Here is a 67561-nt window from a genome sequence, read left to right on the forward strand (position 1 = left end):
GGGACTGTATCTCCCAGCCATCCAGAGACCACACGCCCCACGAGGTCAGAAATAGCAGCAACTGAGAGTAGGAAGGCAGCAGGTAGTGGATCCCAATTCAGGTCCTGGAGATGGGCCACCAGGTGGAGGTAGGGAATGAAGTAGCCAGTGTTGATCAGGGTGAGGGCAACAGTGTAACGGAGGAAGGGGCCATGATGGAGGAGGGAGGTGAGTTGGGCCCTGGGACCACCCACAGCAGGGTCCTCAGCCAGGGAGGGTGGGCGGAGGAGAGCCCCACAGGCCACCAGGTGGAGGGAGAGGGCAGACACCAGCAGTAGGGACCCTCTCCAGGCATAGTGGCTGAGGAGCCACTGGAAAAGGGGGGCAAATGCGAAGGAGGAGAGGCCCACGCCTGTCAGTGCGAGCGCGGTGGCCAGGGATCGACGGCGAGAGAAATAACAGGACAGGCAGGCCAGGGTCGGAGCAAAGGTCAAAGCCCAGCCAGAGCCTGTCAAAAAAGAAGACGTGGGGTTAGGAACTCTTAGGGAGCTCAAGGCACCCAGTAATCCCCACATTGCCCAGCAGCAGAATGTAGCACTTGCTGTGGAGTCCAACAGACTTGGGATACAATCTTGGCTTGGATACTTTCTAGCTTGTGTGTTTTAACACTCCCAGCCTCAACCTTCTCAACTGCAAAATGTAATAATACACTTTTTGGGATTGTGGAAGATTAGAGACAAAGTTTGTAAGGTAACTAGCACAGAACTTTGGAGTTAGACCTGGGCTCTACCATTTCTGGTTGTGTGACCTTCATTTGCCAAGTTGTATAAGCTTTAGAGCTTTTCCTCAGCTGTAAATAGAATAATGATATCGATTTCACAGTCACAGTACCTAGCACCTTTCTTTCTTTCTTTCTTTCTTTCTCTTTCTTTCTTTCTTTCTTTCTCTCTTTCTCTCTCTCTCTCTTTCTCTCTCTCTCTCTCTCTCTTTCTCTCTTTCTCTCTTTCTTTCTCTCTCTCTTTCTTTCTTTCTTTCTTTCTTGATGGAGTTTCGCTCTGTTGCCCAGGCTGGAGTGCAGTGGTGCGATCTCAGCTCACTGCAAGCTCCGCCTCCCGGGTTCACGACATTTTCCTGCCTCAGCCTCCCGAGTAGCTGGGACTACAGGCGCCGGTCACCACGCCCGGCTATTTTTTGTATTTTTTTTTTTGTAGAGACGGGGTTTCACCATGTTGGCCAGGATGGTCTCGATCTCCTGACCTCGTGATCCACCCGCCTCGGCCTCCCAAAGTGTTGGGATTACAGGCGTGAGCCACGGCGCCAGGCCAGGTTTCATCATCCTTGAATTTCCTAATTCCTCATCATGTTTGTCGGTTTAGTCATTCCTATTAAGAATTCCCTTCTGGGTACAGGTGCTAGCTAAACTTTCCCTCAGCTTCTCCCCGAACCCTTTGGAAGGAGCAGAAAGGAGGTGAACATGCAACGATCTAAGCAGTTGACTCTCCTGCCCTTGTGCAAGCTCTCACCTGACAGCAACCCAATACTCAGGTATAGGTGGGTCAACGAAGTAGCGAAAGAGGCGAGCAGCATCCCCAGCGCAGCCAAGATGCCTCCAGTCATCACTACGGGCCTGGGCCCGAACTTCGTGCTCAGGGCACTGCCTACAGGGCCTGAGGAAGTGGAAGGGGCGCTGCGAGAAGATCTCAGGCGTCTCCCCGCCTAGCATCTCCCGCCCCTCGCCCTTCTCCTTCCCAGTTGCCGCATTCCCTCTCCCTTCCGAGGGTCGCAGTCCGCCAGATCCAGGCGCCGCACTCACTCCCAAACTGCTGCACCGCGATTCCTATGGAGGCGATCCAGGAGACGCGCGCTGCCTGCTCCCCAAACGCCGCCACAAACTCCACGAAGAAGACCCCAAAGGAGCGGAGCACCCCGAACACCAGCGCCGACTGGAAGAACGCTGAGAGCACCACCACCCATCCCCAGCCCCCGTCGGGGGGCTCGGTCCTGCGCGCCATCTAAGCCGTAACAGGGCTGCTGTCACCCAGAGCCTCTGCAGGAGTCGGGTTCTGGACGCCGCACCTCTGCACACCCACCCCCGCTGCCGGGTGGCTCAGGGCCGAGAGGGGTTGGAGAGGCAGGTAGAGAGGACAGTCCCGACGAGGCGGCGAGAGGCCCCTGCACCTTTTCCCAAGCGGGGGCGATATAGGACTGAAGACCAGGCCCGCGCTGGCGGGGCCAGAGTCTCCCGGAGGCGTGGTTCCGCGAGCTCGGAGCTGAGCTAGTTCAAGCCGGGGCCAGATCGATCCCTGTTCGGTGCTGGGCTGGGAGCCAGAGGGCGGAACTGCGATTTGAGCCACACCCCTGGAGCACGCTAGTTTCCTTGTGGATGGTCCATTTTATCACTGGGGTGTCCGCGCCGGGCCACCCTGGCCAACATCCACGTCCAGAGCTCGCCAATGAGGATACGGGGCTCCCGGGCAGGGGCGGAACCAGAAGGGCAGGGCGGGATTCAGGCACTGATGGGGACGGGGCAGTGAATGGGCGCATGCGTAAGGAGGGGCCTTAGGAGGCCGACTAGGTAGGGCCCCACGTGACGCGGGGACTGCCAGGAAGCTTCCGGGGTGCTTCCGTCTCCTGTTCACCCGGCGGCCAACTCATCCCCATTTCAGCACCCAGAACCACACGGAAGGGTTAGTGGTGGGTAAACTGGTTCTGCAGAGGAAAGGACTGTCTTGCTTTAATGAGGGGTCCAGGAATTGCAAGGCCCTATTGGGGATAGGGGAGGGGTTAGGAGATGAGACTCAAAGGAAGTGTCTGGCGCAGCGCCTGAAGCCACTAACACGCAGACCTAGAGGCCTGGATCCCTGAGAAGTTCAAAGGCTAAGGGAAGAGAGAAGGGGAATGAGTTGGACTCCCGGCGTTCATTTCTATAGTGGGAACTCGTTCCTGTCACTTCTGTTCCCACTAACAGGAAACCGACAGGTCACAGAGACCAAAAATAACTGAGGAGAGGAAGGGCGGCTGTAAGCTCACACAGGGCCGGGCCCCACCAACACCACCTGCCTCTTCCTCACTGGGGCTGGAACCTTTTCCTCTGCCCTCTAGTAACAACCACTTCCTAACCACCCTTTTCGATCTGATGGTGGGGTAGACTAAAGAGAGAAACTATGACCCCGGCCACTGGAGCAGTCAGCCCCCTCTTACCCAACTAGTCCTCAGGCCCCAGTCCTTCCCAGTCTCCATAACACCAACGGCTTGGATTTCCTGTTCCTTCATTATAAGCCATACTTCCCAGGACCTTGACCTGGAAACTGTGGACTCAAGGTTCACTCCCAGATTACTAGGGAAAGCAGCAAACAAGAAGTGGAGGCAGGGAGGGAGGCTGTGTAGTCTTAAAAAACATATTGAGCCTTAAATAATTTTATATGTGGGAGACAAAAGTAATCATCAATAATACACACATATACTTTCTAAGAGTCAAAATGTCAGCTGGTGGGGAATAGGCCAAAGATGCAGAAATTGGTGTGGCTGTATTCCATAGTGATTAAGAACTCAGTCTTTAGAATCAGATCACAGTTCCAGTCTTTTATTTATTTATTTTGAGACGGAGTCTTGCTCTGTGGCCCAGGCTGGAGTGCAGTGGCATGATCTCAGCTCACTGCAACCTCCGCCTCCCAGGTTCAAGTGATTATTCTGCCTCAGTGTCCTGAGTTTCTGGGATAACAGGCTTCCACCACAACCGCCCAGTTAATTTTTGTATTTTTAGTAGAGACAGGGTCTCACCATGTTGGCCAGGTTGGTCTCCAACTCCTGACCTCAAGTGATCCACCAGCCTTGGCCTCCCAAAGTGCTGGGATTACAGGTGTGAGTCACCATGCCCGGCCCACAGTTCCGATCTTGGCTTCATTACTTAACTGGATCAAGATGCTGAATCTCTCAGTGGGTTTCCCCATCTGTAAATTGGAGTTAATAGTACCTACAATTAAGGGTTGCCTGTGGGGTTCAGTTAGAAAATCCATGCACTAAAATGCTTAGTTTATGTCCTGACATGCAGCAGGAGCCAAGTATATTAGCTTAGCCGGTCTTATTGGTCTTATTTTCAACAGGGGATAAGTGGCTGTAGTGGGAGGTGAAGGAAGGTTTTTTTTTTTTTTTTTTGAGACGGAGTCTCGCTCTGTCGCCCAGGCTGGAGTGCAGTGGCCGGATCTCGGCTCACTACAGGCTCCGCCTCCCGGGTTCATGCCATTCTCCTGCCTCAGCCTCCCGAGTAGCTGGGACTACAGGCGCCCGCCACCTCGCCCGGCTAGTTTTTTTCTATTTTTAGTAGAGACAGGGTTTCACTGTGTTAGCCAGGATGGTCTTGATCTCCTGACCTCATGATCCGCCTGTCTCGGCCTCCCAAAGTGCTGGGATTACAGGCTTGAGCCACCGCGCCCAGCGAAGGAAGGTTTTAGTTTAGTTTTTTTTTTTTTGAGATGGAGTTTTGCTCTTGTTGCCTAGGCTGGAGTGCAATGGTATGATCTCAACTCACTGCAACCTCCACCTCCTGGGTTCAAGCGATTCTCCTGCCTCAGCCTCCCGAGTAGCTGGGACTACAGGTGTTTGCCACTATGCCCGGCTAAATTTTTTGTATTTTTAGTAGAGACAGGGTTTCATCATTTTGGTCAGGCTGGTCTCGAACTGACCTCAGGTGATCTGCCTGCTTTGGCCTCCCAAAGTGCTGGGATTACAGGTGTGAGCCACTACGCCCGGCCTAGTTTTTGTTTTTTGATTAAAAAAAAAAAAAAAATTCGAATCCAGGTCATGGGTTTAAATAGATTGAGAAACGCAACCACTGCGATGGTTTGAATGTTGCCTCCAGAAACTCCTATTGAAACTTACTCCCCAACATGGCAGTACTGAGAGGTGGAACCTTTAAAGGGGGATTGGATGGGATTAATGGATTAATGAATCCCCATGAATTAGCCCACCATAATGGATTAATAGGTTAACAGATTAACCCCATCATAAAGGACTAATAGGTTAATAGATTGATGGGTTATCATGGGAGAGGAATTGCTGGCTTCTTCAGAGAGATCTGACCTAGAACATTAGCATGCCCAGCCCTCTTTGCCATGTGACACCCTGTACCACAGAGAGCCCATATCAGCAAGAAAACCCTTACTAGAGGGTGAGGCCCCTGGACCTTGGATTTCTCAGCCTCCATACTGTAAGAAATAAATTCATTTTCTTTATAAATTACCCAGTTTCAGATAATCTGTTGTAAGCAACAGAAAATGAACTGGATGAGACAGAAAACTGGTACCAAGAAGTGGGGTATTGCTGATAATGAATACCTGAAAATGATGAAGTGGCTTTGGAAGTGGGTGATGGACAGAGGCTGGAAGCATTTGGAAGAGTAGGCTAGAAAAAGCCTAGATTCTGGTGAGAGCTTAGAAGACAAGAAGACTATGAAAAGCTTGGAATTCTTTAGAGATTGGTTAAGTGTTTATGACTAGAATGTTGATAGAAATATGGAAGCAGCTGGGCGTGGTGGCTCACGCCTGTAATCCCAGCACTTTGGAAGGCTGAGGCGGGCGGATCACGAGGTCAGGAGATTGAGACCATCCTGGCCAACATGGTGAAACCCGTCTCTACTAAAAATACAAAAATTAGCTGGGCGTGGTAGCACGCACCTGTAACCCCAGCTACTCGGGAGGGTGAGGCAGGAGAATTGCTTGAACCAGGGAGTCGGAGGTTGCAGTGAGCTGAGATAGTGCCACTGCACTCCAGCCTGGGTGAAAGAGCGAGACTTTATCTAAAAAAAAAAAAAAAAGAAAGAAATATGGAAGCAAAAGCCATTCTGGTGAGCTTTCAGATGGAACGGAGGAGCGAGGTATTGAAAACTGGAGTAAAGGCCATCCTTGTTATGAACTGGCAAAGAGCTTGGCTGAACTGTGTCCATGCCCGAGGGCTTTGTGGAAGGCTGAACTTGAGAGTGATGAACTAGGGTATCTGGCAGCCAGAAGAAATTTCTAAGCAGCAAAATGCTGAGGCTGCTGTGTGGTTTCTTCTAACTGCTTGTGATGATCTCACAGAGAAAAGAAACAGAGTGGAAAGATTTGGAAAATTCTCAGCCTGGCCATGGGGTAGAGAATGAAAGAGCGTTTTCAGGAGATGCATCCAAGGGTGTGGCCAAGCCACTGCTTGCTAAAAAGATTAACGTGGCTAAAAGGGAGCCAGGTGCGCTTCCTCAAGAAAAGGGAAGACAGTCCCTGCAGTCATTTCAGAGGTCTTTGAGGCTGCCCCTCCCATCACAGGCCCAGAGGCCTTGGAGGACTGAGGGTTTCAGGGGAAACCTGGGTGTTCTCCATGGGCTCACTGCCCAGGGCAACCTCAGGACTCTGCACCCCACACCCCAATGTAGCACTCTGTAGCCCCCCCCTCCCAGCCTGGTAGTAGCTTAGGTAGCCCCAGGTGTTGCTTTTTTGTGTGTTTGTGTGTGCGTGTGTGTGTTGCTTGTGTTGAAGCTCCAGAAGGTGCAAATCATAGACCTTTACTGCATCCTTATGGTGCTAATTCTGCAGTCTTGCAGCAAGTAAGAGCTGTGAAGGCTTGGCAGCCTCCACACGGATTTCAAAGGATGTTGTTGAAAGCCTAGGGGCCCGGGCAGAGACTTGTCACAGGGGCAGAGCCACCGCAGAGAGCCCCCACCAGGGCGATGCCCAGCAGAAATGTGATGTTGAAGTTGCCTCAGAGAGTGCCTGCCAGGACAATGCCTATTGGAATTGTGGAAGCGAGGCCACTGCAGAGTCCCCCCGGGGAAGTCCTTGGTGGAGCCATAGGAACAAGGCCAATGCATAGAGTCCCCAGGAGGGCAATGCCTAGTACAGCCGTGGAAGCAGGACCACCGCCAGGCCCCCAGAACTTTGGAGCCACAGGCAGCAGGCGGTGCCCCACCCCGCTCCCAGGAAACTTCAGGCACCAGACTCCAACCCACCCACCAAAGCTTTAGGGCCTGGGTTGCCTGAAGCCTTGGGGAGCCAACTCCCACCCTGTGTTCAGGAGGCTCCACATGTAGTCAAAAAAGATTATTCTCTACCTTTAAGATGTAATGTTGGCCAGGTGTGGTGGCTCACACTTGTAATCCCAGCACTTTGGGAGGCTGAGGCGGGTAGATCACAAGGTCAGGAGTTCGAGACCAGCCTGGCCAACACAGTGAAACCCCATCACTACTAAAAATACAAAAATTAGCTGGGTGTGGTGGTGGGCACCTGTAATCCCAGCTACTTGGGAGGCTGAGGCAGGAGAATCGCTTGAACCCAGGAGGCAGAACTTGCAGTGAGCCGAGATTGTACCACTGCACTCCACCCTGGGCGACAGAGCTAGACTCTGTCTCAAAAAAGAAAAAATAGAAAAGGTGTAATGTTGGCCCTGCTGGGTTTCAGACTTTCTTGGGGCCTGTTTCACTCGTTTCTTCTTGCCAATTTCACTTTTGGAATGGGAATGTGTACGCTATGCTTGTTCCCACCATTGTATCTTGGAAGTAGATAACTCGTTTCATAACTTGGAAATAGATAACTAGCTCACAGGTGAGTCTTTGATGCTGCAATGAGTGAAGACTTTGGGATCACGGGAATGGAGTGAATGTATTTGTATGTGAGAAGCACATGAGCTTTGGGGACCCAGGGACAGAATGCTATGGTTTGCATGTCTCCTCCAAAAATTCATATGGAAACTTTTAGTCCTCAACATGACAGTATTGAGAGCTGGGGCTTTAAAGAGATGATCAGGGGCCGGGTGCGGTGGCTCGCGCCTGTAATCCCAGCACTTTGGGAGGCCGAGGTGGGTGGATCACGAGGTCAGGAGATCGAGACTATCCTGGCTAACGCGGTGAAACCCGTCTCTACTAAAAATACAAAAATTAGCTGGGCGAGGTGGCGGGCGCCTGTAGTCCCAGCTACTCAGGAGGCCGAGACAGGAGAATGGTGTGAACTCGGGAGGCGGAGCTTGCAGTGAGCCGAGATCACCCCACTGCACTCCAGCCTGGGAGACAGAGCAAGACTCCGTCTCACAACAACCACAACAACCACAACAACAAACAACAACAACAACAACAAAAAAGAGATGATTGGATCCTGAGGTCTCTGCCATTCTTGGATTATGGGTTATCATGAGAGGGGAACTGGTGGCTTTATAAGAAAAGGAAGAGAGGCCTGAGCTGGCAATGTTGGCACACTTGCTACCCCTCAGTTGATACCCTGCGCTGCAGAGAGCCCCCTCCAACCAGAAGAGCATCACCAGATGTGGCCACTTGACCTTGGGCAAAATTTTCAGTGTCCGTAATTGTAAGAAATAAATTCCTTTTCTTTATAAATTGCCCAGATTCAGGTATTCTATAATAAGCAACAGAAAACGGACTAAGACAACTACAAACTTTCAATGTGGGAGGCAGCTGCAGAGATCGTGGTACTGACTTTTCCACAGACGAGGAATTTAAGGCCCAGAGGGAGGTAACATCAAAATTAGTGATCTCTGCACCCAGCACACATACAGGACAGGGGAAAGGGTGGGAGAGATGCATGCACTGGACCCTGGATAGATTCAAGATACCCTTGCTGGGGGAGGGTGGGCTGGCATGTGAGTTCTAACTCAGTCTTCTCAGTGCCACCTCCAGCCCCTGTGGTCCTTAGGGAACCAAAGTCCTATCCATTTTCCTTGGTGATGGAGGCATGTCCCGAGCATTAAGGTCCCTAGCACAGATGCACGCCCCAGCCTCTTGATATTATTAGTGGCTTCCTGGTTTCTCCCTGCCGCCTCCACACCTCAGGCAGGAAGTGACTTCAGAGCAGCAGGATGCAGGTGGCTCCGGAGAAACTTCATGAAGTCACTGGTTCCTACACAATGAGCAGGAAGGCAAGGGCAGGGAAAGGGACAACGAGGACCATTTAAAATGTCTGGTGGGAAGGGACAGCGGAATGGTACAGAATCCCAGATGTTGTCCAGGAGGAAGAGCTCTCTTCCTCGCTCCCCGAGACCCGAAGGCAAGAACCCAGGACACAGCAGGCAGCACAGAGAGGCTTCTTTATTCCAAGGATCTCATCTTGCAAGATCTAACATTTCTATCCCCAGGCATTCTCCACCTGCCTATCCAATCTGCTAAATAGAAATCATGGTTCCTTCTTACAGACTCCTCCGCCTTCCCTTCTTTCTTCTTTAATTCTGCAATGGGGCCATGGGGAGAAAGAAGGAAGAAGGAGAAGAGTAGCTTTCTCACTAGTCCCCAGGCGACAGCCACTGGAACTGACTTATCCTTGAAGTTCTAGCCCATAAATTCAAAAGTGCTTCTTACTTTCTACCCTTGTCCCATAATCAAATAGGCCGCAGGGCAACAAGGGGCAGAACTACAAATCAAGGCTTCAGGACATCTTCTAACATTTCAGAGCCTCCACCCAGCCAAGAGGCAACCCCATTCCTAACTTTCTACCTACCCGGCCTACACCAGAAACTGCACCCCTCAACCAACCTCTTAATCCTACTTGAAACTTGGTCAACTAGAACAGGCCTTTGGCCTATCGGCTAGCCAATCTTTTACATCTGTAATGCCAGCAATAATCCCAACCAAACTACAGCAAACCCAGAATAGAACTCAGCCCCTTTTCTTTTCCTATGGAAGGTTCTAACGCATTCACTGGTTCCAGACAGGAATGCAGTGATGGGAAGACCAGGTCACAGACCCAGCTTTTATAAGGTAAGGTTACCACGCACCATCACTTCTAGAGGCAAAGAAGGTTCTGGCATCTGGACGCTTGCCAGAAGATATCCAAAACCTATTAAAGAAGGGCTCAACTCAATAGAGAGAACCCCAAGTAACATTCAAACCCAGATGCCTCTGTAGTAAAGGATGGGTTAACACTCTTAACCATCTAATCAAGCCAAAGAGTTTCATGATTCTTCCCTAGGTCATAACATTCACAGAGACTGGGCAGAGTCAGAAAAAGTCGCATCATCTCTGATAAGGAATGTCTGATCTCTCCCCCATGGAGCGATGAACTCAGTGCTAAGAACAGGCCCCTGTGGGAGGACGATGGACTCAACTTGAGCCCTGGTGGGTCTCTGCCATTATAGATGAATACAGTAGAGCCAAATCCAAGTGACCAGATTAATGGGTCATTTTAGATTCTGGACCATCTTGCAGAAAAAGCTGCCAGCCTCCACTTGGAGTGATACAGAATCTGGATACAGAATCCCTTGCACCCACAGCCTCCAGGAGGCTTTATTATTACCTCCATTTTGGGCTCAATATAATGGTCCCTATTACCCTTGAAGAACCAAGAAATGTCTGTATCCATTGCCAGACTGCTAGAGAACCTACAACATCCAGAATACCAGAGAGGGTTTCTGACCCAATTCCACAATCCCGCATGTTCCCAGAGCTGCCCTAGAACAAATAAAGGTCCCAGACCTAGAATTACAGGGGCAGGACACAGATAACCCCTTTTTCCATTTTAAACAAACTAACAAGCAAACAAACAGGAGAAAGAACAAGTCTAAGGATAAAACTTATGACAGAATTAATATAAAATACCCAAGGCGAAGGAGAGAGCCCAGGCTAGTAATCTCTGCCAGCAGAGCTGTGATCTCACCTTCTGTGTTTCTGGTCACTTTTAATCACACTTGTGGAAGAGGGGAGTGGGAAATGCAATTGAATGAAGGCCCTGGTGCCACCCAAAGGCCTCAATAAATTATATTTACAGATAAACTGAATGCAATGGGGGCCACAGGTGGAGGGCTATTCCCTTGGGGAGACCAGGACTCCAATCTCTCCCCTTTCCCAGCCCCTAGCTAGCTCTCTCCTCAGAAACAATGTGGCTTGTGGGGAAGAGGTTTTGACCAGCAAAACAGAGGCAGATCTAGCCAGGATCTGCCACCCCCTGCTCTCCCCAGCAAGAAATTAAGATGGTGGCAATTTCTGATACCAAAGTGGCCTTGCACACCCCTATGCCCAAGCCTGATAGGGAAGCAAGGCCTGGGCCTGCAGCTTTCCCACCCACAGGAAGCAAGTGGGGTCTGGGCCTGCGCTCAGCTAGGGCCCCCCCAGAATGTGGTAGTGCACTTTGGTGTTGGTAGCAGCTCCGTGTTTCTGGCGCAGATGCAGCCGCAGTTGACTCTTGTGCCGGAAATGCAGGCCACAGGGGTCGCACTGTGGGAGGACAGCTGGGTCAGGTCCTGCCTCATCCACAATCACCTTTTAGGTGTTGAGCCGGGGCGGGGGGGCGGGGCCTGTCCAGCTCTCCCAAGAGGGAACTGTCCAGCGGAAGATCAGCTCTTTGACTCTCACATTCTCCCAAATCCTCAGGGGTGATTGACGGGATAGGCCCCGCCTTATTTAGCAAACCTTTTCCTACTTGTAGCTCCTCTCTGAGAAAACAGCGCTCAGCCCAGAGGCATCACTTCTATACCCGCCCATCCCTACTCCCAGCCTCCACCCCTTATTTGCTTGGATTCTTCCGGCCACCACTCATTTCTAAGAGATCCAGGGACAGCCAGGCCTGCACCTCTCAGAGCCCAACCCTCGGCAAAGCAGAGGTAATTCTAAGGCACTGGGCAGGCCAGGTTGGGTACCCACGTGGTAAGGCTTCTCTCCGGTGTGGATGCGAACGTGGCTCTTGAGGGTCTGCAGGTGGCGGAAGCGGGTTCCGCAGGTAGGGCAAGGATAGGGCTTCTCCCCCGTGTGGATCAGCACGTGCGCCCGCAGATGTGCCACCTGGGAGGGAGGGGACTTCAAGTCCTGTCTCTGAGAGGGACAGATCCCTCCCTATTGGCCCACCCCACCTCTTGCAGGTTTGCCTTGGAAGCCACTTGGAGGCTGGCTCCGTACCTGTACAAAGCGTGAGCCGCACGTCTCACACTTATAGGGCTTCTCTCCTGAATGGATGCGGCTGTGCGTTTTCAGGTTTGCTGGCCGGTTAAAACGGGCTCCGCAGATTGAGCAGTGGTAAGGCTTTTCCCCTGGAGGCAGGGAAGATGGGAGGTCAGGGACTCTGCCCTAGGACAGCTGTGGGCTTGACGGCCAGGGCCCTCTCCTCCCCTACCTGTGTGCACTGTGCGGTGACTGGCCAGGTTGCCCTTGTAGCGGAATGAAGACCGGCACAGCTGACACTTATAGGGCTTGTCTTCATCCCCAGGAACCAAGGGGTCCAGCCCCGATGAGCACCCAGCCACAGCCTCACAGTTCTGGCAGCTGAAAAATTCACTTCCTAGGAAGGGGAGTGGGTAACGGCAACCATAGTTATTAATGAGGGCTATCTAGGTACTACGGAATCCTCAAACCATGCAGTAGCAGGCTTTCTTTTTTCCAACTTATTGTTAAGACTTCTGGGGCTGGTTCACCTTGCTCAAGGCCAAGTAAGAAGATAGTAAGATGAGCCAGATCTGACTCCACATCCGTCTGACTTGAGTACTCAGCTAATCTCCTCTTCAATAATAGTGGTGGTGGCCAGGCGTGGAGGCTCACGCCTGTAATCCCAGCACTTTGGGAGTCCATGGCGGTCGGATCACAAGGTCAAGACATGGAGACCATCCTGGCCAACATGGTGAAACCCGTCTCTACTAAAAATACAAAAATTAGCCAGGCATGGTGGTGGCACATGCCTGTAGTCCCAGCTACTCGGGAAGCTAAGGCAGGAGAATCGCTTGAACCTGGGACATGGAGGTTGCAGTGAGCCAAGATCACGGCACTGCACTCCAACCTGGCGATAGAGTGAGACTCCATCTCAAAAAAAAAAAAAAAAAAGCAGTGGTAGATGGAGGCCCCTGCTAGTGGGAGGAGGTTTCAGTTTCTCCTCCTTTTTTGTCTTGTTTTGTTTTGTTTTTTTTGTTTTTTGAGATAGGGTCTCGCTGTGTTGCCTATGTTGGAGTGCAGTGGTGTGATATCGTCTCACTGCAGTCTCCACCTCCCGGGTTCAAGCGATCCTTCCACTTTAGCCTCCTGAGTAGCTGGGACTACAGGTGCGCACCACCATGCCTGGCTAATTTTTATTTTTATTTTTTGTGGAGACCAGGTCTGACTATGTTGCCCAGGCTGGCCTTGAGCTCCTGGGTTCAAGTGATCCTCCTGCATTGGCCTCCCAAAGTGCTGGCATTACTGGCATGAGCCACCGTGCCTGGCTAAAATCTCCTCCTCACCGGCACCACTCTGAGTGACAGCCTGCCAGAGAGGCCCTGACAAGCTTTGGGCTGATCATTTCAGCTCCGAAAGAGGACAGGCCAGAAATTCTCAAACTTTGCTGCTCATTGGAAGCACTTGGAGAGCTTTAGAAAAATACTGATGACTCGTTCCCAGGTCCAGATATTTCAGTCTATGGAGTGTGACCTGGGCGGTGGGAGTTTAAAAGCTTCCTAGGTGATTCTAATTTGTAACAAAGTTTAGGAACCATTGGAATAGGCCTTTCTGGGGGGCTTTTTTGGCACCAACTTGCCTGGAGCAGTCATGGGAGAAAAGCCAGGAAAGAGGGTCTCTTACCCGGTAGTGGACGAGCCCGCTCAGAGGGTGATCCAGAGGTGTCTTGAGCCTGGGATGTGAGGAGGTGGGGAGTACTGGCCGGAGCCCCACATTTGAACTGCACAGTGGCAGCAGTTGGAGAGAGCCTAGGCAGATGGCAAGGCCCAGGGGAAAGGGTTAAAAGAGATTGTATGGATGGGGGATGGGGGTTCTCTCCTGGGAAATGTGGAGCCAAAGGCCTGCCCTCTGGAGATGAGCCAATATTGTTGACCAATGAGCCACATCCATCGTACTGCCCAAGTGCCACCCTACTGAATAAACCTGGTCTCTGGCCAGCTCCTTAAGGTGAGCTAGTGTCTCTGAAACACACCTCCTATTTCCCTTCCTCCTGACCACGAAGGCCCAATGACTCTGTCTTCTAGCTGAGGCCAGCTCTGACAAATTCTTGAGGTTCTAGACTCTGTACCTGCTCTGGGGACCAGGAATGGGTCCTTCTTCGCTGCTGCTGCTGCTGCTGGAGGCCTCATCTCCACTGGGGAGCCTGGCTTGGGGGCAAGGTTGACCAGAACTCCTCTCCCCGACTAGGCTTCCTGCTTGGGAGGCCTGAGAGTTTAGCACGATGTACTTGTACTTTTTCCAGTTGCAGGCCTTGGGGTCGGGGCTGGCTGGACTGGGGGGGCCTTGACTGCAGCTTCGAGATTCAGTAGGTGGGTCTGGGTGTCCTTCGGAGCGCCTGGGACTGCCTGGTGGAGGGGCCGTTGGGGGTGTTGGGGGTTCTGCTTCCAGGGGCCGCAGGGAGATGCCCAGAGGTTCATAGCTGGGGAAAATGTGATGAACGTTAGTGCCATTGCCTAATCTCTGCCTTTGCCCTTAACACCTCACCCACAGAGAACGCCGAGCCGGGGTCCCTCACCTGGCCTGGATGAAGCGGTGGCATGCCTGGACCACGTGCTCCATCTGTAAATAGGTGGCGGCCGCAAGGACTGCAGGTGCAGTGGCCGGAGAGAGGCGCAGGCGCGAAGTGTACATGAAGTCCAGTAGGGGGGCGAAGCCTCTCGCTTCGGGACCCCCGGGCAGAGACAGCACGTCCACCCCGACTCCCGCACGGCCCCGGAAAATTGAGTAAAAGAAGCCACTGGAGAGAGAGCAGATAGGTCCCTTAGGGGCTGGGGAACCAAGGGAGACACGCGCCGCCTTAGGAAGCCCCGCCCCCTGAAAAGTCCCGCCTCCTCACTATCACCCCGCCCCCAATTCTCGGACGCTCCGCCTCCTGCTTCTGAAAGACTTGGCTTCGGATTCCCTCTCAAAGGCCCTGTGGTCCCACCCCTTTCCCACTTGGCCCCGCCTCCGCCCCGGCCCCACCCCTCGAACCTGCAGGCTATGAGAACTGCCTTGTGTGCCCTGAGGGGTTGCCCGCCAACCAGCAGCGTGACGTCAGTGAGGATCCCGCGCAGGCGCAGCTCGTTGAGGTTGCCCAGCACGTCGGAGGAGTGGCGAGTGAACTCGCGGACGTAGCCCAGCGCTCCCTCCGGGGCGGCGGGGGAACCCATAGCTACGCAGGCCTGTAGAGGCCGTGGAAAGTGCTCTGGATCCAGGCAGTTCTAAGACGCCTTCCCTCCTCTGTTTGCCTTTTCCTTCCGAGGTGCAGCTAGAGCTAGGGCCTCCAGCCCCTAGCCCCGGCACACGCAGCCTCCCTCCTAATTCTTCTTGTTCATTATACCCTCTACGACACCCTCGCTCCCTTGCCTCTTCCAGATCCCACAGCGCTTGGAGCCAGCTGAAGGTTCCACACCGATGCGTCGTTGGCGAGCGTGGGGAATCCCGCGCCCATCGCCCTGGGTTCGACTCCCAGTGCCCCTCCAGCACCGCCACTCCCTTCTGCCCGCCTGTGTCTCAGGTGTCCGACCCTGCCTAGAGATCTGACGGCCTGCCGTCCACACAACTCCAAGCCCCAGCCGAGGCTCTCTTCCCCGAACTACGGAATTCTGCGACTCCTATCTAGTCCCCAGATCCCTAGCTTAGCCCAATTTCTGGGACTCAGGCTTGCTGATGACAAGCTCCATACAAGCTCCAACCCTCTTGGGGGACCCAGGAGTCTGGCTCCCTCAGTCTCTTGTTCTTACCCCCGTCCTGCAGGGGCCCGTCTTCTCTTCTTAAGGGGGGCGGGGTCTCTCTCCCCTCTTGGCCTCGGCTCCTTTATCTGGCCGGGATGTCGGGGGCGGGGGTGGAGGTGGGGTGAACGCCTGGGTCTGTATCCTTCCTTCCTCCCTCGCTCTCCAGATGGCGAGCCCAGGGCGGGGTCTCCGTCTCGAGGGCGGGACCTCAGAAACAAGGGGTGGTCGTAACGTAGGGGGTCTTGGGGTCACTGCAAGTGGACACGAGGACGGGGATATTGGAATTGGGGAGGAGATTAGGGATATCGAGGTTGGAAATACGGGAGTCTGAGTCGTCGGAAGGCCTGGGCCAGTGAAAATTGGTGTTTTGGCTTTTGGGAGGGTTTGCCGGGAGCCAACCTTTGCTGCAGGACAAAGTGCATAGGCACCCCCTCTCCCCTTCTTGTACTGTGTTAAGGGAGAAAAGGGGGAGCCCAACGAGACAGCAGGTTTGGGCAGACGACAGTGGGCTCCCGTGGGGTCTCAGACGGGGGAGGGTGTGGTGTGAATGACAGGCTTCTGTACCCAGGTCTGCAAAAAGGGAGGCTCTGGCCGGGCGGGGTAGGGAGAGGGCGGATATGATTTCTAGTCGGTTTCCTTCCATTGTCCTGCGACCGGACGGCTCCGCCAGCTGCTTCCCCTCGAGGAGGTGGGGAAAGCCCCGAGGTGGGGGTGGAGGGGCGAGAGACGCTCGGGAGACCTAGGCGTCCGGCCTCTCTCGCTCCCAACTCTCTTCTGAGTCCTTGTAGGGATCCAGAGAGACGGACTCCCGCCCAAAGCCCGCTCGCTTTCCCCCAATCCCAGCTCATGAGGGCCTCGGGCACCCGCCCGTCGGCTACGCTTGAAGGCTGGCGGGACGCCGGGGTCCAGCGCGGCAAGTAGGCAAGGCTCTGCAATGTGCGGCTCCTTCCACGAGGGGGCGGCCGAGCACTGGCCTCGCCTCGCCCCTCGTCTCCACCCGGCCCGGGGTGCGCTCAGACCCAGGCGCAGGATCCATTCGGTCTGGGCGGCTGAAACCTTTAGCCTCCTCCCCTTTGCGCGGGTTTAGTTTGCACCTCTGTCTCCTAGGAGGGGACTAGGGTTGGGCGGAGGGAGCTAGAGTTAGGAGACCGAGGGGACTTTCCCCTCAGGCTGGGGTTCCTACCTGAGGTGAGAAATCGTGGGCTTTAGGAGCCAGGGGAATGGGTGGGACAAGAAGGGGGACCTGAGCCTGGAAACTCCGGGTTTTCTTTTCGAGTTAAGCTAGACACTGCTACCCAGATGTCTTTGGAGGTGACTTTTAATTGAACATTAATATTAAAATTAGATGGGGTAAACGAGAAAACAAGGAGGAGGGAGAGAGGGCAGGAGGGGCTTAACAACCCTAATTTGAAGTCCCTGATCTGAGAGACGGGCATGGATCACACCCTCATATTTTGTTTCGGGAGACATTGCGGGGAGGCAAGGCAAAGCTCACTTGGAGAAGGGGTGCTAGAGCTGAATCCAGCTGCAAGGCAGAAACTTCCCGGATTTGGGCTGGGAAGAGTGTACAGTCGGCCAGGATTGACCGACCATGGTCCATGGGGCTAGATATCAGGCCGGGGGCCCTCCCCTTCAGACCGGAATGTGTCTTCATTTGAATGCATGAAAGAACAGCTGAGAAACCGGGAATTGGGAAATTCAGGACGATGAGGTGGCTTTGACATGTGAGGGTTATTTAGGTCTCTGCCCAGCTTGGAGATGAGAATTAGACTAAGGGCTCCCTCTGGCATCAGGAGGGAGTATTATTTGGTCAGTTGTGGGGTGCCTGTTTATTATGGGGTGTTGATTTGATTGTGAGCATCGGTGGCTGCATTCAGCCTTTGAGGCCTATATGGTAAGTTTCAGGTATGGGGCTGACTTTGAAGCTACATTAGTTCTGGGGGTTCTGACACCCACAATTTGGAGATTGTGCTCATCTGTGTCATGTTGGACTATCAGCAGAACCAAAGTACTCATGCTGATTTGGGGGTGCAGTCTATTTTGGGGTGCCATCTATGTTTCAAGGCTCAGATTAGATTTGGGGGATAAGAAGTTCAATTTGGAGTTTTAAAAATTAGTTTGAGGTGGAACATTACAGGAAGCTGGGAGCAAGTTCGAGGCTGTCTGTGATTGGGGGTCCGGGGAGGGGGGAGCAAACTTTTATATTTGAGTATTGTGGAAACTCATGTTCCACAAAGTGGAAAGACGTGGGTATTCCTGTGTATCTATGGATACCCAAGAAGCTTTTTCCCCGGGGGAGAAACAAGGTGAGGGCCGTGAAGACAGGAGACTAAAGTTCTGGGGTGTCCTTATTTTGGGGGTGTTTTGTCACTCTGGATGCTTTTGGTGAAGCTAAGGGATAATCATAAGGTGAGACTGATTTGGGGGTTTGCTTAATTGGGACCCTGGTTTGGGATGTCTTTTGCTTCTAGTACTCTCTCACCCCAGATTCGAGAAGTTTCTTTAGTGAACCCCCAAATAAGCCCAGGATTTGAAGGGAGAAACTTGGAAAGGGTGTGGTATCTCCTTTTATTATTATGTGGCTTGAGGGAGAAGTGAGGGAGAAAAGGCGGTTTCAGACTCTGAATCCCAATTTCTTAAGGGAGCACCCCTTAGTTTGGGGGAAGTTGGAGGAAAACGGGGTGTCCCTTCACAAAGTGGACACCCCTGACCAGGGCAGTGCTGTTGGAACTGTGGCAAGCGGGGGTGCTGGTGGGGTACAAGGAGGTGATTCTTGTACCCTGATTTTCTAGGATGAGCCCCAAACAGAAAGCAGACAGAGGACTGAGAGTGTGGGTGAGATGGGGGGGAGGGGTTCCCCACGGCAGCCGGGGCTACAGGGTAAGCCAGGCCAGCTCTTCGCGCCTGGGTCCCTTCTCTCTTCGGCTCTCCTCCCCTCTCTCCCTCCCACCGCCCACCCCCCCAACCCAAGAAAAAAAAACTGCCTGTGCAACAGCAATGGCAGATTCCAATCCTCCAGGCTTTCCTAAACCACCACGGAGACCAGCCAGGGGGGAGGGGAAGGGAGGAACGGGCTTTCCTGCTTCCTTAAGACAGGGGCAATGAGCTTGACCTCCTGGCCCCTAGCCCTTTGAGGAGTGCTTCCCCCCGGTCTGGAAGCCAGGTGTCCTGGACCCTAGCCCCCGAGCGGTGGGGGGGGCCTGGAGAGACGGGGAGGAGGAAGGAGGGAGTGACTTCCAAAATTGGCATCGGGACAGAGCAGGGCTGGCGGGAGGCAGGCAAAAGACGGAATTTTCCTGAAAAAACGGGGGTATCTGAGGACCCCAAATTTGGGGAGCTAGTCCAGGACCGTCCTCCCAACATCCTAGATTTTTTTGGGATTTTTTGGGGACCCCGGGACCCCTCTAGATGGGGTGAGGAATGTAGTGTTGGGTGAATCTGACTGGGGCATTGCAGCTGCCTCTCCCGCCGAGTTGGAGACGGATGGGCTGGGACGGGTTTTGGGGGGGTGTCCCCAATTCTGACTGGGAGTGGAGGAACCCCTCCTGAGCTCTCTTGTGGGGGTGCCCCCTCCCCAGGGCACTCCCCAGTCCCTGAGCCAGCCGAGAGGAAGGAGGCCAGCGATGCGACTGGGGCGGTTCCTTTCTCCTGCACCCCAAATGTGAGGGATGCACCCTAAATTTTGCTCTTTTCAAAATAGGGGACCAGGATCTCAGGGGAGAGTAGCTGAGGTAAGTGGGGAGGGAAGTGTCCTCTGTTTTCAGGAGAGACGTGGCGGTTGGGGGGGAGGTTTGGAGGTGCGTGCTGGGGTGGGGTTGGCTTTGTGAGTCCTGGAATTGGGGGGATGATTGGAGAGGCTTTCTCTTACACCCCTAAACTGCAGCCCCCCAGACGGAAACCAAAGGCTGAGACCAGAGAGCCCCCCAACATCCCCAGCCGTTAGGATAGTGTTTAAATTTCTCTTTCACCCCCCACAAAGGCTCTGCCGAGGTGGGAGCTGGGGGCAACTGTTAGTTTGGGGGCTATGGAGGGTGGTGGAGGAGCAGGCGGCCTTGGCAAGATTTGATGGAGGACAGATAGGGGTGTCCGGGAGGGCTCTGGCATCTTCGGGGGCCTAAAAAGACTGCTTACATACACCACCTTAGATCTTTCAGATTGCTAAGAGTTTTGGGGGGTGTGTCGGAAGAGGGGGTGGTAAAAGATGCGATGGGATATGAGAAGATAACTTCTGGGTTTTAGAGGGTCATATTTTGATTTGCAGAAGGGATTTGGGTCCTTGGATTTTGCTTTCCGAGGGGTGTTTTTAAAAAATCAAGTCTTGGACAGGAGGAAAGGGCTGAGGGAAGGCCTGGAGTTGGGGGTGGGGAGAGCCATGTTTGTCTCAGCTTAAACGTGGCTCTCTGGGGTGGGCCCGCCTGCCCTGGCCTGGTGGATGGACTGATGGACGTGGCTGTGGGGGCCGGCTCAGGTCCTGAGGGGCCCTGGGGAGTGGGAACAGCACTGGGGGTTGAATACCTGGCCCCCCAGGTCCAGATGGCCCTCTTCCTGGGCTCTGCTGCTCCCCTTCCCCCTGGTCTCCATTTCCTGCCTTTGGCCTCCATCTTGTGGCAGGCCCAGGGCCCAGGGCGACTTCCGGCCCCCCTCTCCCAGCCATGTTCCGGCCCCACCACCTCTGGACTGCCAACTCCCAACCCTGCTGGCCTTGGCCCTCTGTCTCTCCTTGCTTTTCTCTTGGGTTCTGACCCCGGGAGAGGAAGGACGGACACAGGAAACCTTGGGTCCCTGCCCTTGCTGAGACAGGAGGCAGTGTGTTGGTCCCCCCAGTCATTCCCTATTTCTTCTGCCTCTGACCCCACCCTAGGGATCCCCTGAGCTGAGTTCCTACAGAGGGAAGATGGTCCAGTCTTCCTATACTGTGAGCTCATCCCCATGGTCCATCACCTTCCAGTTGCCTGCTCAGTCCGTCCCTGGTTCCTCCCAAACGTTTTTGGGGGCCATGTTTGCCTTTTAAGGCTTCTCTATCCCCCTGCTCCTGGAGGTGGTGCTGGGGTCTTCCCAGCACTGCTGTGTGCTCTCTTCCTCTCAGCCCACCCCGGTCCTGCTCCCGCCCCAGCAGCACACTGTGGTTTGTACGGCACTGTGGCCACGTCCAAACCACACTGTGGTGTTAGAGCGAGGGTGGGGGAGGCACCGCCGAGGCTTGGCCCTGCGAGGCCATCCTGGAGAAGTGACACAAAAAACATCTGGGGCCTTGTGACAAACTTCTTGCCAGATGGGGAAGGAGAGGGTGGGGTATGTGAGCACCCCTCTAAAATCTCCAGGGCAGTTTCCAGAATACTGACGGCCAGAGACCCTGGGAGCACGTTCTGCCTCGAGAGAACAAAGTGGAGTCTTTCATGCCCACACCCAGCTTCCCTGGCTCTAGCAGCACAGAAATATTGGCACAGGGAAGCAAGTCTGCCAATATTGGCTGTGCTGCTCCAGGCAGGGTGGTGAAAACTGCCGAGGAGGGGCTGAGCCCCCACGGGCCGAGGAGAGAAGAGGGAACAGCCCTCTCCTGCTAAGAATGTTAAGCAGACAGCACGAAGCTGAGAGGGAAATCTTTATTGTTTTCTGTATAAAAATGTCCATCAGATGAAGGTCAAAGGGGTTGGGGGCAGATGCTTATGCGGGAACAGCGAGGTGGCAGCCCCAGCAGCCTTTCAGCCCTCTCTCGTGCAGGCCTTGCTCGGAGTCCCAGGAGATCCACAGGTCCAGCGTGAACAGTGAGAGGTCAGAGGTGGAAGGCTCAGCAGGAGAGGAGAGGAGGATCAGCAGAGGTCATGAGAAGGCCAGAATCCAGGGTCAGGCTGTCTGGAACAGGAAGTAAAATGGGCCGAGATGGAGCGAGCCCCCAGTGTGCCTCCGAGGCCACTCCCAACTCCCTGAAACAGCCTGCTACGTACTGACCCAATGCCCTGCGCTGTGTATGAGAGCACCTTCTCCTCCGAAACCCCTGTACAAGGGAGGGGCCCCTGCGGAGACCGTGCCCTGCCATCCAGGTGAGCCCTTTCTCCCCCACCCTGTCAGCTGTGTGGGAGGAGGAGGACTCCTACCCTGGTCGAAGTTGAGTTTCTTAGCTGGAGGAGTTTCTCCTAGCCCTTCAATATCCACCAGGTCACTGTTGGCGTCGGAGTCGTTCAGAGCACTGAGTGTCACATCTGGGAAGGGGGCATAAGCTAGGTTCTAGGTTCCCCTGACGGCCTCTCCCCCAGCCCCGAGCTTCCCAAAGCTTCGTGCCTCCCCTCCCCTCTGCCCCTCTCTGGGAACTTCCACAGGGACAGGAAGAGAGACTGACCCTTCTTTGACCCAGGCCCAATTCTCTCACTGAACCGCAGATGGACTTTTAACCCCTAGGTAGCAACTCCACAGCCCTCACCAGCCTTCTGTTTCTTTATGGGGGGACCCCCGGCCTCGGGGACACTGGAGCTGCTGGGAGGAGGGGCAGCTGGAGGAGGTGATAAGACACCAGATGCCACCTTCTTGGGCCCTTTCTTGGGTGACTCAGCTGGAAGGGGGATGCCAGAATCTTCATATACCTTGCGTTTCACAGTGGCCTTTATCTGAGCCCTGAAGAAAGGAGAGAAGAGGTTAGGAAAGGAGTCGTCAGAGAGACGAACAGAAGAAGGGAGGGGAGGTGAAGGGGTTCTGGGAGTCCCTTGAAAAGAATCCAGCTCGGGGCCCCAACCCATTGGGAGGGTTCTCACTTTCCCAGAGTTTTACACTCACTCAGGGTGGGTGGAACGTGGCGAGTGGAGTCCCTGAGCTGAGTAGTGGGAAAGGCCCATCTCCTAATTCTCTTCTGGGAGAGACATCAGGTAAGGCTTGGTGATTTACAGGTGAACTGAGATTTTACTGATCAACTAGTTCAGGATCACCGTATCCCCGGAAACACTGCAGTGGGGTCCCCAAAAATTTATATGAATAACCAGGGGACTCCCATCATCAAATACAATAACTGAGCATCTCAGGCAACCTAAATTCACATTCTTGGAAGGACTACCACAGCATTTTAGGAACTTCTGACCAACTGTGACAATTCTGTTCTTTCAGTTCTCAAGGGCATTCTAAAAAACTAGTGACAAAGTAGGGAAGCAGCTGAGCTGGAAAGGAGTTCTGAGGACGATGGAACCTTGGGTAAGGAGGAAGAAGGCTGCCCACCCGCCCTTTTCTGGCAGCCACCCTCCCTCACACTGTCCGCTCCTTGATGACACCGCTGATGTGATTAAGATCGTCCCCAAATCGTTTCACAGCAGCCCTCAGCATCTCTATTTCCGTCTCCGTCCACTTCGCACTGTCAGAAGGGGAGAGGGGGGTAGCAGAAACGGGAGGGGGGTGTGGAGCCAGCCCACAGGCTATGCATCCCACAGCCAACCAGCCGCCTCCTTCCGATTTCTGGGACCCCTTCCACGGATGCATAAAGAGGTCCTCCACAGGGGCGGGGGGCGGGCGGGAACCTGGAGGACCCCAATCACAAGAAATCACAACCACCTCCACCTTAGACACCCCTTTCCACCATGAACGCTAAACGGCGGCTGTATACAGCACACTGAAACCAACTCGCCAAGAAGGGCTTTTCAAACAGACCCACCAACAGCCTGCAGCCGTCTGGGGGGAATTCCATGAACTGGGGTGGTTGGGAGTGGCGGTGGTTTGTGGTCGACCCGTTCGCAGCAGGGAGAACTGTGAAATAGGAGTCTGGGCTATGGGCCTGTCTGTATTTTTGTCTGTCATTCATTCCCTCATCCAACGATCATTTATTAACACCTACTCTGTGCTGTGCCAGGCACAAAGGGAAACTAACGTCTGTCCCTGTGCTAGAGAGGGTCCGTGTCTGTGACCGAGTCCAAGCGCCCGCTCTCAGCGTCCACGTCCCAGTCCGGGCTCACGTACCCCGCAGGGGAAGAGTCGGCCACAGGATGCAGCTGCATCGTCAGCTCCCCGAGCTTCGTGAAGGCGGCGCCGGCCGCCGAGAAGATCTCTCCGACCTGGGGGCGGGGCAGCGTCACGGGGGGCCGGCGCCCGCCCTCCCCGTCCCGCCCGGAGCCCCTAGCCCCACCCCAGGCTCGGCTCCCGCCCGCCCCCCGCCCGGGGCGGAAGAGCCGCGAGCCAAGTGGGGGGCCCGCCCTCCCGTGGCCGCCAGGGAGCGCTGTCCGCGGGGGAGGTCGAACCTTTGTGGACGCTGACGTCATGGCCCCGCGCGCCTCCTCACGGAGACGCCGCCGCCGCCGCTACACGGGAGCCGGGACCACGGAGAGCGGGGAGACGGAGCGGCTCAGGCCCCCGCGCAGGAAGTCCCGCCCTTCTCGCAGCGGATAGGCTCAACCCTGTGGCTCCCCGCCCCATCAGATGCAGTCTCTTCGACAGCTTGGCGCGCCCAGGCCAAGGGGGAAGCCTTCGCCTCACTTCCGCACCACTTCACTCCACTTCCGCTCAGGGGTCGGGACTCACCAGGCAGAGGCCGACCTCCAGCCTCAGCCCCGTGCTCGCCCCCACTGAAGCACAGACACAGGGCATAAGAGAGCAGATTCTCTTTATTGAGATACGGGACACAGCGAAGGGTGGAGAGACAGAACAGCCCCCCAGCCTCAGCCCTCTCCACGGGGGCTGGATGCCAGAGATGGGAGAAGAAGGGATTCAGTCTCTCGCCCGGGAAACCCAGTCCCGCAGAGGGCGCCGGCAAGGGTGGGACGCGACCCGGGTGACGCGGTGCAGGGAGTCTTTAAATAGAGGAGTGGCTGGAGCGGGGAAACGCGCCCGGGCCCTAGCGCACCATGTATTCCTTGCGCTTATTGAGCCGAACTTGGCAGAAAGAGAAGCCTCCGAGGAGGAGGTAAAGGCCCGCGGCGATGAAACAGTTGTAGCTGACTTGCTCGTAAAGGTTGTATATGTTCTGGGGGCCATTCCTGGGGGTGGGAACGAAGCAAAGGTGTCAGACATTAATAGCAGCCAACGTTTGCTGAGCAGTATGTGCCCGGCACCTGTCTAGGCGCTGTTACGTATATTACTTTATTCAATCTTCTTGACCATCCTATGGGGTGAGATCTGTCATAGCAGCCATTTTGCAGAGGTGGGCTGAGAGGCACAGAAAAGTAAAATACCTAGAGAGGCCACACCTAAAGTGGTGGGTTTGGAATGGCCGCTGAGGTCTGACTCCCTAGCTCCTAACCACATTCTCAAGAAAGCAGCTCTCCTCTCCCTGTTCCCTAACCTAGGGGCCCCAAGCACCCGACCTCCCAGACGTAATCTGACCTCGCCACCTCCCACCTGCTCCCAGCCCGCCTCCCCCACCCGAATACTTACTCAAAGTCTTTCTCCGTGAAGGGAACGTCCTCAATCAACACAGCGGAATGGACATTGAAAAATATTCCGAGCATTATCTGGAAAAGGGGAATGGGTAGGTTGTTGAATTCAGGCACCTGACCCCAAGTTCACTTCGTAAACCCCTCCCATTTCTAATGTTGCTACCACACCCGTGCCTAAGATGAACCAAAACGAGGTGCTGGTTACTGGATTCGGACTCAGCCACCTGGAACAGGGCGTGAGGTGGTGACATTGAGACAAGTGGCCGAGGCAAGGGTAGGAATAGTGACCAAGCCTTCTCTCCCAGGAACCCAGATTATCGTCCTCCCTGGAGGCGTCATCATCACGGGACAGTGCGCAAGAAGGGAGGGAGAATCGGCACTTCTTCATATCATTTCTTCTTGAAGTGGCGGTGGGTGGATTACTGGGAAAACAAGCCCCAGCTACCCATTTCTGGAACAAGCACTCTTTCCCCCCATGTCCTCCATTCAACTCAAGCATCTCTCAGGAACCCCGCTCTTGTTTATCCTACCTTGAGGGGTCTCCACATTTACCAGCCCCAGCTCCTCCCACTCCAGGGCCCTTTGCTCCAGTTCCCTTTTTTCTTTTTCTTTTGGGACGGAGTCTCGCTGTGTCGCCCAGGCTAGAGTGCAGTGGCGCGATCTCGGCTCACTGCACCCTCCGCCTCCCGGGTTCGAGCGATTCTCCTGCCTCAACCTCCTTAGTGGCGGGGATTACAGGCGCGCGCCACCACGCCCGGCTAATTTTTGTATTTTTAGTAGAGACGGGGTTTCACCATGTTGGTCAGGCTGGTCTCGAACAGTTCCCATTTTTCAATTTCAGTCTGCCTCCTTCTTCGGGGCCTGTAGATCCCCGGCCCCTCCGGCCTGCCTGCGGCCCAGAGTTTCCTTGCCTCCCAACCCTCCTAGCCCGGAGCCCCTCAGGCCCTCTCCGATCCTTGCTGGGGAGTCCCCTCACCAACATGATCACTCCCCAGGCGCTGAGGACGATGCCGCAGGCGGCCAGCTTCGGCCCACAGCACAGGAGCGACGCCATGAAGAAGGGAGTCGGGGATCGCCGAGGTGCAAGCGGGCTAGGAAAGCGGTGGGAGAAAGCCCAGGATGCCCTCGGAGGGGGGCAGAGGGGGCGTGGCCCCGGCCTCAACCATCCCGCCCGGGGGCGGCAGGAGGACAAGGCTGCACTCTTCTCAGGACTTTCGCGGGAAACGGCGCCGTCCGAAACCGAAACAGCTCCTGGGGAAACCCTTCTTGACCTCTGTAGCTAGGGCGTGAGTATTGGAAGAGCAAGGGTCTCCGGTTTCTTGGTCCCCTTCCCCCCGCAGACGGGAATGGAAGGAGCTGGCATGTCACGTGACCAAGTATGTGAAGTCACGTGACGAGGAACTAGCAGTAACCAGGCCTTGGGCAAAAAAGTCTAACTGGCGGAGCTCCTGGGAGCTGGGGCGATGGGCTCTTAGGATCGGAGGATTGGAACCATCCAATTTTTACCTGAAATTCCTTAATCTCTCCTGTGCTGGGGAAATGGTAAGTAAGACAGATTATCACCAACAGAGAGCGTTTCTACCTCCACTCACTCCTCCCTTTTAAAATTGAGATTCTGACAGTATAAAGGAGTTAGGACCCCCTTTTGGGGGTCAGGCATGGTTTTGTGGCTAGAACGCTTTAAAATTGCTTAAGGTTCTTGGCATTGGAACCGTTTCTCCTAAGTAACATTTTATCATCTCACTTGAAATACTGTAACTCTCGATGCCAAATTCAGGAAAAATGGGCGGTTAGGAGAAGTCCAGGGAAAGCCGACTGAGCAGGTTGTGAAGGTAAGCAATCCTGTTAAATGTACATAAAAATATCACTTTGCTTCTCTAGGAAAACTGATAGGTCTTTTGAATAAGGTAGGATATAAGATTTAAAAATATAAATAGGTCATCCTCTCCAAAAAAGCCATTTGTATGCTTAACTGGAGTGACAGATCTGTAATAATTATTGAGAAATATGAATGTCGGGGCAGGCGGATCACCTGAGGTCGGGAGTTCGAGACCAGCCTGGTCAACGTGGCGAAACCCCGTCTCTACTAAAAATTACAAAAATTAGCCTGGTGTGGTGGCACGAGCTTGTGATCTCAGCTACTCGGGAGGCTGAGGCGGGATAATCGCATGAACCTGGGAGGCGAAGGTTGCAGTGAGCCGAGATGCCACCACTGCATTCCAGCCTGGGCAACAGAGGGATACTACGTCTCAAAAAAAAAAAAAAGAAATAGGGATGTTTGAAGAGCACAATATTGCACTCAGCAAGTTGTACCCACTCTAGTGAGGACAATGACCTCAGAATAATTGAGAGGGATCATTTGACCTTGAGGCCCCAGGACCTAACAAATAAACACTATCATTGGCTAGAATAACTTTGTAGTTCTTGTCCATTTATTTTGTGCATATCGTTCTTAAAAGGCTTGTGAAAGATAACTTGGAATGTGGCAAACACATAGTTCCCAGAGTATTAAAGGGGCTGGGAAAGTAGCTTTGCGACATGAAGTATGTGCCTGTCATCTGGCACTGTCTGGAGAAAGAAGCCATTTTGGGGCAGTGGTTTTTATTCTGCCCCCAAAGCATCATTCTTATTCAGGGACTTTTGGGGTACATGGGTGAACAGGAGAAATATGGGTGGAAGGAAATTGCCAAAGAACCGAGTCAGGAATTTATACATCGGCCACCCGGCGTGAAGGTTGGTTCCTGGGAATGGAGAGTTAGCTGGGGTAAGTTGATTTTTCTAAGAAATCCCCCTGCTTCGTGATCTTGGATGTTTTGGAAGTAGGGTCAGGTCCTCAGGCTAGTGCAGAGTTTAAGGGCCAAATCCAGTCTGTAGCCTGGCTGTGTGTGTCTCAAACAAAGCACATTTGTTTGTGGATTTTTTTGCATTTTAAATGGTTGAATAAAAACCAAAAGAAGACTATTTTGTGATGTAACATTCATATCTGTGTCCATAAAGTTTTATTGGAACATAGTCACACTCATTTCCATGTTGTCTGTGGCTGCCTTCATGCTGTAGCAGGAGAGCTGAGTAGTTGAGACAGTGACTATGGGGCCTGCAAAGCGTAAAAAAGGATCTAGTCTTTGCAGAGAAAGTTTACTGCTCCGCTGGGCTAGTGGAATACTAATGTAGGGAGTTTAACTGGGGGAGGAAATAGAGCCTTAGCAGCAGAGACTTTAGTAAAGCATGAAATTCAAGATAGAAATGTCAGTCCTAAAGCTGATGTGAAATCTTGCAGGTGGAGTCACTCTACGGCTCAGATGGTGACACTATTCTCTATGCAGCTGGGCTTCAGGTATTCATAGGGCCAGTCAAGTTGCTCATTCCGGGCTGTAATCTCCTTTTCCAGGTTTTCCAAATCTGTTCGGAATTGGTTTAGCACAGCTTTGGGCTTGGGGCCTGAGAAATATTTTTCTTTGTGATGCCCCAGAGGCACCTGAGACAGAACAAAGGATCAGTTTCTAAAGACAAACGCACCCAGAGCCCAGCCCTCCACTCTAATGTTTCCTTTCCAACTGTCATTTCCTGTCCTGGGAGTCCCCTCTCACCATGTCCGGCTGGCGGCGACCCAGATGCCATGAGATGGCCATTTGGAGACAGGCCTGCTGGACATCAGGTAGTGATCCCATCACTGTGGCCATTGTCACGTCTTCCTTGGTGGTGGGTGGGGGCATCCGCATTGTGCATGGGGCATTAGGGACCCAGGCATACCAGTCCAGCTGGAGGAAGAAACCGTAACCCTAGAACCCTGGTACTTAGGGTTTGAACTCCCATCTCTCCCTCAGGTCACCTTGCCTTCAGGGACCTGGGCTTTCAGCTGTCCATACCTGGCCCTGGTTGATGGCGGCATGCTGGGCAGTGCACGTGAAGACGCACATGGTGAGGAAATGGCAGAGTTGACTCTGGGACTGGAAGGAGACAGGAAAACCTGGGCAGGAAAGGAATAGGAGTTAGAAGCTACAGCACAAGAAGAGAGGAACAAAGGCTATTGTTTTGGGATGCCCGTATTTTAGAATTGATGAGTCATATTTGCATCAGACATGGGTTTGAGTCCTGGCTCAGTCACTTACACTTAGTTACCATAGGCCAGCTTAACCTCTTTGAACCTCAGTTTTTTCACCTGTAAAATATGGATGATACCTACATTATAAATGAGATGGTGTATCAAAATCACCTGGTTGGTAATAAATGCTCAATAAGTAATAATTATTGTTATGGAAGCATTGGGGGCTGAAAAGTTCTGAGTGACCAAATATCCCTTGCCTCAAAAAGTGGTGAAGAATTGAGGGATGCGTGGTCGGTGACTCCTGCCTGTAATCCCAGCACTTTGGGAGGCCAAGGCAGGAGGATTGCTGGTGTCAGGTGACAGAGCAAGAGCCTGTCTCTATTTAAAAATTAAAAAATAAATAAATAATTTAGGAATGCTTACTCCTATACCTAGACAGAATTACAAGTGTCTGTGTTATAAGGTGGGGAATAAGTCATGGATTTCCAGTGTCACAGCGAGGGGGTCTCCCACAAAGGTTATCTCAGGCCACCCATCTTACAGTGGATATGGGGGCTCAGAGACCCGATAATCTTTTTTTTTTTGAGACGGAGTCTTGCTCTGTTGCCCAGGCTGGAGTGCAGTGGCACAATCTCGGCTCAGTGTAACCACCGCCTCTCGGGTTCAAGTGATTCGCCTGCCTCAGCCTCCCAAGTAGCTGGGATTACAGGCGCCCACCACCATGCCCGGCTAATTTTTGTATTTTCAGTAGAGATGGGGTTTCACTGTGTTGGCCAGGCTGGTCTCGAACTCCTGACCTCAGGTGATCTGCTCACCTCGGCCTCCCAAAGTGCTGGGAGACCCAATAATCTTATCAGTTAAGTGGAATAAATATAATTACTCTCATTTCATAGGTAAGAAAATCAAAGGCCATAGAGAATACACTGTCAGGACTGCCTAGTCAGGAAAAGGCAGAGGCTGACCTTGAACTCAGGTTCCTGACTGCTAATCCCACAGCATTTTTAATTTTAGCCTCTAAAATGCCTGTTGGGAAAACTAGACAGAGGTGAGCTATGAGAACTGGAAGAGAACAAGGGGGAGGGCAGTTAGTGGAGGTTAAAGTTAACGTGTGTCATGAACTGAATATCTTTGGCTCTGAAAAATTTTTATGTTGAAATCTAATGCCATTGTGATCGTATTTGGAGGTGAAGCCCCACAAGATAATTAGGGTGTGAGGGTACAGCCCTCCTGAATGGGTTTAATACCTTTATGAGCAGAGGACAGAGTGCTAGCTTGCTATCTTTCTGCTGTGTGAGGATACAGGGAGAAATCGACTGTGGGCAGCCTGGAAGAGGGCTCTCGCCAGAACCTGATCTTGAACTTCCAGCCTCTGGAACTGTGAGTAATACATTTCTGTTGTTTGTAAGCCACCCAGTCTATGGTGTATGGTTTTTTTTTTTTTTTTTTGAGACAGAGTTTTACTCTGTTGCCCAGGCTGGAGTGCAATGGCGTGATCTTGGCTCACTGCAACCTCCACCTCTCAAGTTCAAGCAATTCTCCTGCCTCAGCCTCCTGAGTAGCTGGATTACAGGTGCACGCCACCACGCCTGGCTAATTTTTATATTTTTAGTAGAGACAGGATTTCAGTATGTTGGCCAGGCTGGTCTCGAACTCCTGACCTCGTGATCCACCGACCTCCGCCTCCCAAAGTGCTGGGATTACAGGTGTGAGCCACTGTGCCCGGCCAGTGTTTTGTTGTAGTAGCCCAAACTGCTAGGAGTCTAAGGGACTGTACTGAGAAGAACTAGAGAGAGTTTGGTCCTGGAAGGGTGGGGTGGTGCAGATTCATCAGGGAGAGGCTCCCTCCTGGGTAAGGACGTTTGCCACATTCCCAGGATTGGCCATAAGAGCTCCCCAGTAAATGTCTGTAGTTGTCCCACAGAGGCAGAGGATGGTATTCAAGGCCTAGATCTCTAGTGTGAAGGGGAGGGGCCGAAGGATGAGTGACAGCAGTCCAGGCTGGGGCCTGTGTGATTAAACCTAAGAGCTCAGCAAAGGCTTTTTCTTCCTCAGAGGTTCAAATATGGTAGTGGCTAGATTCTGGCCAAGGGGTGGTTAGGGTGGGAGGGTTGGATTAGCCAAAGAAACCTGAGCTCCAAGGATCAGGGTGCTGAGTTTGGGTTTGAGGCAAAGCATGTATAGGATTGAGCTTGCATCAAGAGCTGACCTTGCACTGTAGCAAGCGTGCAGTATTCCTGGACCCTCTGGGCGTGCTGGACAGTGGCAGGCAGGAAGAGAGGGAGGGAAAGCCAGGGTGGGTCCTTATGGGTTTTGGAGGGAAAATCTTCCCATTTACGTCCTCAGTTAGGAAAACGGAACCATTGGGAGAATATGAGCCCAGCAGGGACTGTGCAGACCCCTCTGAGCTGTGGCTGTGGCCTGGTGGGCTCCAGGATATGGCAGTTCAGGGGCATCGGTGACTGGTGGGGTGGGACTAGGGGTTGATGGCCAGGGTATCCGAGGAGGACAGTCCTTGGGTCGCTAGAATTGCCCTGAGTTTGAGGAGGTAGGAATGGGATACATATGCTTTCCTGTGTGCAGGGAGGAAGGGAGGTGTGATGAGAGGCTGGGGTCCTGTCCCCAGAAGGGCAGGGCTGGGAAGGGGCCCTAGCAGAGTCTCCCAGGAGCTTCTTTTCTCTCTGGAATGGATCTTACCTCGGTCCTGGGCCTGGCACAGCCCCACCTCCGTGATCTCCCGACACCAGGCCTGCAGCTCAGGGTCCCCCCTCACGACGTCATCCCTTTGGTAGAAGAAGTGGACGATCCCCTCCACATACCTGCCCAGGGAGAAAAGGCACTTGCGAGCAGAAGGCCCCGGCCTCTGACCTCCATTCCTCTTTCTGTGGCATCTGCCCAATGCTTCCACAGTATCTGGGAAGAGACCTTGCCTTCGGGACATCCTCAGCCCTCTAAACACACTAGCATCTCATGGGAGATGTGGGTCCTTAGTTCTAGGAATTCACACGGTTGCTGTCACACATCCTCAGAAATCTTGATTTTTCCAGACACCTCCCCCAGTCTCCCCCAGCAGCTCCCCTCACCTCCTCTCTCTGCCCCATCCCGGTCTCCTCATTTTCAGAGCCACCCCGTGTGTCTTCACTCTTCCTCATCTCTCCCCAGGATTGAGTTCTCTGCTTCTCCTGTCTGGACCTTCTTGCTTTTGCCCCATGCTGGCCTCAGGCCAGAGCCCCCCTCCTCCCCCATTCGTCAGCTCCTCCTTACCTGGCAATGATCTCCCAGAGCCGTAAAGCATCACGGGCATAGAGAGCACCTGGGAGTCCCAGCAGGCCCCGGTCAGCCAGGTCGTCAGGAGGACAGAGGGAGCAGTAGGTCAGCTGAGCCGTTGCCCGACGAAGCAACTGCACATGGCCCCCTCCACCTGTGCTCACTGCCTGGGACAGGAGATCACAAGTCTTAGGGGAAACAGGGCTGGAGAACCATCACATCTTCCATAAAGCGGGGCAGATGTGAGATTTTCAGATATTAAGACATGGGTATACAGCACGTTGGGAGGCCGAGGCGGGTGGATCATGAGGTCAGGAGTTCGAGACCAGTCTGGCCAACACAGTGAAACCCCATCTCTACTAAAAATATAAAAATCAGCTGGGCGTGGTGGCGGGTGCCTGTAATCCCAGCTACTTGAGGCCGAGGCAGGAGAATCGCTTGAACCCAGGAGGTGGAGGTGGCAGTGAGCCGAGATGATGCTGCTGCACTCCAGCCTGGGCGACAGAGCGACTGTGTCTCAGAAAAAAAAAAAAGACATGGGTATAAAAGGGACAGGTTCATAGATTAAGAGTGAGGACATTCACACATAGTTGGTCTTGGATCCTGAAAGTGGTAGCTCATGGAGAGGTGGATGAGGCAGTCTCATGCCCCGTACCCTCCTCACCTTATCAAAAATTCCTCCATCTGAGATGAGTTGGGTCCGGGCCCGGGTGTTGATTTCCATGGTGTAGCGGATATGGGGGATCAGGAGCTGGAGAGGAGGGGATTGGAGGGTGTGACTGGTGGAGGCCATACTTGGGTCCTTCCTGGTAGGGCGTGGCACCCAGCATGGCGCCTTCTCCTCTTGATGCTTTTCTTGACAGGCTGGTCTCCTGCTGCTCTGATCACTCACCCTCGTGCTCTCCACCTTCCCTGTGAGTTGAGCCCTGGAGCCAGACTGACCAGAATTTTAACCTACACTTTACTCCTCATTTTGAGACTTGGCCAAGTTAATAACCCTCGAATCTGCAATCTCTCCATTTGTCAACAGGGGGCAGTAATAGACTCTCTTATCTCAGGGGCTGTGGTGCTGCTCACCTAAGGATGTTGGAGAGTGTCCAGTCCACGCAAGAGTCCTGGAATAGTAGCTGTCCGCTTCGTTGTTTCCACCTTGAGTATAGGTGTGTTATGAATCAGCCCCTTGTGATTTTCTTTGCTACCTCCTCTGTCATTCACATTCTCTTAAACTAGCCTCCCTGCTTATTATCAAAGCTGCATCTCCATCTTTTAGTTGTTTCACGGTTGGGTTTCTTTAGGGGATGGGTGGGGAGAGTATTTTCGGTCAGAACTAGAAGAGCTGTATTCAGCTACCTGTTTAAGCAAATCTTTTTCCACGTCTACTTAGGCACTGTTGGACCCTCCTCTCCTGCTTCTCCTTAGCTATTAAAAAAAGGCCACCTGGTCCTTACATGCGTTTCTTTTTATCTTAGACTGTTTGTCTTCCTTTCCACGTAGTTAATATGCAGGTTTTAAGCAGTTTTGGTGTTTGTCTGAATTGTTGATGCTGGACACTGGCAATGACCCAAGTGATACCTTGGGTGTTAAGATATCAGAGCAGCTCACATTAATCTGAAGCTTTTCAGAAGATTCATGAAAGATGCCGAATGTCCCAGAAAGGCCAAAGTCCACATGAGGAGAGAGGATGTCTAAGGATGAACCATCCCTAATAATAATAATTGCAAGAACTAGCCGGATGTGGCGGCGTGTGCCTGCAATCCAGGTTACTTGGGAGGCTGAGGCAGGAGGATCGCTTGGGCCCAGGAATTTGAGACTAGCTTGGGCCACATGGCAAAACCCTGTCTCTACAAAAAATTAAAAAAATTAGCCAGGCATAGTGCTGCACACCTGTAGTCCCAGCTACTCTGAAGGCCGAGGTTAGAGGATCGCTTCAGCCCGGGAGTTTGAAGCTGCAGTGAGTTATGACTACGCCACTGCACTCCAGCCTAGGTGACAGAGTGAGAACTTGTCTCTGAAAAAAAAAAAAAAATTGCAAGAACTAATGTTTTTTGTAGCATGTAACTTGTGTCACACCATTAAGTCATTTTAACCTCTAACAGCCTCATGATGGAACATGTGAGGACATCTGGAAATTTTTGAGGCTGGGGTTCAGGACTAAGACCCCAGCAATCCAAAGCCAGAGCCTGCATAGGCCACTGTTAAGAACAGCTGCAGGCTTGACCCTCGTGTGCACCTGCCAGCAAGTCAGCTGTCTGCGGGGGGATGGCATTACTGTGGTGAGAGGAGACACAGAGAGGACTGAACTAGGAAAGGGAATTGTAAGTGCAAATAGAGGCTTCTCTTGTTTGTGTGGAGCAGAGGATGGAGAAGCAGGAGACAGCATGAGATGAAGGAAATCCAAGATTCCATTCATCAGACTGGTCTCCATCTTGTCTGTGTTACCAAAGGGGTAACTCCAGAGGCAGCACAGCTGTGCTGGCCAGGCTTGAGGGGTCCGGGTGGAGGCCCCCAGCTGAAAACAATTCAGTTGTTTTTACCCAGGACTTACTTGCATATCTTGCCAATACATCAAACTCCATGTACCTAAAACCAAACACCTCATTTTTGCTGACTCTGGTTTCTCCTAACTTTACTGTTTCTGACAATTACTCTGGTTTGTAAGCTCGTATCATTTTTGTGCTCCCTCTGCCACATTCCCTATATGTAAAGTATCATCAAGATTTTTTTTTTTTTTGAGACAGAGTCTCACTCTGTCACCCAGGCTGGAGTGCAGTGGCGCGATCTCCGCTCACTGCAAGCTCCGCCGCCTCCCGGGTTCACACCATTCTCCTGCCTCAGCCTCCTGAGAAGCTGGGACTATAGGCACCCGCCAGCACGCCTTGCTAATTTTTTTGTATTTTTAGTAGAGACGGGGTTTCACCGCATTAGCCGGGATGGTCTCGATCTCCTGACCTCATGATCCGCCTGCCTCGGCCTCCCAAAGTGCTGGGATTACAGGCATGAGCCACCATGCCCGGCCTCATCAAGATTTTAAGAACATTTTCTTAAGCAAGCACAGGTCTTATTTTGCCTTCTCCCTAGCAATATATACTGAACTCTCTGTTTTATAAAATTACAGTATTTCTTTCTTTCTTTTTTTTTTTTTTTTATTTAGAGACCGGGACTTGCTGTGTTGCCCAGGCTGGTCTTGAACTCCTGGTCTTAAGCAATCATACTGCTTTGGCCACCCAAAGCACTGGGATTACAGGCATGAACCACCACACCCAGCTCTTAAAACCACAGTATTTCTAGGTCAGTATAACACACCCGCCCCATGGACTTATAGGTGTGGCAGAAGCTTGGACTTCTGGCTTTTCTCTCTCTACACCCAGGCACGCTGCAGCTACCGTTTCCTCCCTTCACTACATTTTAGATTCTTTCCTTTTCATTCGTGTCACTACCATGCTAACGTACATTTCTGTTCACCTTACTGTTGGGCAGGTCTGAGTGGCTTGCTGGCTGCTCTTCCTTGTCTTTTGATCTGTTTCTACTTAGCTGACTCCTCAGTTGGGGAGAAACATTCTTCATCAATACTAGACTGTTATAGGCTGTCCCTTGTGATTTCAAACTCTAGTACCAGATACTGTTCTCTGGTTGGTTCTTATGGGCACCACTTGTTTTTCTGGCTGAATACTAAATCTAAGGTAGGGATACGGCTTTTGTTTTACTAACAGTGTTCCAGCCCTGCTGTGAGCGCACTGCTAGACGGTCAGATCTCTGAGAATTTCAGAGGGTTCCTGTATAATGTTAAGTGACTAAACAATACACGTAATTAAAATCAGCATCTCAAGATATCGATACAGTCTCCTCTTCACTCACAAATTGCGACAAAGAGTTTTTGCTGCTGCAATATCATTTGATATTGGGCTGTTCCTCTCTCTGGGGTCTGAGGGATATGTGATTGAATAGGTTAATAAGTACCTTGAAGATGGGGTGCAGTCCTGGGAGGCACCGCATGGTGGCGACAGCGATGACCTCAGCCACCAGATGCGTGTTCAGCAGGTGGTACTGGAGCTGGTGGAGTTGGAAATCTGAATTTCGGACCCAGGACTTTGCCAGGAGCCAAGCAAGTGGGGGGTCCGAGGGCAGGAACAGTGTTGGGATTGGAGAGCTGGGGTTGGGAGGCTGAATCTGGGAGAAAGAGAAACTATTGAACTCCCATTCCGTGTATGACATTATAGTCAGCATTCTTGAGGAAACGGAGATGACTAAGTAAGATTATTGCCTTCTAGGAGATTACAGTCTGGCAGGAGGACTGCGAGCCCTCCCAGCCTGCCGCTTGCTAGCTGGAGCGCCCTGATATCAGGTGGAGGGTAGGAGGGGCTGGAAGAAGGGGTCCAGAAGGAGGCCCTGTTCTCTGGTTGGGCCAGATGGTGGTTGGCGCTCAGAGGGTGGTGGAATGTGAAGGAGGAACAGGAGGTGTGAGATTATTGACAGTTCTCGTCACCTGACTGTTAGGAATAGTGAGGGAAGGCCAGGTGCAGTGGCTCACACCTGCAATCCCAGCACTTTGGGAGGCCGAGGCAGGCAGATTACTTGAGCCCAGAAGTTCAAGACCAGCCTGGGTAAGATGGCGAAACCCCATCTCTACAAAAAATACAAAAATTAGCCAGGCATGGTGGCGCATGCCTGTGGTCCCAGCTACTGGAGGGACTGAGGTGGAGAATCGCTTGAACCCAGGAGGCGCACGTTGCAGTGAGCCAAGATCGCACCACTGTACACCAGCCTGGGTGATACAGTGAGATTATGTCTCAAAGGAAAAAAAAAATTGAGAGACAAGATATTGAAGAGACGATGAGGGTTCAGAGTCAGAGGCCACAGAGAGATTAAATAGTGATTCTCAAAGTGTAGTCCTGAACTGGTAGTGTCAGCATCACTTTGGAACTTATAAAAACGCAAACTCTCAGTTCCCACCCCAGACATACTGACTCAGAAAGTCTGGTCATGGGACCTAGAAATCTGCATTTCAACAAGCACTTCAGGTGATTCTGATGCCCACTGAAGTTTGAGGACCATTGGATACAGGATGAGAACTCCAAGAGGCCATTTTGACTCTTGAACAAGTACTTCTAGTTGGATGAGGCAGGGGAGACGAGAGTACAGGCAAATAGTGACATGAAGGCAAGTCTCACTGAGTGAGGATGGGGTTTGGGAGCCAAGAGCGGGGGGCTGGGTCCCTGGGAGCAGAGGTTGAGGTGAACAGAGCGTAGCGTTGCGGGAGAGGCCCAGGGCCCTTACCTGGATGACCATGGGCAGCAGTTTCCCGTTAGGCTCCATCTTCAGCATGACGAGGGGGGCAGCCAGGTACTGCTTCTCTCCTCGGATCACGTTGGCTGGAATTCCATCCAGAAGGATGAAGTCAGCTTCAAACAGGGAACCATTCTGGGGACAGGAGGGATGTATCCATTTTGAGAGTTCACAGTCTACCCCCAGAGGGCCAGGGCAAAGGGCAAGAGATTTAGTCTAGCTTCTTGCCATTCTCCTGTGTCAGTGCCGGAGTCCTGCTGGGAGAACTAGAGCCCCTGGTCCAGTTCCTCTCATCTTAAAGTGAAGAAACAGTCTGATGAGGGTAGATGTCTTGTGCGTGGATGTGGTGGCAGATCTGGGTTTGGAACCAGGCCTGCTCAATCCAGTTGGCATCACAGGCATTGTAAACTGATCCCCTGTCAAATGGCCAGGCACCTTTCTGATCGTTCCTGAATGGTCTGCGCTCCGGTTTTGGCTCCTATCAGCTCAGCAAATGCTCTTTCATTCCCTATTCAAATCTCACCTCCTCTGCCAAATATTCCAGAGAGCTTCTCCTCGCTGCCCCTGCCATCACATACAGCACACACATGCACACGCACACATTTTGCCTAGGCTTGTCCTCAGCACAGTCCATCGCTTCCAAACCCCGGTCTCTTTGTCTAGAAAGCCTCCCAGATTCTCTGCACCTGATGGCACTTCCTCACTTTTCTCCCTGCCCGTGAACACTGGAGTCCAGAACACTGCGGCCAGGGAATGTCATTGTTCCTGCTAACATCTCCAGCCCCTCGCTGTGTGCTGGGGATCCATTCTGTTTTCCCCTTCAGGCTGGGAGCTCCTCATAGTTTTTTCCCCTACATGTTTTGTTTCTGTATTTTTCCAGCACAGGACTGCACCAAGGGGCAGCGCAGTACTGCAGCCTGCCTTCCTGTGACTCAGTTTGGTTTCTCTCTGTCCGTTCTCACCACACTACTAAGGAGAGAACAGTGCCAGGCAGGGGAAGGAGAGGTACCTGAAGTTCTTTCTCCAATTGAGCCCTAAGCTCTTCCATCCCCGAGGGCAGCACTAGCCTGGAGGGCAGAGAGGTCGAGCGTCTCAACAGCATGGGGTTGGCACCATTGACGAACTGGTAGCCGAACAGCTCATCATCCTGCCAGCACTGGTGAACCTTCTCTGTGGGGGGCGGTGGAAGGAGGATATATGTACCACAGCCTGCATATCCCTCCTCCAGAGTCAACCCCAGGGGTTCAGGTATATGACCCACCCTGAACCCAGCCTCTGCGTTTTCATTCTCAAGGCCTCTTTGAGTTGACCAGATATGGTAAGGTCTCTTCTTGCAAAGAGTTACAGGGGACTGTGGAGTGTGATGAGTCATCCAGAGGGGCCATTAAGGGATTATGGAGACCTGGGGGAACCACTGACCAGCCAGGGCATTCTTCTGGCCCCAGAAGATCTGATCAAAGTCTTCTAGGCAGTTCCAGGAGCTCAGGAGGGTGTAAACACGTTTGAGGGCCATCTCCAGAGCCCTAGGACAGGTATTGAGGCTTAACTCATCAGCTGATCCCTCAGTTCCTCACCATCTACCATCATTCTTAGACCTCCCAGCCTTTATTTCACTCCTAGGTCCAGGCTTTTTCTCACCCTGCCTTCAGTGTCCATTCAAAGTCCAGCCTCTTCTCCTCGTGGAATCTCATATTTGGAGGTAGATCATCCTTACGCTCTGCAGCGATGGTCAGGGGTAACCCTTCCTTCCAGGTGGCCCAGCTAGGAGTTGGGGACAAAGCTTCAGAAGGGTGTCATGGTCAGTGATGGGGGCAGGGGCAGGGAAGGGGTGGGATAGTGGTGGCAGGGGGAGTTTAAGGCGTGGGTGGTCACCAGTAGATCTGCTGTCTGTCTTTCAGTTCCTTCTCTCGATGCTTCTGGAACACATCCAAGGCATTGTCTCCTGGCAGGCGGGCTGGGGAGACATCAGGACAATTGGCCTCACGGCTCTGTCTGGTCCTCTGCCCGCCTCTTGTCCTCATCTCCCTGTGGGTAGCCGTATTCCGTGTTTTCAGCCACGCACTGTTGCGTTTATCTTTGGCTTTGCCTCATTTGATTATCCCCCAGACACATTTTTCCCATCTTTGCCAACTTTGCACTCCTGCTTTCTCTTATTTCAGCCCTCATCCTTTGCCTATAGATAAAAACCTCCTGTTTGCCACCATTTCTTGCTCCTTCACTCATCTTCCCCTACCTGGCCTTACTTCATCAATATCTATGGTTGGAAAAAAATCACCTTAATTAAGGTGATGAAATCTTAGTCACCTGTACACCTACGCCTACTGTCTACTACAAATTGCTTTGATTAATTTCACATCTTAAACCTCACCTGCCACACCTTCACCTGTCCTCAAAAGATTCTACATTTGCCTTTTTTTTTTTAACCTCACCTTTCTGGATTTACCATCATAGTTTGTATCTACTGACTTATTCTGGCTCTTTTCTGCATTTACACTCACCTGCCTCAAAGTCATAGATTTGATGTTCCATCCCTACCACCCTCACTCGTCTCTGGATTCATCTCTCTTTTACTCGTTACCAGTGGTTAAAAATTCAGTATTTGCCATCCTCATTCCTCCCCGCCTCCTGCTGGCCAGTGTGCTGCTTGTCTTTCACGGGTGTCTTCCGTGTTATTCCAACCAAACCAGCTCTCCAGCATCCTATGTTTGCTTCCCTTAGCTGTCTGCTCTCACGGGTCACCCACCCGCTCCTGTTCCATGTGGTCCCCTCACCTGACTTCTGAGTCACCTGGACATCTTCCTACGTTTACTTTGCATCTCTGTTTTCCTGGATCGCTGCAACTTCCACTTTCTGTCTTTGCCTTCTTGGAAGATGGAATCTCCAGATCACTTACTCCCTGCCTCCAGCCTCAAGTGCAGTCTCTCTTAGCCTGTGTACAACTTTGGGAATTCATAACTCCTTCCCGTTTCCTGTCCAGCACCCTGGGATTCCTACACTTCACTTGCGCTGGGCCCATACATCCTCTAAGTCCGCTCCGACCGTCATTAGCTCTGTCCTCCTAGCCCCGCAGCAGTTCCCGGGACCTTGCACCTCCTTCCCCGACGCCGCCTTCTCACCGGTGCCCTCGGGCAGGCTCAGGATGTCCTCGCCCTGCACCCAGCGGTAGCACGGGAAGGCCGCCTCCGCGCAGGCTCCAGGGCCCTGCACCGTGATGCGGTCGCAGAACCACGCGTCGTCCACCAGCCAGTGGTGTTTGCGCAGCCTCACGAACTGCAGGAGCCCCAAGTCCTCTGCAACGTCACGATCAAACTCCTCCTCCTGTGTGGGCCAGACCCAGGCCAGACTTAATAGGAGGGACCCGACCGAGGCCGTTTCGAGGACGGAGCCGCTCTCCTGTGCAACCTCAGATTCTCAGGGCCTCCAAAGACAGCATCGCCTCGTTCCCGCCCACGCAAGATCTGCTCTTTGAGTCTCAGACGCCCGGAGTCAGGTGGAGAACGAGGGCCCGCAGTGCCTGGAGCTGATGCTGGAGCAGCATCGCCCCCGTGGGTCCCATTAACTGAGCTCTCCCCGCCCCGGTGCTTGGAGGAGCTTCTCGTCTGAACCCTGGCCTTATACTTACGTTGGCTCTGGGTCAGTGGGAGAAGGAACTGGAGGCTGCCGGGACCAGGGGCGGGGACGGGAGATGGGGTTGAGCCCAGCCCGGGATCCCAGCTCCGGACCCTGTCCCTGATCTTGCCCCACGCGTCCCAACTTCGTGGAAGTCCCAGTCCGCGAGGTCGCGCTGTCACCTCGCCCCCAGCCTCCCGCCCTCCCGCCCCGAGCCCAGCTCGGCCCCGGCCGGGGGTCCCCGCTGCCCCCGCTCCCCTCGCTCCCCACGCTGACCTCTCCCCGCGCCGGCCGTAGCTGCAGCTCCAGCTCCGCCTCCCCGCGCGCCCCGACCAGCCAAAGCTGCACGAGGTTGTGCGACCCGGAGAAGAGCCAGGCCCCGGTGGCCACGCGGATGCGGTAGCGGCCCATGGCGCCCCCCAGCAGCTTAGGCGAGGGGAGCCCGGTGCTGCGCGATTCCCGGGACCGCCCAGGGCTGCTGGCGCCTCGGGGCCAGTTCCGACCTTTAAATGACGGGTCTGCAGCCCCGCCCTCCTCCCAAGTTTTAGACGCTCCCAAGTCCCCGCCCCAGACTAGCCCAAACCTGCGAGCAGAGCGGTAGAGCCGGCTGCAGGGACTGGCTGTGCCTCCTGGTCCGAGCGTAGCTGCGGGATGATAAAGGGGCCCGAGCCGGGGTGAGGCCAACGGAGTGGGTGCGGCTGGCTTTCCTGGACCTCCTGGGAAGGCGGGATCGGGATGGGCAGGAGCCCCTGGGTTGGAGCGAACATGGATGAGGACACTTCCCGAGGTCTCCAGGTCTTCTGGGGGAGCTAGGAGGAAGTAGGGGATGAGTCCCTCTTCCAAACGGAGGGGAAGGTCTCCGCTTTTCTGGGCTGGGACCCGGGGAAGGCAGTGGGCCGGCTTCTGGAAGGTCGGCCTGGGAGGCTGTGCTGGGGTCTGGGGATGTCCCGCAGCTAGACCCGGCGCCGCCCATGTGTCTTCTAGTATCTGAGCTCTGCCGCCCTTAAACGCTGTGCTTCCGTCAGCGACCAGGGGTTTCCCAGGCTACCTAGAACCTGGAAATGTAGCCGCTCAACACCTGCTCCCCACCCCGTTTCAAATATCTGGGCTTTGGAGTGCCAGTGTACACCAAATATCATGGGCCAGACCTTTGAGAGAGGCCTGAGGCAGGGCAGTGAAAAATCTCATTTTGTCCAACCTCCATAGCGGGTACGGACAGTGTTAGGGGCCCAGGAACACCAGTCGGGTTGTTCCGGTGCGGGATGGAATTGCTTAGGGACCTGGCCTACATGGGCAGTTCCCACGAACTTTGTCCTTTCCAGGTGAATGCAGCCCCTTCCGCTCCAGTAGGTTCCAGGTTAATCTTTTATCCCCAAGCTGTTTCCTGGTCCTTCATGGGTCTCAGGTCTCCTGGAAATCCAGGAACAGCAATTGGCCAACTGCTGTTTAGGGCCTTTGTAAACATTGAAGGATGGTTCGGAGCTCAGGCTTTGTCTCCCGTCCAGGAATCAGTCAGATGAAGCCTGCTGCACAGGTCTCTGTCTAGATCTTAATCCAAGTGATTATATGCATTTGGCTCTCTGTGGATGTATCTGGTGGCCTGGGCTAGGCCAGTGTAAGGTAAATCTGCTTTCTTGAGCCAGTCCTCAAAAATGACTTGGTGCCCTAGTTGTTGATAGAGGTAAGTGAGTGAGAGTTTTAGCCCTGCCTTCCAGCCTCCAGACCTCCCAGAAGTGTCTGCCCCTTACTGGATTCGATTCCCTTTCTTGTCTTCTAGGTCCACTCTGGCCCACATTCTCTGTGCTCAGGACTGCAGGTCTGCCATTTGCTGGTCCCCAGTTCTTCCAGTTTTCTGAGGTCACCCTATTCTGTAATATCCAAATAAAATGACTCAAATTCCCATCCTGCCTAATAGTAGGATCTGGCCTTTCCACACACATTTTCGTGGGTTACTGTTGCCTAGAAAAGAGTTTGTCTCATACCTACTTCCAAAAGCACTGTTTCTCTGCTGTTTTGTGACTCCTTTTCTGCCCACTCTAGTGTACTCTAGGGCCATGTGCACAGAGAGGGAAAGAATAATTGAGAGAACAGATTCAAGCTACTGCGCATGCTAAATGAGTGAATATGGCTAAACAGTGAGAACAGTGCGTGGCGCATAGTCCCTCTGTGTATTAGCTGCTGTGATTTTATTATTTACAAGCGAATGTTAGCATTGCTCCTCTACCGTTCCTCTTCCCATGCTGTTTCTCCATGTCCCTCTCTAGGCCTAGCCTCTCACTAGAGCTCTTAGCGCTCTAGACCCTTCCCCTCCCGCTTTTGTTTCCCTTTTAAGCACATGCGCTATGTTGGGAGAATATAATTAGAAGCACAATGTCCTCCCAACCCAGAAAAAACCTCTCCACGAAAGTAGTGAAGAAAGAAAACAGTTTTATGATTGAATAAACATTAAACCAGAATGTGATGCACACCACAGGCAGTTGCTAAGAGACTGCAAAGGCAGAAGGAAGTCTCATTCTTACCTAGCCAAGCAGATACAGCCCATTACACACATGTTCTCAAGAAAAACTGTAACTAATCCTTAGGAGGACTCGATAGCACCATTTGTCACATATAGTGCAGTCTAGAGGCATCTGACAATTGTGATGACCGTCTATGTTAGCTAATTAATCAGAAGAAAAACTTCTCTCTCTCTCTCTCTCTTTTTTTTTTTTTTTTTGAGATGGAGTCTCATTCTGTTGCCCAGGCTGGAGTGCAGTGGCGTGATCTCAACTCACTTCAACCTACACCTCCCAGGTTCAAGCGATTCTCCGGCCTCAGCTTCCTGAGTAGCTGGGATTACAGGTGTGAACCACCAAGCCTGGCTAGTTTTTGTACTTTTGGTAGAGATGGGGTTTTGCCATATTGGCCAGGCTGGTCTCAAACTCCTGACCTCAGGTGATCCACCCGCCTCGGCTTCCCAAAGTGCTGGGATTGCAGGCGTGAGCCACTGTGCCCAGCCAGCTTTTCAGATTTTTATGACAGCAGATAGTTTTGCAGCTTAAGCAAAGTGTCCATCTAAGTTAGTCCTACCCTCCCACAGAAACTGGGAAATGAAGGTTCCATCTTTCTTGGTGTTTAGGAGATGGCTCCCAGGTCTTTGTGAAAGACATTCCTGGGTAGTAGAGCTGGCAAGAGGCTGTGTGGCTTCTGAAAAGATTTATACACATTTTGAAGAGACAGAAAATAACTTACAAGTTTTCTTGCCGGGTGCGGTGGCTCACGCCTGTAATCCCAGCACTTTGGGAGGCTGGGATGGATGGATCACCTGAGGTCAGGAGTTTGAGACCAGTCTGGCCAACATGGGGAAACCCCGTCTCTACTAAAAATAAAAAATATTAGCCAGGTGTGGTGGCAGATGCCTGTAATCCCACCAACTTGGGAGGTTGAGGCAGGAGAATCGCTTGAACCTGGGAGGCGGAGGTTGCAGTGAGCCGAGATTGTGCCACTGTACTCCAGCCTGGGCGACAAGAGCGAGACTCCATCTCAAAAAGAAAAAAAAAAATTTACAAGTTTTCTAAAGCAAATTTTCTAAGAAAAGAGAGGGTGGAGAAGTCTCTTCCCTTATTTTCAACAGGGAGAACTAAGCCTTTAATATTTTTTTCTTTTTTTTTTGAGATGGAGTCTTGTTCTGTTGCCCAGACTGGAGTGCAATGGCATGACCTTGTCCCACTGCAGTCTCCACCTCCCGGGTTCAAGCGATTCTCCTGTCTCAGTCTCCTGAGTAGCTGGGACTACAGGTGGGCACCACTACACCTGGCTAATTTTTGTATTTTTGATAGAGATGGGGTTTCACCATGTTGGCCAGGCTGGTTTCCAACTCCTGACCTCAGGTGATTCCCCCACCTTGGCCTCCCAAAGTGCTAGGATTACAGGCATAGCTACCGTGCCTGGCTGGTATTTAGTTATAATAGCCCAAACTGAGGCTTTTTTTTTTTTTTTTTGAGACAGGGTCTCACTCTGTCACCCAGACTGGAGGGCAATGGCGCCATCACGGCTCACTGCAACCTCGATCTCCCAGGCTCAGTTGATTATACTGCCTCAGCCTCCCCAGTAGCTGGGACTACAGGCCCGCGCCACCACGCCCGACTAATTTTTGTATTTTTTGTAGAGATGGGGTTTTGCCATGTTGCCCAAGCTAGTCTCAAACTCCTGGGCTCAAGTGATCCACCAGCCTTGGCCTCCCTCCCAAAGTGCTGACACTACAGGGTTGAGCCACCGCACCTGGCCGTTTTATTTTTAAATTGTTATTTGTCCCTGACAATTACCATTTTGCCTATTTATGATATAGGAAGGACCAGGGGCTTTATTTTATCAGCACCCTTAGCAGTAGGAAAGCCCACGTGGGCACACATGCATGCCAAATGTAAACTTTCTTCTTTTAAACTCCTGATTCCCTGCTGTCTATGCCAGTAGCCAACTCCCACATTCCCATTACCTCTCTGCAGAACAATTTAACTTTTTTTTTTTTGTCTGAGACAGAGTCGTACTCTGTTGCTCAGGTTGGAGTGCAGTGGCATGATCTTGGCTCAGTATAACCTCCGCCTCCTGGGTTCAAGCAATTCTCCTGCCTCAGCCTCCTGAGTAGCTAGGATTACAGGCGCCCGCCACCTTGCCCAGCTAATTTTTGGTATATATATATTTTAAATAGAGAGAGGTTTTTGCCATGTTGGCCAGGCTGGTCTCAAACTCCTGGCCTCAAGTGATCTGCACACCTCATCCTCCCAAAGTGCTGGGATTACAGGCGTGAGCCACTGCGCCCAGCCAATTTACCTTCTTGATCAAAGCTTCTTCCATTAGGCTGTGGCCCAGGGGATATGGGTGATGGGGGTAGATCTTACATTTCAGAGCCAAAAAGGCTTGTTAAAGAGTTTCTCTACACAAGAATAGTTTCATCCTTTTCCTTTCTCCTCTGCCAGTGTGGCTCAAACTGCAGTCAGGTTTTTTTTGTGTGTGTGTGTGTGACGTGGTTTTCGCTCTTGTTGCCCAGGCTGGAGCGCAGTGGCGCAATCTCAGCTCACTGCCACCTCCACCTCCCGGGTTCAAGCGATTCTCCTGCCTCAGCCTCCCGAGTAGCTGGGATTACAGGTGCCCACCACCATCATACCCAGCTAATTTTTGTATTTTTAGTAGAGACAGGGTTTCACCATGTTGGTCAAGCTGGTCTCAAACTCCTGACCTCAGGTGATACGCCCGCCTCGGCCCTGTTTTTTGAAATGATTACATGTGAAGGTCAAAATTACTCCTTGATCCGTGGGCTGCAGAATGAATGATGTGTTAGCAGTCTCGAAAACAGCATTAATCTCCCTGTACATCTCCATCAGAGCTCTTGGGTGACACGTACATTCTAAATGAGCAGTCATGTTTTGAAAGGAATCTTTTTTGTCAGCAGTAGGTATGAACAGTGGGTTTAAAATATTTAGTAAATCATGATGTAAGCAGATGTGTCATCCAGGCTTTGTTGTTCCATGTAAAGACACAGGCAGAGTAGATTTAGGCAAATTCTCAAGGGCCCTCGGATTTTCAGAATGATAAATGGGCACTGGCTTCAACTTAAAGTCAACAGCTGCATTAGCTTCTTGTGAGACTCAGCTTGCCCTTTGAAGTTTTTTTTTTGTGTTGTTTTTGAGACAGAGTCTCACTCTGTCGCCCAGGCTGGAGTGCAGTGGCACGATCTCGGCTCACTGCAACCTCCGCCTCCCGGATTCAAGTGATTGTCCTGCCTCAGCCTCCCGAGCAGCTGGTACTATAGGCATGTGCCACCATGCACAGCTCATTTTTGTATATTTAGTAGAGATGGGGTTTCACCATGTTGGCCAGGCTGGTCTCGAACTCTTGACCTTGTGATCCACCCCCTCAGCCTCCCAAAGTGCTGGGGTTACGGGCGTGAGCCACCGCGTCCAGCCTCCCTTTGAAATTTTGAAGGCAGGTATTGACTTCTCCTCTCTAGCTATGAAAGTCCTAGATGGCATCTTCTTCCAATATGAGACTTTAAACTTACAGGCATGAGCCACTGAGCCTGGCCTGCCTTTGAAGTTTTGAAGGCAGGTATTGACTTTTCCTCTCTAGCTATGAAAGTCCTAGATGGTATCTTCTTCCAATACAAGACTTTAAACTGCAGTGAAAATCTGTTGTTTAGTGTAGCCACCTTCTTCAATGATCTTAGCTGGATCTTCTGGAGAACTTGCTGCAGCTTCTCCATCAGCACTTGCTGCTTCACCTTGCACTTTGATGTTATGGAGATGGCTAATTTCCTTAAATCTCATGAGCCAACTCTGCTAGCTTCCTGCAGCTTCCTCACCTCTCTCACCCTTCACAGACTTGAAGACTTGAAGAAAGTTTGAGCCTTATTCTGGATTAGGCTTGGTTTAAGGGAATGTTGTGGATTGTTTAATCTTCTATCCAGACCACTAAAGCTTTCTCCATATTAGTAATAATGCTATCTCACTTTCTTTTTTTTTTTGAGATGGAGTCTTACTCTGTTGCCAGGCTGGAGTGCAGTGGCGCCATCTCGACTGTCTGCAACCTCCACCTCCTGGGTTCAAGCAATTCGCCTGCCTCAGCCTCCCGAGTAGCTGGGACTACAGGCGCGTGCCACGACGCCAAGCTAATTTTGTATTTTTAGTAGATACCAGGTTTCACCATATTGGCCAGGATGGTCTCGATCTCTTGATGTCGTGATCCACCCACCTCGGCCTCCCAAAGTGCTGAGATTACAGGCATGAGCCACTGCACCTGGCTGGTGAAGGCTTTTGTGATGAGTTGAAACATGGTGGAAAAGGTCAGAGGGGAAATGAGCACCTGTGAAGAGGAACCAAACCCAAGGGGCACCCTGGTTTTATAACAACGCACTGTCATGGGGTTGAATTCATTCCCCCAAGAATCAGTCTAGGCTCATGCGAGTGAGAACTCACTACTGTGAGAAGGGCACCAGGCCATTCATGAGGGATCCACCCCCATGGCCCAAACACCTCTCACTAGGCCCCATCTCCCAACACTGCTATACCGCGGATTACATTTCCTTTTTTTTTTTTTTTTTTTGAGATAGGGTCTCACTCTGTTGCCCAGGCTGGAGTGCAGTGGTGCAGTCTCAGGTCACTGCAGCCTCTACGTCCCCGGGCTCAAGCGATCCTCCCACCTCAGCCTCTCTAGTAGCTGAGGCATGGGCCACCATACCTGGCTAATTTTTTTTTTTTTTTTTGTAGAGACAGGGTTTCACCATGTTGCCGAGGCTGGTCTCTAATGCCTTGGCTCAAGCAATCTGCCCACCTCGGCCTCCCAAAGTGCTGGGATTACAGGCGTGAGCCACCGCTCCCAGTTGGGGATTAAATTTCAACATGACATTTGATGGGGACAAACCATATCCCAACCACAGCAGTGACTGTAGTTAATAATAATGTATTGTATACTGGAAATTTGCTGAAGTATTTTCAGCACAATGAAAAAAAGGTAACTATGTGAGGTGATGGATATTATTAACTAGCTTGATTGTGGCAATCATTTCAAACTGTGGACATATAGTAAACATCACATCATACACCCTGAAATAGCCAACTTTTGTTTGTCAGTCATACCTCAGTAAAGCTGGGAAAAAGGCTTCAGATAGTTATAAACAGTTCTGGTGAAAGACATCCTTCAGTATTGCTATGTCCTAGGCAAGGGCTGGTAGTGTGCTCTTACAGGGAAATGCTGGCTGAAAGAGTATGTGTGTGTGTGGGCCCACAGAGTGTGTTCGTGATATTACAGGGAACAGATTCAGTGGAGAGATGGAGGCAGAGTGCATTTTGGAGGGTAGCATGCCTTTTGAGAAATAGGCTGTGAAGGGAACAGACGGAAGACCAGAGCTGGAGATGGGTAATCAGTAGAGCTAGTGAGAGGGACAGGTTACGATGCTGGAGGACTTGGGTGTAAGTGATGAGGGGAAGGCCCCAAAGGAGGAGGCAAAATCTGGAGAATGGGTGGAGGAACTGGCCATATATCTGCATTTTCCCATCTAAGTACTAACCAGGCCTGGCCCTGCTTAGCATCTGAGATCCGATGAGATTGGATGCGTTCAGGGTGCTATGGCCATAGATAGATGGTGCATTCTCAGAGCGGGCAACCACGTCTTGGATGTTGCAATGATTTGTGGCCCTTGAAAGGGTCAGAGTACACAAACAGATATTAAGGGGTTCAAATTTCACAAGGTAGTGGGAGGGGGGAGCAATTAGGAAAAAATGTTTTAGGGCCAGCCGCGGTGGCTCACACCTGTAATTCCCAGCACTTTGGGAGGCTGAGGCAGGCAGATCACCTGAGGTTGGGAGTTCGAGACCAGCCTGGCCAACACGGAGAAACCCCATCTCTACTAAAAATACAAAATTAGTCGGCGTGGTGGCGCATGCCTGAAATCCCAGCTCTTTGGGAGGCTGAGGCAGGAGAATCACTTGAACCTGGGGGGCGAAGTTTGTGGTGAGCTGAGATCATGCCATTGCACTCCAGCCCAGGTAACAAGAGCGAAACTCTGTCTCAAAAATAAATAAATAAATAAATAAATAAATAAAGTCTTAAAGGCTCCGTAAGGGGGCAATGATGGAAAAAAGTAGAGGAACATGGCCTGAAGCAACAGACAATTCTTCCTTTGTGATAGAAAACAAATCAAAACAAATGGAATTGGCAGCAAATGAACTTGAAAATGAGGTGTGGGGAAATATCCCGTCTGGTGAGTTGCATTTTCTCTGTGAAGTGGTTGACAAGGATCTGGCTTCTGAGGGTCAAGGGAGTTGTAGGGGCATTTCAGAGATAGAAGGAGAGTGGAGAAAGTCTGGATAGACTGAGGGCATAATCGAGAGAGCTGAATGAGGGGCTGAGAGAGGAGTGCTTGGCATGGCTGAGACACTAGGCGAAAGTTGTTGATCATGAATTTACCTGTTTGTTCAAGGGTGTGATTTCTTTCTGTCTTTCTTTTTTTTTTTGAGGGAGTTTTGAGCCCAGGCTGGAATGCAGTGGTGCGATCTCGGCTCACTGCAACCTCCACCTCCCGGGTTCAAGCGATTCTTCTGCCTCAGTCTCCTGAGTAGCTGAGATTACAGGCGTGCGCCACCATGCCCAGCTAATTTTGTATTTTTAGTAGAGATGGGGTTTCCCCATGTTGGTTAGGCTGGTCTCGAACTCCTGACCTCGGGTGATCTGCCCCCCTCAGCCTCCCAAAGTGCTGGAATTACAGGCATGAGCCACCGTGCCCGGTCAAGGGTATGATTCCTCTAGTAGTACTCACTGCTCGATTGCTGACACTGGAAAAATAAAACATTGGACTCATCAGAACATCAATGGGTGGAACAGGTACCCCAAGGCTTTGCCTGACAGAGGCTGACAGGAGCCCCTTCCTTGTTCTTATCTCCCCAGACATCAGTGGTGGAGCAGGGATGAACATTCTTATTTGTTTTTTTTGTTTTTGTTTTTGTTTTGAGATGGAGTCTCGCTCTGCCACCCAGGCTGGAGCGCAGTGGCCGGATCTCAGCTCACTGCAAGCTCCGCCTCCCGGGTTTACGCCATTCTCCTGCCTCAGCCTCCCGAGTAGCTGGGACTACAGGCGCCCGCCTCGTCGCCCGGCTAGTTTTTTTTTTTTTGTATTTTTAAGTAGAGACAGGGTTTCACCGTATTAGCCAGGATGGTCTCGATCTCCTGACCTCGTGATCCGCCCGTCTCGGCCTCCCAAAGTGCTGGGATTACAGGCTTGAGCCACCGCGCCCGGCCACATTCTTATTTGTTATCAATTTGTATTTTAAGCAAACATGATGTCAAAACAGCCATCCTACACATACTGTGCACTGAATGACATCTCTGAACGCCTTGCATTCACTTATTCTGGAACTGGCTCTACTCGACATTTCTATTTTTTTTTTTTTTTTTTGAGACGGTCTCACTGTGTCACCCAGACTGGAGTGCAGTAGTGCGATCTCAGCTCACCGCAACCTCCGCCTCCCAGGCTCAAGTGATTCTTCTGCCTCAGCCTCCTGAGTAGCTGGGATTACAGGCATGCACCACCACGCCCAGCTAATTTTTGTATTTTTAGTAGAGTTGGGATTTCACCATGTTGGCCAGGCTGGTCTCGAACTCCAGACCTCAAGTGATCCACCTGCCTCAGCCTCTCAAAGTGCTGGGATTACAGGTGTGAGCCACTGTGCCCAGCCTCTAACATTCCTGTAAAGAGGCTGGAAGGCCCATCCTGGCCCCCCACTTCAAGCCCCCGCTGCTAGGCTATTCCTCAGGGACCCAGCACCCAACCCTCAGACTCTCCTATCAGGACCCAGCTGGAAGCCCAGCCAGGGTATTTTGAATTTCTCATTCTATCTGCAAGAAGCTCAGCTGAAAGAACAGTTGAGCTTTCGCGTCCAACAGTGGGCACGGGGGACAGCAAAACTTCACCTCTTCTCTGGGATCCCCAGCAACACCCCGTCACTATTCCATGCTCTGTTTACTTTTCTCTTTGCTCTAAGGTTTACCTTGTAATCCTCCATTGTTCAGATCGCTCTCACTGATTTCTAGAGAATTTTCATGTCTTGCCTGCTGCCGATGGGGTCTTTGTTCCCCCCTGAGCTAAACCCTATTTGGCAGCTATCATCAACACAGAGCTGGCCCATGTCACAGACTTTTCCTGAAGGTTTAGAAGGGCAGGGACCAGGGTGAAGCCAGCGAGGCACTCTCCTTGAGTGCCATATTTAAGGGGCCACCAAAAACTCAGTGCTCAAAATAAATAACAATTTAATGCAATATTTAAAACACCAAAATGAATGGAAGAAATCCATCATGAACAAACTATTGGAATTTTAAATAAGGACAGGATCAGCTATAAAGCTTGATATTAGCCATCTATCTTCCTAACATTCTTTTCTTTCTTTCTTTTTTTTTTTTTTTCAGAGACAGCATCTCGCCACGTTGCCCAGGCTGGCCTTGAAATCCTGGCCTCAAGCCATCTTCCTGCCTCAGCCTCCCAAGTAGCTGGGATCACAGGGGTGTGGCATCACACCTGGCTATACTCTTAACATTATTTTGTAACCGTTCCAGCCCCCAGAAATTTCTCTCTGGCTGACTTGATCCACAGCGCCTCCATCGCCATCCCTGAGTGCCTTGTTGTGGAAAATCTTACTTTATCTTGGTTCTGTTTAGTATAATCGGGGAAAGTCTGTATTCTTTTATTATGTCAAACAACTTATCTCTCATTGTTTCATCTCCCATCCGAGCTCTGCTCTGTCAGCCCGCTTTCCAAAACCAAAATGTCTCTTCAAGGTATTTCGTAAATAATAATGGGCCATCTACTTCTTAACGTAAATAAATGATTTTCCAAGGTCAAGTTCGCAGGTTTCACTGTCTTCTCCACCAGTGTCTGTAAACTGAAAAGTGCAGATTGACTCTCTCAAGATTCATACATTGCCTTCCTATCCTCAAGAACAATTGGCTACAATCAGGGCTGTGTGTGTGTGTGTGTGTGTGTGAATGATTTTGATGGAAGCAAGAAAAGAAATGTGTTCAATTGAATCTTACAAAACCCAAGTGGTAGATATTATTTATCTGTTTAACAAATGAAGGGATAAACTTCATTTATTCCTTCTTTAGTTTCTTCATTAATGGCCTTGAAATCCTAGGCTCGACTGATCCTCCCACCTCAGCCTCACGAGTTGCTCGGACTACAGGCTCTCACCACCATGCCAGGCTAATTATTATTATTTTTTTTATTTTTTGTAGAGACAAAGTCACCCTATGTTGCTCAGGCTGGTCTTGAACTCCTGGCCTCAAGTGATCCTCCTACCTTGGCCTCCCACAGTGTTGGGATTATAGGTGTGAGCCAGTGTGCCTGGGCATATATCTTGGTTACTGTGCACCTAGCATACATACACATGCACATGACAGTAGTCTTTGCTCCAATCATTTGCTGAGAAGGAGTGCTTAAGAGGTACATTTTTTGACATTTGCATATTTGAAACTGTCTCTATTCAACTTAAACTTGACTGGTAATTTGCCTAAGACTAGAATCCTGGATGGGAGATAAACTTCCCTCAAAGTTTTGAATGTATGTTTGTTAGTGAAAGTATAGGCTAAGCTCTGTAACAAACCTCCCCCAAATACAGTGACTTAAACATCTGATTAATAGTTTCTATATTGGCCAGGCATGGTGGCTCATGCCTGTAATCCCAGCACTCTGGGAGGCCGGGGCGGGTGGATCATGAAGTCAGAAGTTCAAGATCAGCCTGGCCAACATGGTGAAACCCCATCTCTACAAAAAATACAAAAATTAGCCAGGCACGGTGGCGGGCCCCTGTAATCCCAGCTACTCGGGGAGGCTGAGGCAGGAGAATCGTTTGAACCCGGGAGGCGGAGGTTGCAGTGAGCTGAGATGGTGCCACTGCACTCCAGCCTGGGCGACAGAAAGAGACTCAGTTAAACAAAACAAAACAAAACAAACAGACAAAAAAAACTTTTTTTTTTGAGACGGAGTCTCGCTCTATGGCCTGGACTGGAGTGCAGTGGCCGGATCTTAGCTCACTGCAAGCTCCGCCTCCCGGGTTCACACCATTCTCCTGCCTCAGCCTCCCGAGTAGCTGGGACTACAGGCGCCCGCCACCTCGCCCGGCTAGTTTTTTGTATTTTTTAGTAGAGACGGGGTTTCACGGTGTTAGCCAGGATGGTCCTGATCTCCTGACCTCGTGATCCGCCCGCCTCGGCCTCCCAAAGTGCTGGGATGACAGGCTTGAGCCACCGCGCCCGGCCAAAAAAACTTCTTATATTGTCATTGTCTCTTCTAATCTCCATCTCTCTCTCTCTCTCTTTTTTTTTTTTTTTTACCACTTTCTTGGAGATTTCCACCTCTTCTATTGAATTAAAACATTTTTTTGCTGTTGAACCTTTTCTGTCTTGTTCTTTGTTGCTTTCAGAAAACATCCTGCTCTTGTTTCGATGATGCTAATCTTCTCTAGTATTTCTGAACATAGTAAATATAGTTTAAAAAATCTGTTTCTTCATTATTCGTGTTCTCTCTGAGTCCCTCTTTTCAAATATCTGTTGATCCTTGACTTTTTTTGTTTTTTGTTTTTGAGACTGGCTCTGTCGCCAGGCTGGAGTGCAATGGCATGATCTTGGCTCACTGCACTCTGCCCCCTAAGTTCAAGCAATTCTCCTGCCCCAGCCCCCTAGTAGCTGGGATTACAGGCATGCGCCACCACACCCAGCTAATTTTGTATTTTTAGTAGACACGGGGTTTCACCATGTTGGCCAGGCTGGTCTCGAAGTCTCGAGCTTCTGACCTCAAATAATCCACCTACCTCAGCCTCCCAAAGTGCTGGGATTACAGGCATGAGCCACTGTGCCCGGCCCCTGGTCCTTGACTTTATTTAAGAGCGAGGCACCAAAAAAGATAATCAGGACTGTTTGTGGGTTTTTTCCGTGTGATGAACAGAGATCTGGCCAATTGATAATGGATAGGGTTCCTCCCACAGTCAGTATTTGTAGGTATTTTCTATTGGGATGCTTGGTTTCTTCAGAGATCAACCTTCTAATTTCCTGTTTGGGGTGTAGATGCCCAACCGTCAGCATTATTGGCAGTATCTGAAGAGGACTGGGGAGTCACCATTCAGTGTGTTGCTTTTGTTACATTTTTTTTTGTTCCATGGGGCACATTTGCCTGATGTCCCAAGTCCAGCATCCCTCTGCTCTGTCAGATGATAAACTTCCAGTCTTCTGCAGGAGGGGAGGGAGAATTGCCCCACTGAATGGATGATAAAGGAATATGAGGCTCATTTGCTTTTTATATATACTTTTTTTTTTTTGAGATGAAGTCTCCCTGTCTGGAGTGCAATGGCACGATCTCTGCTCACTACAACCTCTGACTCTCGGGTTCAAGCAATTCTCCTGCCTCCACCTCCTGAGTAGCTGGGATTACAGGTGCGTACCACCACGCCCAGCTAATGTTTTGTATTTTAAGTAGAGACGGAGTTTCACCATGTTGGCCAGGCTGGTCTCAAACTCCTGACCTCAGGCCATCCACCCGCCTCGGCCTCCCAAAGTGCTGGGATTACAGGCGTGAGCCACTGCGCCTGGCCTTTATATAGACTTTCAATCAATTCTACTGTGTTCAGCCTCATGTGTACCCCTACCTTCAGGAGTTACTGGTACAGTAGCCCCCCTTATCTAGTGGGGAGAACTTTCAACTTCCAAGATCCCCAGTGGATACCTGAAACCATAGACATACCAAACCTATACAGTCAGCCCTCTTTGTCCATGGGGGCAGAACCCATAGATCCAACCCACCGTGTATCGAAAATATGAGAAAAAATTTGCATCTGCACTGAACACAATTCAAAATTTTTGAATTTTTCCTGTCATTATTTCCTAAGCAATATAGTATTACAACTATTTATATAGCGTTTACATTCTATTAGGCATTATAAGTAATCTAGAGATGGTTTAAAGTGTATGGGATGATGTGCATAAGTTAAATGCAAATACTGCACCATTTTATGTAGCATTTGAGGATTGAGCATCCAAGGATTTTGGTATAAGAGAGGGGGACTTGTCTTAGACTATGGGAGGTCCTGGAACAATCTTCCCATGGATACTGAGGGATACTATACTATGTTTTTTCCTATATGGTACATACATCTCTATGATAAGGTTTAATATATAAATTAGGCCTAGTAAGAGATTAAGAACATTAGGAATAAACAAATATAAATGCAAATTAAAATAAAGAAAAAACTATTTAAAAAATTAGCTGGGCGTGGTGGTGGGTGCCTGTAATCCCAGCTACCTGGGAGGCTGAGGCTAGAGAATCGCTTGAACCTGGGAGGTGGAGGTTGCAGTGAGCTGAGATCGTGCCATTGCACTCCAGCCTGGGTGACAGAGCGAGACTCCATCTCTAAATAAATAAATAAATAAATAGAAAAATAAAAAAGAAAAATGTGAAAAAAGAGAGGAACAACAATAACTAATACAAGATAGAACAATTATAACAATCTACTATAATAAAAGTTAGGTGAATGTGGCCTTTCTCAAAATATCTGACTGTGCTGTACTCACCTATTTTTGGGCTGTGGCTGACTGCAGGAAACAGAAACCAGGGAAAGCAAAACCACAGTAAGGGGGAACGACTGTACTGCCCTTCCTGAGTCTTTCTCAGGGTTTGTGCTTATTGCTTCTTCTGCATACTGCAGGCATTTGACTTTTAACTTTCCCTGGTCTGAGAATTGATGACCCCTTGTTTATCTGCTTTCAGCTTCCAAAATGTAGATGCCATTTCTTTTTTCTTTTTTTTTTTTGAGATGGAGTTTCACTCTTGTTGCCCAGGCTGCAGTGCAATGGCGTGATCTTGGCTCACTGCAACCTCCGCCTCCTGGGTTCAAGCCATTCTCCTGCTTCAGCTTCCCGAGTAGCTGGGATTACAGGCACGCGCCACCACACCTGGCTAATGTATTTTCAATAGAGACAGGATTTCTCCATGTTGGTCAGGCTGGTCTCGAACCCCTGAGCTCAGGTGATCCGCCTCCCAAAGTGCTGAGATTACAGGTGTGAGCCACCACGCCCAGTCAGATGCCATCTCTTATATACTCATGTATCCTTTGCAATTCTTTTTGTATTGGTAGGCCTTCCTTTTTAACCCATCAACTGGCATTTTCATGGGAAGGGAGGAGAGAGAAGAAGGGAGCATTGGTTCAGTCCTTCACAATTAACTGCAATACATTATTTCTTTAAATAGTGCCTTCTGCCCATTTTTCTAGTCTCTCCTTTTTGAACTGTTCGAAGCTGACTAGAACTTCTGGACCTATTCTCCATGTTTTTTAATGTTTCTTCCTCACATTACAAAGCCTTATTTCTATGTGTTGCACTTTCAGAGAACTGCTTAGCTGACTCCTCCAATTCACAAGTTGGCTCTTCAGCTCCATCCATCCTGCCACTGAGTTTTAATTTCAACTGTTGTGATTTTTTACTTTGAAGATCACTAATTGCTTCATTTAGTAACTTCCAGTTCTTGTTTCATGATTGTACTACCTACACTTACCTCTTGGAAAATATTCATTATACTTATTTTAAAGTCATATCCTGATACCTTATTAATTTTATTGGGTGTAAGTTCCTCCAATTTTTTGAGTTTGTTTCTCTCTTATAGTGTTAGGAACTTCTCAATGGTTTGGTGAGTCTTTTTTGGAGCACAGCTGTTTACAGTTGATGTTATTTACTAGACTGCTGTCTTGGCTTTCACAGCTCAGTTGGGGAGAGGGTGCTGCCACTGCTATCAGGGTTGCACCTTGTATTTATTTTCTTTTTTAAAAAAATTAAATTAAATCATTTGAGTTCTGGGGTACATGTGCAGGATGTGCAGGTTTGTTACATGGATAAATGTGTGCCATGTCAGAATGGTGATTATTTAAAAGTTAAGAACAAATGCTGGTGAGGTTACAGAGAAATAGGAATGCTTTTACACTGTTGATGGGAATGTAAATTAATTAAACCATTGTGGGAGACAGTGTGGTGATTCCTCAAAGATTTAGAACGGGAAGTACCACTGGACTCAGCAATCCCATTACTGGGTATATTCCCAAATAGCAGAGTGATTTATATTCCTTTGGGATATAAATACATACTCTGCTAAAGATACATACACACTTATGTTCATTGCAGCACTATTCACAATAGCAAAGACATGGGGTCAACCCAAATGCCCATCAATGACAGACTGGATAGAGAAAATGTGGTACTTATACACCATGCAGCCATAAAAAGGAACAAGATCATGTCCTTTGCAGGGACACGGATGAAGCTATTGAAAATACAACTGTTTTCGGCCAGGCGTGGTGGCTCACACCAAATCCCAGCACTTTGGGAGGCTGAGACAGGTGGATCACGAGGTCAGGAGATCGAGACCATCCTGACTAACACGGTGAAACCCCGTCTCTACCTAAAATACAAAAAAATTAGCCAGGCGCTGTGGCAGGCGCCTGTAGTCCCAGCAACTCGAGAGGCTGAGGCAGGAGAATGGCGTGAACCCGGGAGGCGGAGCTTGCAGTGAGTGGAGATCGCGCCACTGCACTCCAGCCTGGGCGACAGAGCAAGACTCCGTCTCAAAAAAAAAAAAAAAGAAAAGAAAAGAAAATACAACTGTTTTCCTCAGCAAACTAATGCAAGAAGAGAAAACCAACCACCACATGTTCTCACTTACAAGTGGGAGCTCAACAATAGGAACACATGGACACAGGGAGGGGAGCAACGCACACTGGGGCCTGTCAGGAGAGGGCAGAGGGTAGGGCGAGAGCATTAGGAAAAAGAGCAAATGCATTGCTTGGCATAATACATAATACCTAGGTGATGGGATGATAGGTATTTATTTTCTTTCTCTCTCTTTTTTTTTTGAGATGGAGTCTCCCTCTGTTGCCCAGGCTGGAGTGCAGTGGCACGATCTCCGCTCACTGCAAGCTCTGTCTCCTGGGTTCACGCCATTCTCCTGCCTCAGCCTCCTGAGTAGCTGGGACTACAGGTGCCCGCCACCTCGCCCAGCCAGTTTTTTGTATTTTTCAGTAGAGACGGGGTATCACCGTGTTAGCCAGAATGGTCTCGATCTCCTGACCTCGTGATCCACCCTCCTCGGCCTCCCAAAGTGCTGGGATTACAGGCATGAGCCACCGTGCCCGACTGATAGGTATTTATTTTCACTGAAAGCTGGGAGTGGGTGGGCTGGGCTGCTCACGAGGTGTATGGGAGGTGTGTGTGCTGGGTGTGATGGCTCCACACTCCCTGTGGAGTGCTTCCTGTGGCTACCACGCCTCAGGGCACGCTCTTTGCTTCCTCCTGAAGGAGAAGTCTCCTGTGTATTCCTGTGTGTTCCTGCAGGTACTCTAGGCTACCGTTCCCCCTTTCCATCTAGTCTAGTATTGATACAGGGCAGGTTCTTGGCTTTGCTCAGGAGAGAATTCAAGAGCAAAAGCCAGTGCTGGAAGAAAGCAGCTTTACTGAGGAGGCGGCCGTGTCACAGCTCTGTGACTGCTCCCGGGGAGCAGGGCTGCACCGGAGCCTGTCCGAGAGGACAGGCCAGGGTGGTGTGAAGCCATATTTTATTTTTATTTATTTATGTTTTTTTTTGAGACGGAGTCTCGCTCTGTCGCCCAGGCTGGAGTGCAGTGGCTGGATCTCAGCTCACTGCAAGCTCCGCCTCCCGGGTTCACGCCATTCTCCTGCCTCAGCCTCCCGAGTAGCTACAGGGGACTACAGGGGACTACAGGCGCCCGCCGCCTTGCCCGGCTAATTTTTTGTATTTTTTAGTAGAGACGGGGTTTCACCGTGTTAGCCAGGATGGTCTCGATCTCCTGATCTCGTGATCCGCCCTCCTCGGCCTCCCAAAGTGCTGGGATTACAGGCGCGAGCCACCGCGCCCGGCCTGTGAAGCCATATTTATGCCCACTTTTAGTGACATTCTAATGAAGGGGCAGGTTATTCAGGAATAGCTAGGAAACGGGCAGGAGCTTCTGCGTGTTGCTTCGCAATGGTACATCGTCATGGTGCTGATAGGAGCGTCTTATGGTGATGGGCAGTGAGGTTCTTTCAGCGCCTCTTCTGGTTTCGGTCAGTTTTGTTTTGTCTTTTTTTTTTTTTTTTAAGTGGAGTCTGGCTCTGTCCCTCAGACTGGAGTGCAGTGGTGCGATCTTGTCTCACTGCAACCTCCGCCTCGGATTCAAGCGATTTTCCTGCCTCAGCCTCCCGAGTAGCTGGGATTACAGGCATGCACAACCACACCTGGCTCATTTTTGTAATTTTAGTAGAGACGGGGTTACACCATATTGGCCGGGCTGGTCTCAAATTCCTGACCTCAGGTGATCCGCCCACCTCGGCCTCCCAAAGTGCTGGGATTACAGGCGTGAGCCACTGTGCCCAGTCTTCAGTCAGTTTTCAATCTGGTCTGGAGATGAGTCCCACCTGCCTCCTACCTCAGTATGATTTCTGCCTTTAGCATGTTCTCTCTCCCCAGTCCAACAAGCATTTCTGGTTTTGGGGCATAATTATTAATTTATTTATAATATGCTTCTATTCTTTCTGTGGTTAGAATTTGGTGTAGAAGGGTAGACTGCAGTATCTATCAGTTCATCATCTTATAACCAGCATTGGATATTTTGTTCTTCTTCTTCTCTCTTATTTTTTTTGAGACAGGGTCTCACTCTGTCACCTAGGCTGGAGTGTGGTAATGTGATCATAGCTCATTGCAACCTCGATCTCCTGGCCCCAAGTGATCTTTCTGGCTTAGCCTCCCAAGTAGCTGAAACCATAGGCAGGCATCACCACACTCAGCTAATTTTCTTTCTTTTGTAGAGACAGAGTCAACCTATGTTACCCAGGCTGGTCTCTAACTCCTGGACTCAAGGGATCCTTCCGCCTCAGCCTCCCAAAGTGCTGGGATTACAGGCATGAGCCACTGCACCTGGCCAGATATTTTATTTTATATCAAATCCCCTTGTGTTGGTGACGGAAAAGATTTACTTTAAAACAGTTTTGTCATTCTCAAATTATGAATCGAAGCAAAAAGTAGTTTAACTCATATATCCTGTTTCACCAGTTTGTTACAAAATTAGGTTACACTCCTTTTAATATTTAAACAATTCTATGCCTCCACCCTGACTTCTAGATTATGTTCTTTCCCCTTCTCCAGGATCCTTCTTCCATGATGTTCGCTAACAGTTCTACAGTACTGACTTTGGGCCAGACATTTTTCTAAGTGCTTTTTACGTATAATAACTCATAACAACTCCAGACTCCTTAGAGAGGCTTGTTAAGTTTTATGGGTTATTATCTTTGGAAGAACAAAGCCTGAAAACCTGCTCAGTCAGCCAGAGATTCCTGTTCTCTTTGGCTGTTGTTGCTTTTACTCACATATGATATTTCTGGTGAATCTCAGGGTGTCCTACTATTTTTCTGCTAGTCTACTGCTAGGAGAGTAGGTCCTCATTGAACGCTGGTCGATGAGAGTATCACATCTTCTTGGACAGTGATTGGTTCAGAGATGGACATATGGTCCACGATGGGCTAATCAGAGCTAAAGAGGCTTTTTCTGGGGCTTTGATGGAAATAGAATGAAATCTTTGTGTTTCCATGGTGGCTGCCAAGCTGATCGACTATAGGCCTGTTGACTCCAGTGACCCTCTTGGAGAAAGCCTATCAGAGAATAAAGCCAACTTACAGGAAAGCAAATCGAAGTCATGGAGAGGGAGCAAGAGAGTGAGCCTGAGTCCTGATGATATTCTTTGAACCCCTTGATCCAACCATGCCTGAGGTCAGACTAACCCTGACCTTTTATATTATAGGAACCAATAAATTCCTTTTATTTTTATTGTTTCCTTTCTGTTTCCCTCCAACTTACGTGAGACAAGAATGCCTATTTTATTTTATTTTTGCATTTTTTATTTTTTTGAGACGGAGTTTCACTCTTGTTGCCCAGGCTGGAGTGCAGTGGTGCAATCTTGGCTCACTGCAACCTCTGCCTCCCCAGTTCAGGTGATTCCCCTGCCTCAGCCTTCTGAGTAGCTGGGATTATAGGCATGCACCCCCATGCCCCGCTAATTTTGTATTTTTAGTAGAGACAGGGTTTCGCCATGTTGGCCAGGCTGGTCTCGAACTCCTGACCTCAGGTGATCTGCCCACCTCGGCCTTCCAAACTGCTGGGATTACAGGTGTGAGCCCACTGCCGGCCTAAGAATGCCTATTTTAAAAAGCCACTTTGAATTCACTTTCTGTTACATGTGGACAAAAAGAGTCCTGAGTAATGCCAGAGGTGAAGCAGAGGTACGGTCTCTAGGCTGGAGCACCCGGGCAGCTGTAGACTGGGGCTACAAAACTAACAATGTAGCAGCCTGAAAGTGGCATTCTTCCTGGCAGTCCAGGATTTGTGCAAGTGAGTTTGCACGTGGAGTGAATTTCTTGCTATTCTCATACCTGCCTCCTTTTTTTTTTTTTGAGACAGAGTTATGCTTTTGTTGCCCACGCTGGAGTGCAATGGTGGGATCTTGGCTCACTGCAACCTCCACCTCCCAGGTTCAAGTAATTCTCCTGCCTCAGTCTCCCGAGTAGCTGGGATTACAGGCATGTGCCACCACAACTGGCTAATTTTGTGTGTATGTGTGTGTGTGTTTAGTAGAGACAGGGTTCTCCATGTTGGTCAGGCTGGTCTCAAACTCCCAACCTCAGGTGATCCACTCCCCTCGGCCTCCCAAAGTGCTGGGATTACAGGCGTGAGCCACTGTGCCCAGCCACCTGGGTCCTTTTTGTGGGAATATTTTCTCGAAATTGCTGGGACCTTCACCCCTCAAGCATGGGAAGTTGGCACCTCCTAGGTTTTTTTTCATGTTTCTATGGGTGGGTCAGCCACGATAAAGGTCGATGCATTTGAGTATGAGAAGACTGCCTAGTGACTGGCCTTATAGTTTTATGTTGACTCACTATTTAATATTTCTTTTTAAATTCTTCATGTAGTTGGAAGTAGTCATCCCCTTTTTTTTCAGGAGAATTTATTGTTACTATTATTTTACTATTATATTGGTTCCTGCCCATTAAACTTAGGAAGGATAGAAGACAGTTGTATTAGCATTAGTCTGCTTTGCGTTGCTATTAGGGAATACCTGAGGCGGGGTAATTTATAAACAAAAGAGGTTTATTTGGCTCACAGTTCTGCAGGCTGTATAAGAAGCATAGTGCCAGCCTCTGCTTTTGGTGAGGGCCTCAGGAAGCTTCCAGTCATACTGGAAGGCAAAGGGAGAGCAGGCATGTCACATGGCAAGAGAGTAAGCAAGAGAGACTGAGGGAGAAGGTGTCACATGCTTCAAAACAACTAGATCTTGCATGAACTCATTACTACTCATAACTTCAAGGATGGCACCAAGCCATTCACTAGGGATCTGCCCCTGTGACTCAAACACCTCCCACTAGGCCAACCTCCAACACTGGGGGTCACATTTCCATATGAGATTTGGAGGGGCCGGATATTCAAATCATATCGACAGTTCTGTCCACCAGCTCCTAGAGAAGGTCCTTTAAAGTCAGCCACCTTGATTTGGCATCTCCTATTCAACTTGTATTTTTACACAGATAATCTTCCAAATTTGTCTATCATTATGTAGAGATCACCTTACCGCTGGCCAGCTAGCTTGTGTTAATTTTTTTTTTTTTGAAACGGAGTCTCACTCTATCGCCCAGGCTGGGGTACAATGGTGTGATCTCAGCTCACTGCAACCTCTGCCTTCCAGGTTCAAGTGATTCTTCTGTCTGAGCCTCCCGAGTAGCTGGGATTACAGGTGCCCACCACCACGGCTGGCTAATTTTTGTATTTTTGGTAGAGATAGTGTTTCACCATGTTGGCCAGGCTGGCCTTGAACTCCTGACCTCAGGTGATCCACCCACCTTGGCCTCCCAAAGTGCTGGGATTACAGGCATGAGCCACCACGCTTGGCACTAGTTTGTGTTAATTTTATAGTAATATTTATTATCTTTTCAGTGGTTTCTGGTATCTGGAGGTGTTTTTGCAAGCAGCAGCAATACTCTTTTTGGGAGTGTGTCTTGGGTGGGGTTTTTAAAGTCTCCCTTTCATAAATCTACTTTACAGCATTAATCTGTGAGGACTTGTGGTCTCCACCTAACCTCAAAAAGTAACATGTAAAATTGGTGACATCAAGATTCCACTGATGTGTGATTCAGAAATGTCACACTACCCGCTCATGCCACAGTGTGACCAACATTACAAAATATTCCATGATTTATTTTATAAAACAATAGCTTTAAAAAATGAACTTTAAATTTTAGAATGGTTTTAGATTTACAGGAAAATTGCAAAGGTAGTACAGAGAATTTATCACCAACGTTTTGAAATTTGTTTAAAAATTTTTAGGTTTGGGGTTCTCTTTGGGGTTGTTGGTGGTGACCCTCTACTTTTGTATAATGGCTAAGTAAAATATTTCAAGTAGTAGCTGGATCTCAGTCTCCTATAATCTGAGTAGAGTATATCAAGAAAGTCTTCTATTGAAGCAGCATTTCCCCCTCATTATATCTATACAACTGTGATGGCTTTCTGGTTTATGGTGGGATACACTTCTGCACAGCCAGTGAAGTGACTGATCAATGAAAACAGGCCTTTAAGGTTCCACCTATCAGATTTTGAGGATAATATGAGGATGCACAATATATGACTTTGTTTTATACAAATATCAATGTTAGTAAGGCTTTTGCTATGTGTAGGATACGTCTTACAATTGGATTGGACTCTCTCAATCATCTTAAACCCAAATGGCCAAATATGCCATATTTTATAACAAAAATATACAGTTAAATATTTTACTGTATCTTAAGTTATTTTGTTCTTTTTTCATAAAATGATATAATTTGATTATCTTTCTAATGTTTTGTGAAGAAATTTTAAAATCAAGTCTACTCGGGAGGCTGAGGCGGGAGAATGGCGTAAACCCGGGAGGCGGAGCTTGCAGTGAGTGGAGATCCGGCCACTGCACTCCAGCCTGGGCAACAGAGCAAGACTCCGTCTCAAAAAAAAAAAAAAAATCAATGTACAATAAATGTACATTGATTTAAATCAATGTACAATCTCATGTACAATACAATGTGTTCATTTCAAATGTACGTTTCCAAGTTTCAGCACAAATATACACCAGTGTATCCACCACTACATAAAAATAGGGAACATTTTCATTACCTTCAATGTTCTTTTGTGCCCATACCAGTCAGTCTCCCTGGCCCCAGGAGAACAGCTGGTCTGCTTTCTGTTACTATAGATTTGTCTTTTCTAAAGTTGTATATAAATAGTATTATATATAATATACTCTTCTGTATCTGGCTTTATCCACTCAGCATCATGTCTTTGTAATTTATTCACTTTATTGTGGCTATCAGTAATTTATTACCTAAAAAAATTTCTTGGCTGTGCACGGTGGCTCACGCCTGTAATCCCAGCACTTTGGGAGGCCAAGGCGGGCGGATCACATAGTCAGAGTTTGAGACCAGCCTGACCAACATGATGAAATCCCATCTCTACTAAAAATACAAAAATTTTTGTACATCTGTAATCCCAGCTATTCAGGAGGCTGAGGCAGGAGAATCACTTGAATCCGGGAGGCAGAGGTTGCAGTGAGCCGAGATCACGCCACTGCACTCCAGCCTGGGTGACAGAGTGAGACTCAGTCTCAAAAAAAAAAAAAAAATCTTAACAAACCACATGGCAAAGCAATACTTTAATAGATATAAGTAAAGACTATTATAATAGGAAATTATAATGTGAACATTATAATTATACTATACTATACTTTGATCTTAAATCACATGGACAAACTCCAGCTTCAAAATCTTTCTAAAATTAATCATATACAAAATATCTCATTTCCGAAGGGGTGAAAATTAAAAAAAACCTTTTTTATTTTGAAATCATTCTTGATTCACAGGCAATTGCAAAGATGGGACTAAGAGGTCCCATGTACATCTTTTGTTGTTTTTTTTATAGAGATGGGGTCCCACTATGTTGCCCAGGCTGGTTTTGAACTCCTGGCCTCAAGTGATCCTCCTGCCTTAGCCTCCTCAGTAACTGAGATTACAGAAGTGAGCCACTGTGCCTGGCCAGTTTTTAACAAAAAAGTTTAAAAAGAAAAAAATTACCAAGAAGATCAAAACCACACAATTATATGCAAATTAAACAACTAGCTCCTGAATGACTTTTAGGCACACAACAAAATTAAGGCAGAAATCACAAAATTGTTCAGAATTAATGAAAGCAGAGACACAACATACCAAAATCTCTGGGATACAGCAAAAGCAGCATTAGGGCCAGGTGCAGTGGCTCATGCCTGTAATCCTAGCACTTTGGGAGGCCAAGGCGGGTAGATCATTTGAGGTCCAGAGTTCGAGACCAGCTTGGCCAACATAGTGAGACCCCATTGCTACTAAAAATACATAGAAATACAGCTAACCAAGATAGGGAAAGATTTCTATAGGAGGGCTGCAAAACACTCCTGAAATAAATTATAGATGACACAAATAAATGGGAAAACATGCTCATGGTTTGGAAGAATCAGTATCATTAAAATGGCTATAGTGCCCAAAGCAATGTACAGATTCAGTGCTATTCCTATCAAACTACCAATGTCATTCTTCATGGAATTAGAAAAAAAATTCTAAAATTCATATGGAACAACAACAACTAAGCTCAAATAGCCAAAGCAATCCTAAGCAAAAAGAACAAAGCCAGAGGCATCACACCAGCTTGCTTCAAACTATACTATAAGGCTACAGTAACCAAAACAACATGGTAGTGGTTAGTGGTACAAAAACAGAGACATAGACCAATGGAACAGAATAGAGAACTCAGAAATAAGGCTGTACATACAACTGTCTGATCTTTGACACGGCCAAAAAAAAAAAAAAAAAGAACAAGCAATGGGGCGAGGACTTCCTATTCAATAAATGGTGCTGGGATAACTGGCTATTCATATACAGAATATTGAAACTGGACTCTTAACTATCACCATAAACAAAAATTAACTCAAGATGGATTAAAGACTTAAATGTAAGACCTTAAACTGTAAAAACCCTAGAAGAAAACCTATGAAATAATCTTCTCGACATTGGCCTTGGCAAATAATTTATGGCTACACCCTCAAAAATAATTGCAAGAAAAATAAAAATTGACCAGTGGGACCTAATTAAAAAGCTTTTGCACAGCAAGAGAAGCCATCAACAGATTCAACAGAAAACCTACAGAATGGGAGAAAATATTTGCAAACTATGCATCCAAAAAAGGCCTAATGGCAGAATTTATAAGGAAATTAAACAAATCAGCAAGCAAAAACCAAATAACCCCATTAAAAAGTGGGCAAAGGTCATGAACAACACTTCTCAAAAGACAACATGAAAGCAGCCAACAAACATGAAAAAAATGCTCACAATCACTAATCATTAGGGAAATGCAAATCAAAACCACAATGAGATACCATCTCACAGCAGTCAGAATGGGCTTTGTTAAAAAGTAAAAAAAGTAACAGATGTTGGTGGGGCTGCAGTGAAAACGGAATGCTCGTACACTGTTGATGGGAATGTGAATCAGTTCAGTGGAGAGCAGTTTGGAGATTTCTCAAAAAACTAAGAGTTAAGCAACCATTTCACCCAGCCATTCTATTACTGGTTATATACCCAGAGGATAATAAATCATTCCAGCAATAAAACATGCATCCATACATTCATTGCAGCACCATTCATAACAGCAAAGACGTGGAATCAACCTAGGTACCCATCAACGGTGGACTGGATAAGAAAAATATGGTACCGCTATACCATGGAATACTGTGCAGCCATCAAAAGAACAAAATCATGTCCTTTGCTGCAACATGGATACAGGGTGGAGAACATTATCCAA

The 67561-nt window shown here is 50.1% G+C and overlaps 5 protein-coding genes and 2 long non-coding RNA genes across 23 annotated transcripts in view; 2 read left to right on the forward strand and 5 right to left on the reverse strand.

Moving 5' to 3' along the window:
• The window catches only part of SLC16A13 (solute carrier family 16 member 13), a 4138-nt gene extending 1637 nt beyond the window's left edge, over positions 1-2501 (reverse strand). Inside the window, exons 1-3 of the mRNA XM_033184837.1 lie at positions 1793-2501; positions 1503-1646; positions 1-487 (exon numbers count right to left, since the gene is read on the reverse strand). The exon at positions 1-487 is cut by the window's left edge and continues 251 nt beyond it. Coding sequence (XP_033040728.1) covers positions 1-487; positions 1503-1646; positions 1793-1991 — 830 coding nt within the window. The 5' untranslated portion in view covers positions 1992-2501. The remainder of the gene's footprint in view (positions 488-1502; positions 1647-1792) is intronic.
• A 6519-nt stretch (positions 2502-9020) lies between these two features.
• Positions 9021-15674, reverse strand: BCL6B (BCL6B transcription repressor). The gene is made up of 9 exons (XM_033184838.1): positions 15583-15674; positions 14831-15021; positions 14373-14594; positions 13926-14276; positions 13481-13605; positions 12051-12215; positions 11837-11967; positions 11585-11722; positions 9021-11158 (listed from the first exon to the last, which is right to left on the reverse strand). The coding sequence occupies exons 2-9, from the start codon at positions 15007-15009 to the stop codon at positions 11042-11044; spliced, it is 1428 nt and encodes a 475-aa protein (XP_033040729.1). The 5' UTR covers positions 15010-15021; positions 15583-15674; the 3' UTR covers positions 9021-11041.
• Positions 15675-18897: 3223 nt separating this feature from the next.
• Positions 18898-23525, forward strand: LOC117067818. 2 transcript variants are annotated; one of them, XR_004430857.1, is made up of 4 exons: positions 18898-19304; positions 21295-21614; positions 22666-22749; positions 23434-23525. It is a non-coding gene; the product is annotated as an uncharacterized LOC117067818 (long non-coding RNA). The 2 variants fall into 2 exon arrangements; XR_004430856.1 differs by lacking the exon at positions 23434-23525 and having other exon boundaries at positions 18900-19304; positions 22666-22864.
• CUNH17orf49 (chromosome unknown C17orf49 homolog) lies at positions 21159-24161 on the reverse strand. Of its 5 annotated transcripts, none has more exons than XM_033184844.1 (6): positions 23784-24161; positions 23506-23600; positions 22805-22906; positions 21992-22182; positions 21669-21773; positions 21159-21426 (listed from the first exon to the last, which is right to left on the reverse strand). In XM_033184844.1, exons 1-6 carry the CDS (start codon positions 23802-23804, stop codon positions 21362-21364), a joined length of 579 nt encoding a protein of 192 aa, XP_033040735.1. In that variant the 5' UTR covers positions 23805-24161; the 3' UTR covers positions 21159-21361. The 5 variants fall into 5 exon arrangements, with proteins under 5 accessions (XP_033040735.1, XP_033040737.1, XP_033040738.1 ...); XM_033184845.1 differs by having other exon boundaries at positions 21161-21422; positions 23784-23938; XM_033184846.1 differs by lacking the exon at positions 22805-22906 and having other exon boundaries at positions 23784-23959.
• RNASEK (ribonuclease K) lies at positions 24129-26233 on the reverse strand. The gene is made up of 3 exons (XM_033184850.1): positions 25894-26233; positions 24916-24992; positions 24129-24518 (listed from the first exon to the last, which is right to left on the reverse strand). The coding sequence occupies exons 1-3, from the start codon at positions 25969-25971 to the stop codon at positions 24377-24379; spliced, it is 297 nt and encodes a 98-aa protein (XP_033040741.1). The 5' UTR covers positions 25972-26233; the 3' UTR covers positions 24129-24376.
• A 44-nt stretch (positions 26234-26277) lies between these two features.
• On the forward strand, positions 26278-52483 carry LOC117067817. 9 transcript variants are annotated; one of them, XR_004430851.1, is made up of 7 exons: positions 26278-26459; positions 28742-28835; positions 30265-30339; positions 33285-33386; positions 35378-35514; positions 40572-41792; positions 52051-52483. It is a non-coding gene; the product is annotated as an uncharacterized LOC117067817 (long non-coding RNA). The 9 variants fall into 9 exon arrangements; XR_004430853.1 differs by lacking the exon at positions 52051-52483 and adding an exon at positions 44773-44808; XR_004430852.1 differs by lacking the exon at positions 52051-52483 and adding an exon at positions 42896-43793.
• ALOX12 (arachidonate 12-lipoxygenase, 12S type) lies at positions 27879-42835 on the reverse strand. Of its 4 annotated transcripts, none has more exons than XM_033184840.1 (14): positions 41702-42835; positions 40626-40827; positions 39382-39463; positions 39148-39270; positions 38929-39032; positions 38519-38679; positions 37501-37644; positions 36184-36393; positions 32891-32977; positions 32224-32393; positions 31657-31778; positions 28784-28884; positions 28505-28675; positions 27879-28392 (listed from the first exon to the last, which is right to left on the reverse strand). In XM_033184840.1, exons 1-14 carry the CDS (start codon positions 42089-42091, stop codon positions 28213-28215), a joined length of 2247 nt encoding a protein of 748 aa, XP_033040731.1. In that variant the 5' UTR covers positions 42092-42835; the 3' UTR covers positions 27879-28212. The 4 variants fall into 4 exon arrangements, with proteins under 4 accessions (XP_033040731.1, XP_033040732.1, XP_033040733.1 ...); XM_033184842.1 differs by lacking the exon at positions 41702-42835 and adding an exon at positions 41395-41591 and having other exon boundaries at positions 27884-28392; XM_033184841.1 differs by lacking the exon at positions 32891-32977.
• Positions 52484-67561: the final 15078 nt, after the last annotated feature.

Source organism: Trachypithecus francoisi, unplaced genomic scaffold (assembly GCF_009764315.1).
Source record: "Trachypithecus francoisi isolate TF-2019V2 unplaced genomic scaffold, Tfra_2.0 Lachesis_group20, whole genome shotgun sequence".
Taxonomy (NCBI): Eukaryota; Metazoa; Chordata; class Mammalia; order Primates; family Cercopithecidae; genus Trachypithecus; species Trachypithecus francoisi.

Bases quoted from the DNA above. Each gene is read 5' to 3' on its own strand.
- BCL6B (XM_033184838.1), bottom strand. From the start codon at position 15,009: ATGGGTTCCCCCGCCGCCCCGGAGGGAGCGCTGGGCTACGTCCGCGAG. The intron at 13,606-13,925 runs GTACAGAGTCTA...CCATCTGCCTAG, and splicing joins ATTCCTGGTCCCCAGAGCAG to GCTCTCTCCAACTGCTGCCA. The intron at 12,216-13,480 runs GTAAGAGACCCT...TCCCCTTCCTAG, and splicing joins GCGGGCTCGTCCACTACCGG to GAAGTGAATTTTTCAGCTGC.
- CUNH17orf49 (XM_033184844.1), bottom strand. From the start codon at position 23,804: ATGACGTCAGCGTCCACAAAG. The intron at 22,907-23,505 runs GTACGTGAGCCC...CCCTTCTGACAG, and splicing joins GCCGACTCTTCCCCTGCGGG to TGCGAAGTGGACGGAGACGG. The intron at 21,427-21,668 runs GTAGGAGTCCTC...TTCCTGTTCCAG, and splicing joins GAAACTCAACTTCGACCAGG to ACAGCCTGACCCTGGATTCT.
- RNASEK (XM_033184850.1), bottom strand. From the start codon at position 25,971: ATGGCGTCGCTCCTGTGCTGTGGGCCGAAGCTGGCCGCCTGCGGCATC. The intron at 24,993-25,893 runs GTGAGGGGACTC...CCCCTTTTCCAG, and splicing joins CCTGGGGAGTGATCATGTTG to ATAATGCTCGGAATATTTTT. The intron at 24,519-24,915 runs GTAAGTATTCGG...TCCCACCCCCAG, and splicing joins TTCACGGAGAAAGACTTTGA to GAATGGCCCCCAGAACATAT.
- ALOX12 (XM_033184840.1), bottom strand. From the start codon at position 42,091: ATGGGCGGCGCCGGGTCTAGCTGCGGGACATCCCCAGACCCCAGCACA. The intron at 39,464-40,625 runs GTGAGAAGGCGG...ATGTCTCCCCAG, and splicing joins GAGCCTGCCCGAGGGCACCG to CCCGCCTGCCAGGAGACAAT. The intron at 36,394-37,500 runs GTAAGGGCCCTG...TCTTTCTCCCAG, and splicing joins TGCTGCCCATGGTCATCCAG to ATTCAGCCTCCCAACCCCAG.